The sequence below is a fragment of the Prionailurus viverrinus genome, chromosome A2 (genome assembly GCF_022837055.1).
Source record: "Prionailurus viverrinus isolate Anna chromosome A2, UM_Priviv_1.0, whole genome shotgun sequence".
Lineage (NCBI taxonomy): Eukaryota > Metazoa > Chordata > Mammalia > Carnivora > Felidae > Prionailurus > Prionailurus viverrinus.
In genome coordinates this window covers 9,583,858-9,649,001 of record NC_062562.1, presented here as the reverse complement: position 1 = coordinate 9,649,001, position 65,144 = coordinate 9,583,858, and the positions used below count along the sequence as shown (strand labels likewise).

The window sequence follows — 65,144 nt, the reverse complement described above, 5'->3', positions numbered from 1 at the left end:
TTCAATTTCTCTGCCTGAAGGCGCTGAATTCCCATGAGTCTTGTTAATGAAATATTCTTTTTTCTCTCTTCTCCAAAGAACCATTCTAATATGTTCTAATATTATTTCTCTCATATGTGGAATTTAAGAAACAATATACATATATATATATGAAAGGGAGGGGGAAGAGAAAGAGAAATAAATCCTAAGAATTTCTTAGAGATGGCAAACAAATTCAGGGTTGATGTAGAGAGGTGGGAGGAAGATGGGCTAGATGAATGTTGGATACTAAGGAGGGCAATTTTGACGGCACTGAGTGTTGTATATAAGTGATTAATAAAATAATAATAATGTATGATGTAAGTTTTCAACTTGGATGGACCTAGAGGGTATGGTGCTGAGCCAGTCAGAGAAAGACAAATACCATGTGATGACACTCATATGTGGAATTTAATAAATTAAAAAAGGAACAAACAAGGAAAAGACAGACAAAAAAAATCAGACTCTTAAACACAGAGAACAAACAGGTGGCTGCCAGAGGGAATCTGGGTGGGGTTGGGTGAGATAGATAAAGGATATTAACAGCACACTAATCTCCATGAGATCTCAACACTGCATAGAATTGTTAAACATTACATTGTACACATCAAATTAATATAACACTAAATGTAAATTATACTGCAATAAAAACAATGGCTGGGAAGGGTGAAAATAAGATTTTCAGAGTTACCACATTACAATTGAAAGTGAGCCAAAGCATAAGAGACTGTTAAAAACTGAGAACAAACTGAGGGTTGATGGGGGGTGGGAGGGAGGAGAGGGTGGGTGATGGGTATTGAGGAGGGCATCTTTTGGGATGAGCACTGGGTGTTGTATGGAAACCAATTTGTCAATAAATTTCAGAAAAAAAAAGTGATCTGCTTTCCTTTTTTTAAATCCTTTTTTAATTAATTTATTATTTTAATTAATTTTTTAAATTTACTTCCAAGTTTGTTATCATATAGTGCAACAATGATTCAAGAGTAGATTCCTTAATTCCCCTTACCCATTTAGCCCACCACCCCTCCCACAACCTCTCCAGCAACCCTCTGATTCTTCTCTATATTTAAGAGTCTCTATGTATTGCTCCCTCCCTGTTTTTATATTATTTTTTCTTCCCGTCCCTTATGTTCATCTGTTTTTCCCCTTATGTTCATCTGTTTTTTATCTTAAAGTCCTCATATGAGTGAAGTCATATGATATTTGTCTTTCTCTAATTTCTCTTAGCATAACACCCTCCAGTTCCATCCACGTATTTGCAAAAGGCAATATTTCATTATTTTTGATTGCTGAGTGATACTCCATTTTATATATATACCACATCTTCTTTATCCATTCATCTGTTGATGGACATTTGAGCTCTTTCCATACTTTGGCTACTGTTGATAATGCTGCTATAAACACTGGGGTGCATGTGCCCTTTCAAAACAGCCTACCTGTATCCCTTGGATAAATACCTAGTAGTGCAGTTGCTGGGCCATAGGGTAGTTCTATTTTTAATTTTTTGAGGAACCTCCATACTGTTTTCCAAAGCAGTTGTACCAGTTTGCATTCCCGCAAGCAGTGCAAAAGAGATCCTGTTTTTCTGCATCCTCGCCAACATCTGTTGTTGCCTGAGTCGTTAATGTTAGCCACTCTTACAGGTGTGAGGTGGTATCTCATTGCAGTTTTGATATGTATTTCCCTTGTGATGAGTGATGTTGAACATTTTTTCATGTGTCTGTTAGCCATCTAGTCTTCTTTGGAGAAGTGTCTATTCATGTCTTTTGCCCATTTCTTCACTGGATTATTTGTTTTTTGGGTGTTGAGTTTGATACGTTCTTTATAGATTTTGGATACTAACCCTTTATCTGATATGTCATTTGCAAATATCTTCTCCCATTCTGTTGGTTTCCTTTTAGTTTTACTGATTGTTTCCTTTGCTGTGCTGAAGCTTTTGACTTTGATGAGGTCCCAATAGTTCATTTTTACTTTTGTTTCCTTGCCTCCGGAGACGTGTTGAGTATGAAGTTGCTGCAGCCGAGATCGGAGAGGTTTTTTTCTGCTTTCTCTTCGAGGATTTTGATGGCTTCCTGTCTTACATTTAGGTCTTTCATCCATTTTCAGTTTATTTTTGTGTATGGTGTAAGAAAGTGGTCCAGGTTCATTTTTCTGCATGCCATTGTCCAGTTTTCCCAGCACCATTTGCTGAAGAGACTGTCTTTATTCCATTGGGTATTCTATCCTGCATTTTCAACGGTTAGTTGGCCATTAATTTGTGGGTCCATTTCTGGGTTCTCTATTCTGTTCCATTGATCTGAGTGTCTGTTTTTTGCCAGTGTCATACTGTCTTGATGACTACAGCATTGTAACACGTCTTGAAGTCTGGGATTGTGATGCCTCCAGCTTCGGTTCTCTTTTTCAAGATTAGTTTGGGTATTAGGGGTCTTTTCTGGCTCCATACTAATTTTAGGATTGTTTGTACTAGGTCTGTGAAGAGTATTGGTGATATTTTGATAGGAATTGCATTGAATATGTAGATTGCTTTGGGTAGTATCGACATTATAACAATATTTTTTCTTCCTATCTAGAGATATGGAATATTTTTTCATTTTTTTGTGTCTTCTTCAATTTCATTCATAAGCTTTCAATACTTTTCAATGTATAGATTTTTCACCACTTTGGTTAGGTTTATTACTAGGTATTGTACGGTTTTTGGTGCAATTGTAAATAGGATCAATACCTTGATTTCTCTTTCTGTTGCTTCATTATTGGTCTATAGGAATGCAACCAATTCCTGTGCATTGATTTTATATTCTGCAACTTTGCTGAATTCATAGATCAGTTCTAGAAGTTTTTTGGTGGAATCTTTTGGGTTTCCCATAGAGAGTACCATGTCATCTGCAAAGAGTGGAAGTTTGACCTCCTCCTGCCTGATTGGGATTCCTTTTATTCCTTTGTGTTGTCCGATAGCTGAGGCTAGGACTTCCAATACTACACTAAATAGCAGTGGTGAGAGTGGACATCCCTGTCTTGTTCCTGACCTTAGAGGGAGAGCTCTCAGGACTTCCCCATTGAGGATGATATTAGTGGTAGGTCTTTCATATATGGCTTTCATAATCTTGAGGTATTATCCTTCTATCCCTACTTTCCTGATGGTTTTTACCAAGAAAGGATGCTGTATTTTGTCAAATGCTTTCTCTGCATCTGTTGAGAGATCATGTGGTTCTTGTCCTTTCTTTTATTGGTGTGATGTATCACATTGATTGTTTTGCAGATATCAAACCAGCCTGCATCTCAGTTGGCCATGGTGAATAATTCTTTTCATGTATTGATGGATCCAGTTGAGTAGTATCTTGTTGAGGATTTTTCCATCCATGTTCATCAGGAAAATTCGTCTGTAGCTCTACTTTTTGTTGGGGTCTTTCTGGATTTGGAGTCAAGGTAATTCTGGCTTCGTAGAAAGAGTTTGGAAGTTTTCCTTCTATTTCTATTTTTTGGAACAGCTTCAAAAGAATAGGTGTTAATGCATCTTTAACTGTTTGGTAGAATCCCACTGGAAGCCACCTGGCCCTGACTCTTGTTTTTGGGAAATTTTTTGATTACTAATTCGATTTCTTTACTGGTTATGGAACTGTTCAAATTTTCTATTTCTTCCTGTTTCAGTTCTGGTAGTTTATATGCTTCTAGGAATTTGTCCATTTCTTCCAGATTGCGCATTTTATTAGCATGTAATTAATCATAATATTCTCTTATTATTGTTTTGTATTTTTGCAGTGTTGGTTGTGATCTCTCCCCTTTCATTCTTGATTTTACTTATGTGGGTCCTTTCCTTTTTCTTTTTGACCAAACTGGCTAGGTCTTTATCAATTTTGTTAATTCTTTCAAAGAACCATCTCCTGGTTTCATTGTTCTGTTCTGTTTTTTGGTTTCAATAGCATTGATTTCTGCTCTAATCTTGACTATTTCCTGTCTTATGCTGGTTTTGGGTTTTATTTGCTGTTCTTTATCCAGCTTTTTAAGGTATAAGGTTAGGTTGTGTATTTGAGACCTTTCTTCCTTCTTTAGGAAAGCCTGGATTGCTATATACTTCCTGCTTATGACTACCTTCCCTGCGTCCCAGAGGTTTTGGGCTGAGGTGTTATCATTTTCATTGGCTTCCATGTACTTTTAATTTCCTCTTTAACTTCTTGGTTAGCCCATTCATTCATTGGTAGGATGTTCCTTAGTGTCCAAGTATTAGTTATCTTTCCAAATTTTTCTTGTGGTTGGTTTCGAGTTTCATAGCATTGTGGTCTGAAAATATGCATGTATGACCTCGATCTTTTTGTACTTATTGAGGGATGATTTGTGTCCCAGTATGTGATCTATTCTGGAGAATGTTTCATGTGCAGTTGAGAAGAATGTGTATTGTGCTGCTTTCGGATGAAATGTTCTGAATATATCTGTTAAGTCCATCTGGTCCAGTGTGTCATTCAAAGCCATTGTTTCATTGTTGATTTCTGATTAAATGATCTGTCCATTGTTGTAAGTGGCATGTTGAAGTCCCTTACTACTATGGTATTATTAACAATGAGTTTCTTTATGTTTGTGATTAATAGATTTATATATTTGGGTGCTTTCACATTTGGAGCATAAGTGTTTACAATTGTTATATCTTGGTGGGTAGAACAATTCATCTCTTGTTATGGTCTTTATTTTAAAATCTAGCTTGTCTGATGTATGTATGGCTACTCTGGCTTTCTTATAGTGACCATTAGCATGAAAGATGGCTCTCTATCCCCTACTTTCAATCTAAAGGTTTCTTTAGGTCTACAATGGGTCTCTTGTAAACAACATATAGATGGATCTTGTTTTCCTATCCATTCTGTTATCCTATGTCTTTTGATTGAAGCATTTATTCCATTGACATTTAGGATGAGTACTGAAAGATATGAATTTATTGCCATTATGTTGCCTGGAGAGTTGGAGTTTCTGGTGTTATTCTCTGGTCCTTTCTAATCGTTGTTGCTTTTTGGTCTTTTTTTCTTTTTTTTTTTCTTTTTCTTTTTGTCCTTTCTCCCCTCAGAGAGCCCCCTTAAAATTTTTTGCAGGGATGGTTAAGTGGTCATGAAATCTTTCAATTTTTGTGTGTCTGGGAAATCTTTTATCTCTCCTTCTATTTTGAATGACAGCCTTGCTGGATAAAGAATACTTGGCTGCATATTTTTCCTATTCAGCACATTCAATATATCCTGCCACTCCTTTCTGGCCTGCTAACTTTCTGTGGATAGGTCTGCTGTGAACCCAATCTGTCTTCCCTTGTAGGTTAAGGACTTTTTTCCCTTGCTGCTTTCATGATTCTTTCCTTGCCTGAGTATTTTGTGAATTTGACTATGATATGCCTTGTTGATGCTCGGTTTTTGTTGAATCTAATGGGAGGTGTTTCCTGAATTTTTATGTCTGTGTCTTTCTCCAGGTTAGGAAAGTTTTCTACTATGATTTCCTTACATAAACTTTCCATCCCTTTTTATCTCTCTTCATCTTCTAAGACCCCCTACGATTGGGATGTTATTCCTTTTTAATGAGTCACTGAATTCTCTAATTCTTATATTGTGCTCTTTTGCCTTAGTTTCCCTCTTTTTTTCTGCTTTCATTATGCTCATTAAGTTTGTCCTCTATATCGTTGATTCACTGCTCTGTTTCATCCATCCTTGTCACCGTGACATCCATTCAAGAATGTAGCTCAGTTATATCATTGTTTTTCATCCTGACTGGCTTTTACTTCTTTCATCTCTGCAGAAAGCAATTCTAATCATTTTAAACCCCAGCTACTCTTATTATCGTGATTCTAAATTATATTTCAGACATCTTACTTGTATCTGTATTGATTAAGTCCCTGGCTGTCATTTATTCCTTTTCTTTCTTTTGGGGTCAACTCCTTCATTTCATCATTTTGAAGGAAGAAAAGGAATTAATAAAGTAAAAAAATAAAAATTGAAAACAACGCACAAAAATGAAATAAAGGAGGCTAGATCCTAGGTGTGTTTTGGTCTGGTTGTTAAAGGGAGCTTGATAGATTAGAGAAAACAGGGAAGGATAAGAGAAGACAAAAAAGGAAAAAAAAAGAAAAGGTTTGAAAATTTGAAAAAAATGAATATAATAACATACAATAAATTAAATAATGGGAGTAAAATAGAATTTGAAAATTTTACAAAAAATTAAAAAATATAATTGAAAAAATTGAGGAAAAATCTTTTTAATAAAAATGGAAAACAAAAATAAATTTTTCCCTATCTGTATGCAAGAATAAGAAAAGAAAAGGGAAAAAATTGAATAGATGGACAAGCAAACAGAATGAAATACGTTTGAAATTATATCCGGTTTTTTTTCCTAGAAGTCAAACTATGAAGCAATTTATAGACTGTAAACTAAGCAGGCAGAGAGACTTCTGGTGTTCCTCAACAACACAGTTGGCCCAGTTTGGCCAGGCTTAGTGTAACGACTTCATTGTCCACTAGATAGAACAGCTTAGCTTACTGAGGTAGATTGTTGTGGTACATGTACGCGTGTAGGCACATGTGCAGGAGGGGTAAAAATGGCATCACCCCTCTACCCAGTGTCTAGTATCAAAACTCTGCTCTCCCTGACGGGCAATCAAGCACCTCTCCTTTGTCTCTGGCTTTCCTCCACTCCCTGCTTCTATACTGTCCATGACCAAGCTGTCAGCTTGCCAGGCGGCACCTCCCTCCTGGGATTTATCTCAGTGCTCCCAACACAGCACTTCTGAGGGACTGCAGGTTTGACCTGCTCAGACCCTCTGGGGAGAGTCTCACGGAGCAATGGCCGGGTGCCGGCCTGCACCTAGAAACATTCATGAGACCATGCTGATGCACATATCCAGAGACTGCGTCTGGCTGCAAGCCCGCACCAGAAAAAGTTTGTGTGATCATGTAGCAGCAGCGTTTCAGGGATTATGGAAAATCACAACACACATCTGGTGCCAAGCTTCACCTTTAACGTCCTTGTTTCAACACCAAAGAAAGAGGTCATTCTCCAGGGTCTGCTGGGATCTTCACCTGTGGGGAGGCTGCACAGCCTCTACTGAATGTCCTACCAGCAAGGGAACCACCACTCCCCTTTTGACCCAAGAACCCCTCAGACCTTGCTCTCTACTCCTGGGGATTCGCCTTTCCCACCAGAACACCACCAGGTATTGAGCTGTGGAGTTTCAGAACTCCGCACTCCCTGTTTATAGAGTCTTAATGGAATTTAAACCCCCTCCTTTCTCCCTTTTTTGTCCATTCCTTTGGGGCTATTTCCACTCTTCCTTTCTATCTCCAGCTGCTTTGGAGGGGGTGTTGTGCTTTTCCCATGTCTCCTATGTGCTCTCCCTTGTCTCTGTCCTCTCTTCACAAGCAAAAACAGCTCCCTGCCCTCTGTGGCTTCTCTCTTCCCCAGTTCACCACTCTGCACCACATAACTGCCCAGTTCTGTGTACAGGTGGTGGAGATTGTTGTGTTAATCCTCAAATCACTTTTCTAGGTGTGCAAGATGGTTTCGTGTTGATCTGGCTGCATTTCAGGGACAAGAGATGAAAAAAAAAAAAAAACTACCATGCTGTTCCGCCATCTTGGCCCCTCCCCCAAGCTGATCTGTTTTTCAACCACAACAACAAAAACAGAAATACAACCCAATGGAATACAAGGGAGTGCAGAAGTAAATTCAAATATATACAACTGAATGGTTTTTACACGTGTGTCAGGAAATTTCAATGATATATGCACAGCCTGTCCAAGAAATGGTGGTGGGAAACATGGATATCCATGTGCAAAAAGATGAAGTCGACCCTTCCAGCCACCATCTACCAGCATGACTCCAAGTGGGTCACGGACTGAAGCATAAGAAATATAACTGCAAGCACTTAGAAGAAAATACAGAAGTACATTTATATGACCCTGGATTTGACTATAATTTCCCAGATGTAACACCAAAAAACACAGGCGATTAGAGAAAAAAGCATTTTGGCGAAATTAAAAATATTTGTACATTAGAGGGCACTATTTCCCAAGTGAAAAGACAACCAACAAAATGCAGAAAAGACTGGCAAATCGCATAGCTGGTAATGGATTAATATCCAAAATATATAAAGAATTTCAAAAATTCCACCAACCAAAAAAACACAAACAACTCAATTTTAAAAAGGCAATTTTAAAATTTTAATTCCAGTTACTTAACATACAGTATAATATTCATTTCAGGTGTACAATCGACTGACTCAATACCTCCATAATAAAAACTTTTAAAAAAGATTAAAAAGAAAAAACAGTAAGTGTGGGCAATGATTTGGAGAAAAGAGAACCCTCTGATATTGTTGGTGGAAATAGAAACTGGAGTTGCCACTGCGGAAAAGAGTATAGAGGTTCCTTCAAGGCATAAATAAAGCCTCTCTGCAATCCAGTAATTGCACTACGGGGTCATTACCCCAAAAATATTTTTAAAAAATTCAAAGGGATACTTGCACCTCTATGCTTACAGTAGCATCATTTACAATATCCAAATTGTGGAAGCAGCTCATGTGTCCACCAACAGATGAATGAATAAAGAAGATGTGGTACGTACACACACACACACACACATACACACACACACATACAATGGAATATTTTTCAGCCAAACTGAAATCTTGCTTTTCAACCTTAGCATAAGCTAGAGGGTCTTATGCTAAATGAAATTAGTCATTCCGAGAAAAACAAATACCATATGCTTTCATTCATATGTGCAATTTAAGAAACAGTACAAATGAGCAAGGGGAAGAAAGGACAGAGAAAACGAGAAACAGACTCTTAACTATAGAGAACAAACTGATAGTTACCAGAGGGTGATGGGGGGGGGGGGGATGGGTGAAATAGGTGATGGGGATTAAAGACTGTCCTTGTCATGATGAGCACCGGGTGTTGTACAGAAGTGCTGAATCACTATATTGTACACCTGAAACTAATATTACACTGTATGTTAACTGTACTTGAATTAAAATTTTTAAATAAATTTGAAAAAAATTGTGAAAAGAAAAAGAAAGCAATAGACTCAAATAGACACTTCTCCAAAGAAGATACAGGTATGGATATTTAGAGGCAAACATGACTAATCATTAGGGAAATGCAAATCAAACCCATAATGTGATACCACAACACACATACTAGAATGGCTATTTTTTTTAAAACTAAACAGAAAATAATTGTTGGTGAGGATAAGGGGAAATTGCAGCCCTGTGGTGCTTGCCGTTGAGAATAAAAAGTGGCACAGCTAGTGTAGAAAAGATTGTGCCAGTTCCTTAAAATGTAAACATAGAATTATCATTTGGAGTTTTACTCCTGCTTATATACCTACTTATATGTCCCAAAATAATTTATTTTTTATTTTTAATTTTTTAATTTTTTTTAGAGAGACAGACATGAGCAGGGGAGAGAGAGCAAGACCCAGAATCTGAAACAGGCTCCAGGCTCTGAGCTGTCAGCACAGAACCCGACCCAAGGCTCAAACCCACAAACCATGAGATCATGGCCTGAGCTGAAGGCTCAACCAACTGAGCCACCCAGGGTCCTCTGTCCCAATAGAATTTAGAGCAGTGACTAGAAGAGATTTTTGTACACCAATTTTCAAAACACCTTTATTCACAGTATCCAAAATGTGGAGACAACCCAAATGTCCATCAAAAAACTCACGGATGAACAAAGTGTGGTGAACTCATACAGTAGAACATCATTCAGCCTTTAACATGAATGGGATTCTGACACAAGCTATAACTTGGGTGAATCTCACAAATATTATGCTACCTGAAAGAAGCCAGCACAAACAGACCAATATTATACAATTACATGTATATGAGATACCTAGGGTAATCTCTTTAGGTAAACCTAAAGAGAAGGTAAGATGGTGGGACACAGGGGTTGGGCAGAGGGGCAATACGAATTTAGTATTTCAAGGAGACAGAAGTTCAGTTTGAGACAATGAGGACGTTCTGGAGATTGATAGAGGTGGTGGTTGCTCAACAGTGAGAAAGCACTTAATGACACAGAAGTATATTTCAAAATGTTTAACTTTTAATGTTTAATATTTATATGTATTTTCCCCTGAGAAAACAAGGATGAAAAAAAGAGTGACATATTTGACAAGAACTTCATGGGGGTCTGGGTGGCTCAGTCAGTTAGGCATCCAACTCTAGATTTTGGCTCAGGTCATGATGTAACAATTTGTGACTTCGAGACCCACACTGGGCTCTGTGGTAGCAGAGTGGAGGCTGCTTGGGATTTTCTGTCTATCCCTCTCTCCGCACCTCCCAAGCTTACTCTCTCTCTCTCTCTCTCTCTCTCTCTCTCTCTCTCTCTAAGTAAATAAACGAACTTAAAAAAAAAGAATTTCAGTTCCATAAAGGCTTAATGTGATAAAGAGAAAGAAATCCAAATTACAAGGAGACAAGGGCATGGTGATGGGTTTATCTTGTGTGATTCAATACCTCAACCACAAAGTACACTCAAACTAAGGAATCAGAGGACATAAAATTCATAAGGTCATTGAGAAATAGCTTGGGGAGGGCTATAATGTCTTCCTTGACAAGCTCTACAGAGTTTCTCCCTCATGTGATAGACTTACCATGGACATGCTGAAATTGAAATGCCTTTGTCCTGAGTTCAGCCCCTCCTGAATTGCCAGAGGCCATGTCAGCAGTCCAAAATGATTCTAGGTTTGTTATTCATAGTGTGTAAATAATTAACCACTCTCATCAACATTGGGGGAACCACATGGATTTTTGCAAAAGGAAGATTCATCATGGTGTCTCCAAGAAACAAAAATGATGAGCAGTTTACTAAGGGCCCATCGATTTGTGTAAGTAGAAAAATAAATAAAACAAAAACAAAACAAAAAAATAAAAAACCCACCTCCAATGATCATGAGGAAAAGATTGACCAGAGTCACCACAATAAAGGGTCATAATCTCTACCTGACTATCGGTCCTGAGACTGTCCACTGGCCCAGATCCTCAATTGGTGTAACCATTTACACCTGGTAGAAGGCTGTAAAATGGCAACAAATGCTTTACATTTTCCTCCAAACCCAACCCAAAGGCTCTGAGGTGATAGCACAGGCTAGCTTATAATCGTTCATGAGGACTGTGGTCTAAACTAAAATTGGCGCCTTGCTATTGGGCAAAATGAGAGTAATGATACCGTGGAAACTGGCAAATGCTACAAGTAAGCTCTCTTCTTAATCTTTTGTTCTTATTTTCCACCTTTCTTCTTGCTTTCCGTTTCTTTTTGTCTTTGCTTCTGAGAGATAGGTCCATGAACATTTATCTGCATACTAGTGTTTGAAGGGACCTGTGGACATTTAGCTGGAAAACTGTGATTCAGGTAATAGGAGATTACCATTATGGCTGACAATCCCAGTGGGGGCTTCTGGGGTCAGGTGATAAGGAGACATTCGTCTTACTCTGTCTCACACAACACAGGTTAGGTCCATGAGTGTATCCTGCTCGCACTGCCTAATTTCTGGGATGTAGCATTAGAAAAGATGGCGGTGGCAGTAGGCAGAGTAGCCATATTGTGTGTGAGATCTGTGAAGAGTCTATTAGGGTAGGAGGTGCTGAGGGAAATCATAGGACAACGTTGCTGCCTACCAAAACATTAAAAGAAAAATGATAATGCATCCCTGGGAAAATCACCAAGAATGCCACCATCAAGGCCTGAAACATCAGGAGTTGCAATTTCTATTACCTTCACACTTCATTTATGTTTAGGACGGTGTGAGGGGAAACTGAAGATTGCATAGCAAAGATGGATTATTGCAAACTAATCACAGAGGGTTCCAGGGGCCTCTGCTCTTGCAGACGTGATCTCCTTCCAAGGTGGATTGACATGAAGCCCTGGAAACTCATCTATCAATTCTGATATGTTCAATGGTTTTCCTCCAAAAGGAGATAATCTAATATATCTGTATATATATAAATATATACTATAAAGATATTGCTTTAAACCCATAGCAAAAGCATTTCACATTGACTTCAGTAGCTCCTCCTATCACATTAAAAGTACTCAATTTGCTATATCAGGTATATGTTCTTAAATATCGCAATCTTAAATATCGCAAACTAGGATGGCTCAGTTGGATGACCATCCAACTTTCCCTCAGGTCATGATCTTGTAATTCATGGGTTTGAGCCTGCATTGTGCTCTGTGCTGACAGCTCAGAGCCTGGAGACTGCTTCTGATTCTGTGTCTTCCTCTCTCTCTCTGCCCCTACTCCCCCATCCCTCAAAAAATAAATAAACATTAAAAAAATTAAGAATCCATGGGATGAAGTTTAATGAGAGGCCTAAACAGTTTTAGAGAAATACAGAAGAGGGGTGTCTCGGTGACTGAACCAATAGGCGCCCCACTCTTGATTTTGGTCCAAGTCATGATCTCAAAATTTCTGACATTGAGCCCCACTTCAGGCTCTGTGCTGATAGCATGGACATGGCTTGTGATATTCCCTCAATCTCTCTGACTCTCACCACTTGCTCTTACTCTCTCTCAAAATAAATGCCTTAAAAACTACGGAAGAAATACTTGTGCATAAAGTATGAAAAATTTCTAGCAACCGAATACTGTAGAAAGATAAACTGCAGACTGTCAGCTTCTGAACTGATACAAATATCATGATCTAGGTCTTCTAGGGTTTTAAGCCCTGTTACTCAAGTCTTTATCTTGAAACAAAGAATCCTACATGCAGACAATGTCTCTCGGCTAAACAGATTTCTCAGGGCTTGCTTGATGTCTCTGTTCCTGAGACCATAGATGAAGGGATTCAACATGGGTGTCACCACCGTGTACATGACTGAGGCTATGGCACTTGCCCTGGAGTTTTGTGCAGCAGCAGAACTCAGATACACCCCAAGGCATGTGCCATAGAACAAAGAGACCACTGAGAGGTGAGACCCACACGTGGAAAATGCTTTATACTTGCCCCTCACTGATGAAATTCTCAAAATGGAAGTGACAATTCTAGAGTAAGAGAACAGGATGCCAGTGAGTGGAACAACACCCAGAAGTCCACTTACCAAATACACTGCCAGGTCATTGAGGAACCTATCAGAGCAAGCAAGTTGGATCACCTGCTTAAGTTCACAGAAAAAGTGAAGGATTTCCAGATCTGTGCAAAAAGAGAGTCGCAAAATCAGTAAGTCAAGTAATAGAGAGTAAAAAACACCCAATAACCAGCATACCAGGAGCAGGATGGCACAGAACTTGGGGTTCATGATGACCATGTAGTGCAGTGGCTGACAGATGGCCACAAACCGGTCATAGGCCATCACTGTCAAGAGTATGTTATCTAATACTCCAAAAAGCATGAAAAAGTACATCTGGCTGAGACAGCCTTCATAGGTGATCACTTTGCTCTGCGTCTGGATGTTCAGCAGCATCTTTGGGACAGTGGTGGAGGTGAAACAGATGTCTGAAAAGGACAGGTTGGAGAGGAAGAAGTACATGGGCATGTGGAGGCGGGGGTCCGTGATAATGGCCAGGATCATGAGCAGGTTCCCAGTGAAGGTGACCAGGTACATGGACAGGAACACCCAAAAGAGAAGTGACTGCAGCCCCCCTTCATCTGAGAGTCCCAGGAGAATAAATTGTGTGACACAGGTTTGATTTCTTTCTTCCATGTAACTGATGAAAACAGCTGGAACAGAGACAAGAACATTGTAAAGACACCAGCAGTGATCACAGTATTGAAAGAAATGCTTCGCTTTCAACACACTTCACTCATTAATTCTTACACATTCCCTACCAATCTAGAATATGTACCAGAAAATTTCAGGGACTCTCAAATGCTCCATGTTTTCCATGAGTCTGAAACTGTTCACAATTCTTGTTCTGAATCAAAACAATTTCAGAGCAATGTTCTCCATAAATTTCCTGAGATCTTTTTTTTCACCCAACAAAATTTAACAAAAAAATCTTATAACAAGTAATGTTGAAAGCATTACAAAAAGTAGTGATGGGTGTTTGCCCTTAACAACACTGAGTCTTAGATGTTTATGTGTGTGAAGAGGGAGGAATAGAATATTAATAAATAAATAAATGATGTTTTAAGTGGTGGTTACAACTAATAAATAAAATAATTCAGGAAAAATTAGTCTAACTAGAAGGGAAACTTGCCAATGTGTCAAGTCAATCAGGGGCTTCTGACCTAGAAAACTAAGGGACATATGAACCTTCCCAATTACTTTGAGAAAACCAGTTAAGCCACAGAAATCGCATATGCAAAGGCCTTCATTCAAGAGCTCACATGAAACCAACAGGCAACATCAAAGAAAAAGTTGTGAGCAGAGCAGGTAACACAATGAGAGTACGTGTTGGATGCAAACAAGAGAGAAGAGCTCAAAGCCTCCTGCATCTTTAGAAACATTCTAAGGCAGTGGACACTACAGTTCAGTGTCGTTTTTATATTTATATGTTATATATGATGTCTGTCTACAACACGATACATTTTATGTAATGTATACTAATGGAACATAATTCATTCCTCCAAAATTCTCTGTCTTTCTCTCTACCTTTACTCTAGGTCTCCAGTTGGTGTAATTTCTGTAGTTTTTACCTCATAAGACAGCTTCAGCTTGCTACAAATGCTTAATATGTGTGTACTTCACTAATAAATTCTCTTTGTTCTACACACACACACACACACACACACACACGTGGGTAGGGAAAGCAACAGAGAGAGAGTTCTCCATTATTGTGGTACCGTGTACTCTTGCAGCTGAAGCACAACTTTTTAGAAATCATGGGACAGGCTACGCCATTAGTCAAAGAGTTTCTTTCTCTGATGAGAATTGCATTTTGTTGTAGCCATTCCAGTAGAGTAGTCACGGCTACGAATCACGAGAACCACCCAGAATTAGAAGAATTAACCATTAATCTTTCTCAACTGCTTCCAAAAAATTCAAATGGGAAGCACTTCCTACTTTAATCGTTCAGGCCACCATTGCACTGTACCAAAGCCAAGAAGAGGCACTGCAAGAAAAGTACAAAATGATATTCCCAAAGAATATTTATGTGAAAATCTTCGACTAAATAGTACTAATTCAAGCATAGCAGCCTTTGATCATGATGTAGAAAAAGATTATGTATCCTGACCAAGTGGGATTTATTCCTGGAAGGCAAGGATGGTTTAACTAATAAATCTCCCTTGGTGTAATACGACAGGTTGACAAAAAGAAGGATAAAAGCATATGATTATCTCAACATATGGTAAATAAAACGCGACAAAATGATGCATACCTTAATAACAGTCCGGAAACTATGAACAGAAGGATAGTTCCACAACACGAAATAGGTCATATATGAAAACCCACCTCTAAAATCCTTCTCAACAGTGAAACACTGAGAGCAACCGCTAAGATAAGGCAAGAGAAGCATGTCTGTTTCATACCTTTTATGCAACATGGCATTGCATGTTCCAGACAGAGCAACTAAGCAAAAAAAAGAAAGAAAAGTAAAAGGAAACAAAAGGCATCAAAATTAGAATGGAAGATGTAATATGATTTCTCTTCACAAAGAAGGTGATCTTATTTTTTTTTAAAAAGATAGCATTCAAAACAAGAAAAACTGTTGGAGTAATAAATGAATTCAGCACTTTCGCAGAGTGTAAATCAAAGCAAACATAAAACTCAGGTGGCTGATGGAATCCTAGAATGGAGTGGATCATGTGGAAAATAAACAATCTAACTCTATTACAATTGTATGAGACAATCTCAGTGAAACAGGAGGGCAAAAAGAAGTGCAGAAAAACAAGATCTGGGAAAAAGAAAAGACCGTAAAACCGGACATAAAACAAATTGCACAGAAGCACTGCTCTACACTTGATAAAATGCATCCCGTGGGGTATTGTTAACGATGATGATACTTCTGCACATGTTAACTGAAGTTGAGCATGTAACGAAATGGAGATTAAATGGTGGCAATGAGGTATCACATGTGATGTGGTATTTTACATGTAAGCAAGGTGGCATAGCTCTTATAATCCTTTGGTGATTAGAGTTGGTGCCATCAGTATGAACTTGCTTTAGCTTATATAAAAATACAGAGGGTTACATATAGACTCATGTATGGATGTCTGCATATACACAGAGTAGTAAGCACTCCCGTGTCCTTGCCAGGTCAATCGAGGACATATAGAGACCCTGGTAGCAATAGCCACCAGACACCAAGATCTTGAATCTCATCCCATGATCCAATAAAATAAAAAAGGGCTCCTCGCAGAAATGACTGCTTGTAGGGCTCAGAGGAAAATACAGTAAGCTCAAGTTGAAGCATCTTTTCCTGTAAGACTGCTACCCCCAATAGTCAAGAATGATAGGGACATGTCAGCTAACTGAAGAAGCTCCCCAGTGCAAAGTAAGACCAATTAGAGCACCAAAATAAAGTAGTATTGGGTTATAACCCAGGGCATATAATGTAAATACTTGAAAAATAAATATGGAAGACACAATATCAAGCGCAGAAGAAAACCAATGATTTACAGAAATATTCTACTCTTAAGGAGGTGTGAGATAACTCACCCTACTTTAAGATGGGGCTGCATAGAAAGTCGCTACAGGAGGACAGGATGGCAAGAAAGGAGAAAGAGAAATCTGACAAACCCTGTCACAGCCGGCATCAATAGCAATCCCAATGAGAAATAGTCATGTTGACAGTGTGCACCCTTGATGTCACGAGATGAACATAGCAGTTTCCCTCTCTGGTCTTCCGATCCAAATTCCACAGTCCCAGTATAGTCAGGAAAAAGAGAATAATAAGGTGTGTCCAAGAGGAGATTATTTTACAGAACACCTGACCAGTAGTCCTCAGAACTATCAATCGCTTCAATCATAAAGCAAGCCTGAGATGCAGTCACTATGTGTGGAGGCTCAGGAGATATGAGAATTGAAATTAACATGTGGAAGAGATAGGCTGTGATCAAAACAGCAGAAACTGGGGAGGGAGCTTATGATAACTCCCTGATCTATCACAGCAAATTGTTTCTGTAAATGTACAACTGTTCAAATATTAAAGGGGATGAAAAATGAGAGATATTAATGAAATGCAAAGCTTTGGAAGCACTGAGCTCTGAGCGTGAAGAGCTCCAGCCTCCATTATTTTCTGTGTATAAGCAGTATCACTGCTGTTGCTTTCCATAAATAAAATAAAATAATGATACCACAGAAATAGTTTGGGAAACATTTCAGTAACTTGATGACTATAGATATCTGGCATTGTTTCTAGTAAACATTTAAGAATGAATAAAAAAATCCATCTGAGGTTTTGTATCCACGATTGCCACCCCCTCAGAGACCTGTCTTGCCTCCCCTCTCACACTCGTGGTGCCATTTGTATCCCTAAATATGCTTCCCACACCCTGAATGCAGCAATAATTTTTTCTTCACAGTACTGGGTCATTTTTACATGGAGAGTACCTGTTCATAGTTAATCCCCTGACATAAAGCCTGCACATACTCTTTACTAATTTCAGAGTTAAATTTCAACCCTCCAGCCAAAACATACATTTCTTTCGTCATCTGACTGATGCCTACCCAGCCAGGCTTCTATGGGTTCATTTTGCAGATTGTAGACCCTGCTCCCGATTGTTGGTGAGACAGTAAGGAGTATTTCTAATAACAGCAGCACAACTTCCGCTTTACTTCATCTCTAATTTTCCCCCTCTGCTGTTTCTCCCTGGACTTCTCACCTCCCTTATCCCTTGGAAGGACACTAACGTCAAGGCTAAGTACCTATAAGCTTGTCTATGAAGTGTTCACTGACTCCCATGAAAGAGTCCTCTTTTTGAAAACAATTAAGAATAAAATAAACAGTCAACTTTGGGGGATCTGCTTCCCCAGATTTCAATGCAATTTCACATTATAACATTAATTTATTTTTACATCTCTCATTCTGTTTCTACAGTGAGTACCTTGAGAAAAGAAATACTGTTGTAGTCATTTATTTAGTCCCAGAATACATGGTACTGTCTACCATACATAAGTTTCTGAAAAAATGTTTCTTGAATGACTGCTATTAACCACTGTTTCAATAACAATAAACAGTCACTCCCAACAATGGAAGAAGCAGCAATAAAAACAGAGGAAAGACTGTTGAGAGATGAAGGCCCATTGATAAAGCACTAACCTTGGAGGAGACGGATCAGGGAGAAATGGTTTAGTGTATCCAGAGTTTCCCTCCAGAATCAAAGCCTCATGGGCAGGGCTTGATATTACTAAACTCTCCTTAATTTATTGTCCCTGTTGAGGGACAATATAACTACCCAAAATAACTACCGATACAAGGGGACCCTCCCATCATAACTCATTTCCCCAGGACTTCTGAAGAGGCCAAGGCTCACCCAGATGTTAGCACAGAACAGCAGGAGATCAATGACCCAGTCTCTCCCATGGATGAGAGATGTGGTTGGAAGTTACATCCTTAGGAAGGGAAAAGACATGGCCCCACTCATGAAGGTTCTGGAGGACACAGCTATGTGTTCATATCACCTGAGGTTACAAGAGTCGACTTCATGGGTGCAGCAAAGGCATTTTAATTTCTGTAGCTGTAGGGAATGAATTCCCATGAGTCTCATTAATGAGATATTCTTTTGTCTCTCTTCCCTTTACAAGACTTGGGTCTCTAGCGCTAGGAGAGAAAAGAAGAATGCAAACTTATCCCATTGTTGGTATGGGGACACAGACTTGGCATTCCCAGATTGTCTCTTATCCCATTTTAACTCTCTTATCCCAGAAGGAGGTGCCCTGTCTTTAGAGGTTCTCATTAATAAGCCATAGCCACTGTAGTAACTATCCAATTTTGGTTTTGAAGAATTCTGTGTATCCTAAATCTCTTCTTTCTCCCATCTGTACCCCTTCTGTTAGCTCACAATCATGGAACCCCCAGGCCCCGCAGTGCTTCTCTTTTCTTCCTGTTTCTCATTCTCATTCAATGTGGGCAATATCTTTTTAACATCACTTGACCATTTGCTTTTGGGCATCCTCTAAACCACACATTAGCAGCTGTGGGGCAGTAGGCACTAAGCAAAGTGGTAGGAGGAAGACAAGTGTAAGAAGGGTCCCTTCTATTGAGGAGCTCACAGTCTCAACAGGACAAGAAACATAAAAATAAATGCAAATTTGCCATTTGCAGTGACGTGGATGGAGGTAGAATGTATTATGCGAACAGAGATAAGAATCCAAGAAAGACAACTACCACATGATTTCGCTCATATTGGAATTGAATTAACAAAACAAATGAACGTGTGTGAAGGGGGAAAGAGGAGAAAGGGAAAGAGACCACAAGAGACAACAATAGTCAGATGGAGGAAGGTGGGAGGGAGATGGGCTAGATGAGTGTTGAGTTAAGGAGAGCACTTTTGATGAGTACCCAGTGCTGTATGGAAGTGATGAATTACTGAATTCTCCTCCTGAAACCAGTATTGCACTCTATGTTAACCACCTAAAATATAAATTTGAAAATAAAATAAAACATACATGAATGAACTACACTGAAGGGGCACTGACACATGAGAAAAAGAATGCAACCCTAGTCAACTTTTCCAGAAGAGTTGAGTGAAGGCCGCACAAACAAGCTTCTCTTTGTTCCAACTCTTGATGAGGGAGAAGGGGATAAGGCACTCCAAGAGGAAGTATCTGGGCAGCCAATGTGGGAAATACTTCATACTTGCTGGCCAATAATCAGGGGGCAAGTATGACAATTCAAACATGACCCTGAGCAGTTAGCCTGCAGAGAGCAGAGATGCTTGTATTTTTGCTACAGGTTTGACACATACTTATGAAAATAGTGGAGTTTCAGTGCAGATTTCATGATGAGATGTCGAGGATCAAGTTCTCCCTGTGGAAAACTCACCATACAATCAGGTTAGACACAGACTCTTGATATGACAATAGTAAAAAAAAAACTGTAGATGGAAAAATAGGGAAGGAATGGACACTTTTAAAAGGTGAAAAGATATAATAAAATATTATGTAAGAATGCAATTGGATGGACCTAGAGGTCAGAGTGCCGAGTGAAATGAGCCAGCCAGAGAAAGACAAATACCATTTGATGTCACTCATATGTGGACTATAAGAATTAAAAGAAAGGACCAAACAAGAAAAGACAGACATAAACACAGACTCTTTAACACAGAAAACAAACAGGTGGTTGCAAGAGGGAATGTGGGTGGGGATGGGTGAGATAGATAAAGGTATTAAGAATACACTGATGTCCATGAGCACTGAACAGTGTATAGAATTGTTAAGCATTACATTGTACACGTCAAATTAATACAACACTTGTAAATTATACCTCAATATAAATAATGCCCAGGGAAGGGAGAAAATATGGTTTTCAGATTTACCACATTATAATTTCAAACTGGTCTGTTTTCAACAACAGCGACAAAAACAGAAATATAACTCAATGGAAAACGAGGGGCCCCTGAAATAAACTCAAATATGATGATTGAATGATTTTTGCCAAGAGTGCCAGGACAGTTCAGTAATAAATAGACAGCCTTTTCAAGTCATGGTGATGGAAAACCTGGGTACCCCCATGCAAAAAGATGAAGCTAACCCTTCTGTCCACCATCTACCAACATGACTCGAAATGGATCACAGACTGAAGCATAAGAAATATACCTATAGGCACTTAAAAGAAAATACAGAGGTACATCTTTATGACACTAGATTGGACAAAGATTTCCTGCTTAGAACACCAAACACACAGGCAATTAGAGAAGCAATTATTTTGGCAGAATTAAAATTTTTGTGCATGAAAGGGCACACAGTAAAAAGGCAACCAACAAAACGGAAAAAAGATTGACAAAGCACATACCTGGTAACAGATTAATATCCAAAATATGTAAAAATTTTCAAAAATTTCACAGCAAAAAACCCCTAACAATTCAATTTTAAAAAGCCAATCCTTTTGGGGTGCCTGAGGGGCTCAGTCGGTTAAGTGTCTGACTTTGGCTCATGGTTTGTGAGTTTGAGCCCCGCGTCAGGCTCTGTGCTGTCAGCTTGGAGCTTGGAGCCCACTTCAGATTCTGGGTCTTCCTCTCTGTCCCTTCCCCGCTCATTATCTGTCTCTCTCTCTCTCTCTCTCTCTCTCTCTCTCTCTTCCTCTCAAAAAGAAATAAACATTAAAAAAAATTTTAACGAAATCCTTTTATTTAAATCCCAGTTACTTAACATACACTGTAATATTAGTTTCTGGTGTACTATACAGGGATTCAATGCTTCCATAATAAAAAAACGTTAAACATTTTTAAAAATAGAAACAACCAGGGGCGCCTGGGTGGCGCAGTCGGTTAAGCATCCGACTTCAGCCAGGTCACGATCTTGCGGTCCGTGAGTTCTAGCCCCGCGTCGGGCTCTGGGCTGATGGCTCAGAGCCTGGAGCCTGCTTCTGATTCTGTGTCTCCCTCTCTCTCTGCCCCTCCCCCGTTCATGCTCTGTCTCTCTCTGTCCCAAAAATAAATAAAAAACGTTGAAAAAAAAAAATAGAAACAACCAGTGTGAGTAATGGTTTGGGAAAAAAAGGGAACCCTCTGGTATTGTTGGTGGGAATCAAAACTGGAGCCGCTACTCTGGAAAAGAGTATAGAGGTTCCTTCAAGGCATCAATAAACTTCCCCACAATCCAGTAATTGCACTACTGGGTCATTACCCAAAACATACCAAAAAAAAAAATTCAAAGGGACACTTGCACCTCTATATTTATAGTAGTATCATTTGCGATAACCAAAGGGTGGCAGCAGCCCAAGTGTCAACCAATATGTGAATGAATAAAGAAGATACGGTACATGTAGACACACGATGGAATGTTTTTCAGCCAGTGAAAACAAAAATGACATCTTGCCTTTGGCATCAGGTCCACGGACCTAGAGAGTATTACTAAATGAAATCAGCAATTCAGAGAAAGACAAATACCGTAGGAATTCACGCATATGTGGAATTTAAAAAACAATACAAACGAGCAAAGGGAAAAAAGGCAAACCAAGAAACAGACTCTTAACTATATAGAGAACCAACTGATAGTTACCAGAGGGTGACACGTGGGGGATGGGTGAAATAGGTGATGGGGATTAAAGAGTGTCCTTGTCATGATGAGCGCCGGGTGTTGTACGGAAATGCTGAATCACTATATTGTACACCTGAAACTAGTATTACACTGTATGTTAACTGTACTGGAATTAAAATGTTTAAATAAATTTAAAAACAAAAGTAATGGTGAAAGAATAAGAACATGGACTATGGACTCAAATAGACACTTCCCCAAAGAAGATCGAGGCATGGCTACTTAGACGCACAACATGACTAATCATTAGGGAATGCAAATCAAACCTACAATGTGATTATAGTATAGCATAATGGGTACTAGAATGCCTACTAGAATGCATACTAGAATGTATAGTATGGTATAATGTGTACTAGAATGTCTATTGTTAAAACCCAAAACAAAAAATAACTGTTGGTGAGGATAAGGAGAAATTGCAACCTGGTGGCACTTGCTGATGCCAATGAAATGTGGCACAGCTACTGTAGAAAAGATTGTGCCAGTTCCTTAAAGTGTAAACATAGAATGATCACCTTTGTTCACAGTCACCAAAATGTGGAGACAGCCTGAATGTCCATCAACAAACTCACGGATGAACAAAGTGTGGTGAACACATAGAGTGGAACATCATTCAGCCTTTACAATGGGTGGAATTCTGGCACAGGCTACAACTTGGATGAACCTCACAAACATTATGCTAACTGAAAGAAAGCCGGCACAAAAGGACCAATATTATACAATTACACATATATGAGATGCCTAGAGTGAACAGTTTTAGTGACAGAGGGTAGGGTGGTGGGAGAGAGGGGCTGGGCAGAGGGGAAATACAAACTTAGTATTTCAAGTAGACAGAGGTTCATTTTGAGAATATGAGAGAGTTCTGGAGGTGGATAGAGGTTGCTCAACTGTGGGAAAGTACTTAAGGCCCCATAAGTATATTTCAAAATGTTTAAAATAAAAATTTTATGTATATTTCACCCTGACCAAAAAAAAAAAAAAAGATGAAAAAAAGAGAGACATACTTTAAAAGAATTTCAGGGGTGCCTGGGTGGCTCAGTCTGTTAGGCATTCAACTCTTGATTTTGGCTCAGGTCATGATCTAACAATTTGTGAGTTTGAACCCCCTATCAGGCTCTGCACTAGCAGAGTTCAGCATTTCCACGCAAAAATATAATGGGCAGCTTACTAAGGGCACATCCGATTTGTGTAACTAAAAATATAAGCTAACCAAAACCAAGAAATAAAAATAAAAAACACCATCTCCAATGATCATGAAGAAAAGATTGACCTGAGTCACCACAATGAAGGGTCATAATCTCTACTGGACTATCAGTCCTGAGTATGTTCACTGCCCAGATCTTCGATTGATGGAACCATTTACACCTGATGGAAGGCTGTAAAATGGCAACAAATGCTTTACATTTTCCTCCAAACCCAACCCAAAGGCTCTGAGATGATGGCACTGGCTAGCTCATAATGGTTCATGAGGACTGTGGTGTCAACTAAATTGACACCTTGATATTGGGCAAGATGAGAGCAATTATCCCATAGAAACTGGCAAATGTTAAGAAGAGTAAGCTGTCTTCTTAATCCTTTATTCTCATTTTCTTCCTTTCTTCCTGCTTTCCCTGTTTCTTTTCGTCTTTGCTTCTGAGAGACAGTTCCATGAACATTTATCTGCATACTAGTGTTTGGAGGGACCTATGGACGTTTCGCTGGAAAACTGTGAACCAGGTAATAGGAGATTACCGTTATGGCTGACAATCCAAGTGGTGGCTTCCGGGGTCAGTTGATAAGGAGACATTCGTCTTACTCTGTCTCACACAACACAGGTTAGGTCCATGAGTGTATCCTGCTCGCACTGCCTAATTTCTGGGATGTAGCATTAGAAAAGATGGCGGTGGCAGTAGGCAGAGTAGCCATATTGTGTGTGAGATCTGTGAAGAGTCTATTAGGGTAGGAGGTGCTGAGGGAAATTATAGGACAGCGTTGCTGCCTACCAAAACATTAAAGGAAAAATAATAATGCATCCCTGGAAACCACCAAGAATGACACCATCAAGGCTGGAAAAATTAGGAGTTGCAATTCTATTACCTTCACACTTCATTTATGTTTTGGACTGTGTGAGGGAAAACTAACGATTGCATCCTGAAGGTGGATTATTGTAAACTAATCACAGAGAGTTCCAGGTGCCTCTGCTCTTGTAGATGTGATTGCCTTCCAAGCTAGATTGACATAAAACCCTGGAAACTTGTATACAACCTCTGATATGTTCAAAGATTTTCTTCCAAAAGCAGAGATGCTAACAAATACCTGCTTTCAACCCAAAGAAGAAGCATTTCGCATTTGCTCCACTGCTTTTCCTATCACATTGTAAGTATTCAATTTGCTGTATTATGTCTATGTTCTTAAATATCCATGCAATGGGGGCACGTGGTAGCGCAGTTGGTTGAGTGTCTGACTTTGGCTCAGCTCATGATCTCACAATTCATGGTTTAAAATCCTGCATCTTGCTCTGTGCTGACAGCTCAGAGCCTGGAGCCTGCATCTGATTCTCTGCCTCCCTCTCTCTCTGCCCCTCCCCTACTATGCTGTCTCTCTCTCTGTCTCTCTCTCTGTCTCTCTCTCTGTCTCTCTCTCTCTCACACACACAAACACACACACAAATCCACACACAGAATATGAATAAACAATAAAAAATATTTTTAAACCCATGCAATGGAATTTAATGGGAGGTGTAAAAACTTTTTAAAATGCAGAAGACAGGTGCCTGGGTGGCTCAGTCAGTTGAGCGTCCAATGCTTGATTTCACTTTACCTCAAGATCTCATGCTTTCTGAGATTGAGCCCCACTTCAGGTTCTGCACCGACAATATGGACACAGTATAGGATATATCTTCAATCTGTATCTGCTCCTCCCACACGCTCTTGCTCCCTCTCTCTCAAAATAAATAAATAAACTTTTAAAAATTTCAGAAGAAATGTTGCTTATAGTGCATGAAAAACTTTTAGCAACTGAATACTGTAGAAAGATAAACTGCAGATCGTCAGTCTCTGAATTGAGTTAAACAACATGATCTAGGTCTTCTAGGGTTTTAAGCCCTGTTATTCATAACTTTATCTTAAAACAAAGAATCCTATATGCAGAGAACGCCCCTCTGCTAAAGAGTTTTCCCAGGGCTTGCTTGATGTCTCTGTTCCTCAGACCATAGATGAAGGGGTTCAGCATGGGCGTCACCACCGTGTACATGACTGAGGCTATGGCACTTGCCCTGGAGTTTTGTGCAGCAGCAGAACTCAGATACACCCCAAGGCCTGTAGCATAGAACAAAGAGACCACTGAGAGGTGAGACCCACACGTGGAAAATGCTTTATACTTGCCCCTCACTGATGAAATTCTCAAAATGGAAGTGACAATTCTAGAGTAAGAGAACAGGATGCCAGTGAGTGGAACAACACCCAGAAGTCCACTTACCAAATACACTGCCAGGTCATTGAGGAACCTATCAGAGCAAGCAAGTTGGATCACCTGCTTAAGTTCACAGAAAAAGTGAAGGATTTCCAGCTCTGTGCAAAAAGAGAGTCGCAAAATCAGTAAGTCATGTAATAGAGAGTCAAGAACACTCAGTATCCAAGATCCCAGGAGCAGGATGCCACAGAACTTGGGGTTCATGATGACCATGTAGTGCAGTGGCTGACAGATGGCCACGAACCGGTCATAGGCCATCACTGTCAAGAGGAAGTGGTCTAATCCTCCAAAAAGCATGAAAAAGTACATCTGACTGAGGCACCCTTCGTAGGAGATCGCTCTGCTCTGCGTCTGAATGTTCAGCAGCATCTTTGGGACAGTGGTGGAGGTGAAACAGATGTCTGAAAAGGACAGGTTGGAGAGGAAGAAGTACATGGGCGTGTGGAGGCGGGAGTCCGTGATAATGGCCAGAACCATGAGCAGGTTCCCAGTGAAGGTGACCAGGTACATGGACAGGAACGGCCAAAAGAGCAGAGACTGCTGTTCCCCCTGGTCTGAGAGTCCCAGGAGAATAAATTCTGTAACATGAGTTTGATTTCTTCCTTCCATGTAACTGATGAAAACAGCTGGAACAGAGATAAGAGCATTGTAAAGACACCAGCTGTGATCATAGAATTAAGAGCAATGCTGTGTTTTCAACATGATGCACTCATTAATTCTTGCACATTCTCTACCAACCTAGAATACATACCAGAAAATTTCAGGGACTCTCAAATGCTCCATGTTTTCTGTGAGGCTGAAACTGTTAGCAGTTCTTGATCCAAATAAAAAAACATAATTCAAAACAATGTTCTCCTCCATAAATTTCCTGAGACTTTTTTATTCACCCAACAAAATTTAACAAAATACCTTGTGACAAGTTTGGTTGAAAGCATTGCAAAAAGTAGTGATGTGTGTTTGAACTTAACAAGACTTAGTATTAGGTGTGTGTGTGTGTGTGTGTGTGTGTGTGTGTGTGTGTGTGTGTCAGAGGGAGGAATATAATATAAATAAATGAATCAATGATGTTTCAAATGGTGGTTACAACTAATAAGGAAAATAATTCAGGACAAAGGAGTTCTAAGTAGAAGGGAAACCTGTCATTGTATCATGTCTAATAAGGGGCTTCTGAGCTGGAAAACTAAGGGATATGTGACCCATGTGTATAACTTTGAGAAAACCAGTTAAGGCAGACAAATCGCATAGGCAAAGACCTTGAGTCAAGAGCTCACCCCAAATCATCAGGCAACATCAAAGAGAACATTGTGAGCAGAGCAGGTAACACAACAGGAGTAGGAGTTGTATGTAAATAAGAGAAGAACTCAAAAACTCCTGTATCTGTGGAAACATTCTAAGGCACTGGACACTACAGTTATATATGTTATATATGATGTCTGTCTACAACAGGATACATTTTATGTAATGTAAACAAATGGAACACAATTCATTTCTCCATAATTCTCTGTCTTTCTCTATTCCCTTAGTCTAGGTCTCCAGTTGGTCTAAATTCTGCATTTTCTATTGCATAAGACAGCTTCAGGTTGCTGTAAATACTTAACAGGTGTGTACTTCATTGATAAGTTCTCTTTGATCTAGACACACACACACACACACACACACACACACACACACACACACACATGTGGGTAGGGAAAGAGACAGAGAGGGTTCTCCATTATTGTACTACTGTGTATTCTTGTAGCTGAAGCACACTTTTTAGAAAGCAGAGGACAGGCTACACCATAAGTCAAAGAGATTCTTTCTCCTAGCAGAATTACAGTTTGTGATTGTAGGCTTTCCACTGTGAAAGTAGGCTTTCCAGTGGAGTAGTCATGGTTACAGTACACAAGAACCACACAGAATTAGAAGAATTAACATCAATCTTTGTCAGTGTCTTCCAAAAAAAAATCAAATGGGAGACACTTCTTACTTTATTCCATCAGGCCAGCATTGCACTGATACCAAAGCCATGAAAAGACATTGCAAGAAAAGAAAAGTACACAACAATATTCCCAAGGAATATACATGTGAACATATTCCAGCAATGCAGCCTTTTGATCATGGTGTAGAAAAGGATTATGCATCATGACCAAATGGCATTTATTCCAGGAAGGCAATAAAACTCCCTCAGTGTAATACACCATATTAACAGAAAAAGGGTAACATAAGTATGTCCACAGATGGTAAATAAAATGTGGCAAAATGGAGCATTCCTTAGACTGACAGCTTTCAAGTAACTAAGAATAGAAGGAAACTTCCACAACACGAAAAAGGTCATATATGTAAACCCACCTGTAAAATAGTTCTGAAAAGTGAAACACTGAGAGTGACCCCTAAGATAAGGCAGGATAAGCATGTTTGTTTTCATACCTTTATATACAACGTGGTATAATGCAGGTTCCAGACAGAGCAACTCGCCAAAAAAAGGAAAGAAAAAGAAAGAAAGAAAAGGATCAAAATTAGAATGGAAGGAGTAATATGATTTCTCTTTAAAAGAAATTGATTTTATTTAAAAAAAAAAATTGGGGGACTCAGAGGGGAAGATGGCAGCATAGGAGGACGCTGGGCTCACCTCGTCCTGCTGATCGCTTAGATTCCACCCACACCTGCCTAAATAACCCAGAAAACTGCCAGAAGACTAACAGAACAGACTCTCCAGAGCCAAGTGTAGACAAGAGGGTAGGAAGGGCAGAGAGGAGGTGCATGCTACATGGACTGGCGGGAGGGAGCCGGGGTGGTGGAGGGGCAGCCCGCCGGGCAAGGCAGAGCCCCTGAGTCTGACTTGCAGAAGCAGAGGGGCCAGACTCCATGAGTTCTGGCAGCCAGCGGGACTTAACATCTGGAATGTTAAAAGTCAACAGCTCTGCTCTCTGAGAGCAGGGAGGGCGAGAGGACATTGGGAGGGAGAGTTGTGGAGCCCCAGAAGACAGAGCTCAGCTCAGCAGGGTACAAAGGCGCTGGCCAGTGCCATCTCCCTCTCCCATTCCCCACCCGAAATTCCAAAGGGAACCTGTTCCCATCACCGAACTTGCTTCCCCAACAAATGCCCAACACTGTGCTTCTGTGGATCCATTCCTCCGATGGGTCGGCCTCCCTCCCGGTGCTGCGGGACACCTCCCACAGGGGACTACTGACAGCAAAGCAAGCTAAGCCTGCCCCTCCTGTCTCTGTGCACCTTGCGGATCCACCCCAGCTAATACACCAGATCCCATCGAAGCAGCACCACAAGCCTGGCAGTGTGCAAGTAGCCCAGACAGGGCCACACCACTCCACAGTGAGTCCTGCCCCTGGGAGGGGGGAAGATAAGGTACACACCAGCTTGACCATGACCCCAGTGGTGGGCTGGGGGCAGACATCGGGTCTGACTGTGGCCCCACCCACCAACACAAGTTACTCCGGACAGCACAGAGGAAGAGCCCTGCAGTTCTGGGCCATCCCAGGGACTACCCAAAATGAGAAAATGGAAAAATTCTCCTCAAAAGAAACTCCAGGAAGTAGCGACAGCTAACGAATTGATCAAAAACAACCAATAATGGACAAGAATTTAGAACAATAGTCATAAAATCAATCGTTGGGCTAGAAAAAAGTACAGAGGACAGCAGAGAATCTATTGCTACAGAGATCAAGGGACTAAGAAATAGTCATGAGGAGCCAAAAAATGCTATAAATGAGGTGCAAAATAACATGGAGGTGGCCATAGCACGGATTGAAGAGGCAAAGGAAAGAACAGGTGAATTAGAAGATAAAATTATGGAAAAAGAGGAAGCTGAGAAAAAGAGAGAAAAAAATCCAGGAATATGAGGGGAGAATTAGAGAACTAAGTGATGTAATCAAACCAACAATATCTGTATCATAGGAATTCCAGAAGAGGAAAAGAGAGAGAGAAACGGGCTGAAGGTGTACTTGAACAAATCATAGCTGAGAACTTCCCTGCTCTGGAGAAGGAAAAAGGCATTGAAATCCAAGAGGCACAGAGAACTCCCTTCAGATGTAACTTGAATTGATCTTCCACAAGACATATCATAGTGAAACTGGCAAAATACAAGGATAAAGAGAAAATTCTGAAAGCAGCTAGGGATAAACAGGCTCTAACTTACAAAGGCATAAGAGTAGTTGCAGACCTATCTACTAAAACTTGGCAGGCCAGAAAGGAATGGCAGGAAATCTTCAATGTGACGAACAGAAAAAATATGCAGCCAAGATTCCTTTATCCAGCAAGTCTGTCATTCAGAATAGAAGGAGAGATAAAGGTTTTCCCAAACAAACAAAAACTGAAGGAATTCATCACGACTAAACCAGCCCTACAAGAGATCCTAAGGGGGATTCTGTGAGTGAAATGTTGCAAGGACCACAAAGTACCAGAGACATCACTGCAAGCATGAAACCTACAGACATTACAAGGACTCTAAACCCATATCTTTCAATAATAACACTAAATTTAAATGGGCTCAATGCTCCAACCAAAAGACATAAGGTATCAGAATGGACAAAAAAACAAGACCCATCTACTGGCTGTCTACAAGAGACTTGTTTTAGGCCTGAGGACACCTTCAGATTGAAAGTGAGGGGATGGAGAACTATCTATCATGCTACTGGAAGTCAAAAGAAAGCTGGAGTAGCCATACTTATATCAGACAAACTAGACTTTAAATTAAAGGCTGTAACAAGAGATGAAGAAGAGCATTATATAATAATCACAGGGTCTATCCATCAGGAAGAGCTAACAGTTATAAACGTCTATGTGCTGAATTCAGGAGCCTCCTAATATATAAAACAATTAATCACAAACATAAACAACCTTATTGATAAGAATGTGGTGATTGCAAGGGACTTTAATACCCCACTTACAACGATGGATAGATCATCTAGACACAGGATCAATAAAGAAACAAAGGCCCTGAATGATACATTGGATCAGATGGACTTGATAGATATATTTAGAAGTCTGCATCCCAAAGCAACACAATTTACTTTCTTCTCGAGTGCACATGGAACATTCTCCAAGATAGATCACATACTGGGTCACAAAACAGCCCTTCATAAGTATACAAGAATTGAGATCATACCATGCACACTTTAGGACCACAATGCTATGAAACTTGAAGGAGGTTAAAGAACACCCTACTAAAGAATGAATGGGTCAACCAGGCAATTAGAGAAGAAATTTAAAAATATATGGAAACAAATGAAAATGAAAATACAATAATCCAGGGGCACCTGGGTGGCTCAGTCAGTTAAGTGTCTGACTTCGGCTCAGGTCATGATCTCGCAGTTCGTGAGTTCAAGCCCTGCATCAGGCTCTGTGCTGATGGCTCAGAGCCTGGAGCCTGTTTCAGATTCTGTGTCTCCCTCTCTCTCTGACCCTCCCCCGTTCATGCTCTGTCTCTCTCTGTCTCAAAAATAAATAAACATTAAAAAAATTTTTTTAATAAAAAAAAAGAAAATACAGTAATCCAAATGCTTTGGAATGCAGCAAAGGCAGTTCTGAGAGGAAAATACATTGCAATCCAGGCCTATCTCAAGACACAAGAAAAATCCCAAATACAAAATCTAACAGCACACCTAAAGGAAATAGAAGCAGAACAGCAAAGACACCCCAAACCCAGCAGAAGAAGAGAAATAATAAAGAGCAGAGCAGAAATAAACAATATATAATTTAAAAAAACCATAGAGCAGATCAATGAAACCAAGAGTTGGTTTTTGAAAAAATAAACAAAATTGATAAACCTCTAGCCAGGCTTCTCAAAAAAAAGGGGGGGGAGATGACCCAAATAGATAAAATCATGAATGAAAATGGAATTATTACAACCAATTCCTCAGAAATGCAAGCAATTATCAGGGAATACTATGAAAAATTATATGCCAACAAACTGGACAAACTAGAAGAAATGGACAAATTCCTAAGCACCCACACGCTTCCAAAACTCAAACAGGAAGAAATAGAAAACTCGACCAGACCCATAACCAGTGAAGAAATTTAATCACTTATCAAAAATCTCCCAACAAATAAGAGTCCAGGACCAGATGGCTTCCCTGGGGAATTCTACCAGACATTGAAAGCAGAGATAATACCTTTCCTTCTCAAGCTGTTCCAAAAAATAGAAAGGAAAGGAAAACTTCCAGCCTCATTCTATGAGGCTAGCATTACTTTGATTCCTAAACCAGAGAGAGACCCAGTAAAAAAAAAGAGAACTACAGGCCAATATCCCTGATGAATATGGATGCAAAAATTCTCAATAAGATACTAACAAATCAAATTCAACAGCATATAAAAAGAATGATTCACCATGATCAAGTGGGATTCATTCCTGGGATGAAGGGTTGGTTCAACATTCACAAATCAATCAATGTGATACATCACAAAAAGAAAAGAAAAGAAAAGAAAAGAACCGTATGATACTGTCAATCAATGCAGAAAAAGCATTTGACAAAATTCAGCATCCTTGCTTAATAAAAACCCTAGAGAAATTCAGGATATGAGGAACATACTTAAACATCATAAAAGCCACTTATGAAAAATTCACAGCTAATATCATCCTCAATGGGAAAAAGCTGAGAGCTTTCCCCTGAGATCAGGAACACGACAGGGATGTCCAACTCGCCGCTGTTGTTTAACATAGTGCTGGAAGTGCTAGCATCAGCAATCAGACAACAAAGGAAATCAAAGGCATCAAAATTGGCAAAGATGAAGTCAAGCTTTCACTTTTTGCAAATGATATGATATGATACATGGAAAATCCAATAGACTCCACCAAAAGTCTGCTAGAACTGATACATGAATTTGGCAAAGTCGCAGGATACAAAATTAATGTATAGAAATCAGTTGCATTCTTATACACTAATAATGAAGCAACAGAAAGACAAACAAAGAAATTGATACCATTCACAATTGCACCAAGAAGCATAAAATACCTAGGAATAAACCTAACCAAAGAGGTAAAACATCTGTAAGCTGAAAACTATAGAAATCTTATGAAGGGAATTGAAGAAGATGTAAAGAAATGGAAAAACATTCCATGCTCATGGATTGGAAGAATAAATATTGTTAAAATGTCAATACTACCCAAAGCTATCTACACATTCAATAAAATCCCAATCAAAATTGCACTAACATTCTTCTCGAAGCTAGAACAAGCAATCCTAAAATTTGTATGGAACCACAAAAGACCCCGTATAGCCAAAGTAATATTGAAGAAGAAGACCAAAGTGGGAGGCATCACATTCCAAGACTTTAGCCTCATACTCATCAGACAGTATGGTATTGAACAAAAACAGACATATAGACCAATGGAGTAGAATAGAGACTCCAGAATTGGACCCACAGAAGTATGGCCAACTAATCTTTGATAACGCAGGAAAGAATATCCAATGGAAAAAAGGCAGTCTCTTTAACAAATGGTGCTGGGAGAACTGGACAGCAACGTGCAGAAGAAACTAGACCACTTTCTCACACCATTCACAAAAATAAACTCAAAATGGATGAAGGACCTGAATGTGAGACAGGAAACCATCAAAACCCTAGAGGAGAAAGCAGGAAAACACCTCCCTGACCTCAGCCACAGCAATTTATTACTTGACACATCTCCAAAGTCAAGGGAATTAAAAACAAAATTTAACTATTGTAACCTCAAGAAGATAAAAAGCTTCTGCACTGCAAAGGAAACAATCAACAAAACTAAAAGGCAACCAATGGAATTGGAAAAGATATTTGCAAATGACATTTCAGACAAAGGGCTAGTATCCAAAATCTATAAAGAACTCACCAAACTCCACACCCGAAAAACAAATAAGCAAGTGAAGAAAGGGGAAGAAAACATGAATAGACACTTCTCTAAAGAAGACATCCAGATGGCCAACAGGCACATGAAAAGATGCTCAACGTCGCTCCTTATCAGGGAAATACAAATCAAAACCACACTCAGATACCACCTCATGCCAGTCAGGGTGGCCAAAATGAACAAATCAGGAGACTATAGATGCTGGCAAGGATGTGGAGAAACGGGATCCCTCTTGCACTGTTGGTGGGAATGCAAACTGGTGCAGCCACTCTGGAAAACAGTGTGGAGGTTCCTCAAAAAATTAAAAATAGACCTACCCTATGACCCAGCAGTAGCACTGCTCGGAATTTACCCAAGGGATACAGGAGTACTGATGCATAGGGGCACTTGTACCCCAATGTCTATAGCAACACTCTCAACAATAGCCAAATTGTGTAAAGAGCCTAAATGTCCATCAAATGATGAATGGATAAAGAAATTGTGGTTTATATACACAATGGAATACTACTTGGCAATGAGAAAGAATGAAATCTGGCCTTTTGTAGCAATGTGGATGGAACGGAGAGTGTGATGGTAAGTGAAATAAGTCACACAGAGAAAGACAAATACCTTATGCTTTCACTCTTATGTGGATCCTGAGAAAGTTAACAGAAGACCATGGGGGAGGAGAAGAAAAAAGTTAGGGAGGGAGGCAAACCTTAAGAGACACTTAAAAACTGAGAACAAAGTGAGGGTTGATGGGGGGTTGGAGGGAGGGGAAAGTGGGTGATGGGCATTGAAGAGGGCACCTGTTGGGATGAGCCCTGGGTGTTGTATCGAAACCAATTTGACAATAAATTTCATATTTAAAAAAAAAAACATTAAGGGGCGCCTGAGTGGCTCAGTCAGTTGGGCGTCCAACTTCAGCTCAGGTCATGATCTCATGGTTCATGGGTTCGAGCCTCACGTCAGTCTCTGTGCTAAAACTCAGAGCCTAGAGTCTGCTTTGGATTCTGTGTCTCCATCTCTCTCTACCCCTCCCCACTCATGCTCTGTCCCTCTCTCAAACATAAATAAATATTTTTAAAATTTTTCAATAAATAAAAATGAAAGTAAGAAAGCATTAAAAACAGGAAAAACTCTTAGAGTAATAAATTCAGAGTATAAATTAATGCAAACATTATGTGAATATAAATCAATATAATAATATAGTAAATCAATATAATATTATATTATAAATATAATAAATGTATTACAATATTATTATATTATATACTATATATGTAAATATAATAAAATATAATAAATCAATATAAATCTGCATAATGCAGAATTGAAATCAATGCAAACATCAAACCCAGGTGACAGATGGAATCTTACACTGGAATGTACATATGAAAAAAACAATCTAACTATATTACAACTGTAGGACACAATCTCAGTGAAACAGGTGGGCAAAAAAAGTGCAGAAAAACAAGACCTGGGAAAGGAGAAGAGTCTGTAAAACTGGACATGAAAGAAACTGCACAGAAGCACTGCACCATTCTTGATAAAATGTGTCCCAGAGGATACTGTTAACAATGCTGATACTCCTGCACATGTGAACTGAAATTGAACACATAAGGAAATGAATAGTAAATGGTGGGAAAGAGGTGATCACATTTGGTGTGGGACTTCACATGTAAGCAAGGTGGAGTAGCTCTTATGATCCCTTGGTAATAAATTAGTTTTAGAGCCATCAGTATGAACTTGCTTCAGCTTATATAAAAATATGGAGGGTTACATACAGATACATGTATGGATGTCTGCATATACACAGAGTAGTAAACACTTATATGTGTCTTTGCCAGGTCAGTTGATGGGATATAGAGAATCTGGTAGCAAAAAGCACAGCAGGTACCAAGATCTTGAATCTTATCCCATGATCCAATAAAATAAAACAGGGCTCCTTGCAGAAATGACTCATTGTAGAACTCCAGAGGAACATACAATAAGCTGAAGGTGAAGCTGAAGCATCTTCTCCTGTAAGACAGTAATGAAATGATACCTCCAAAGAGCCAAGAATGTTGGGACATGCCATAGTGACATATCAGTAACTGAAGGAGCTCTCCTTTGACAAAGCTGAAACAATGTGAGCAACAAAATAAAGTAGTACTGGGTTATAACACAGAGTATTTAATGTAAATAATTGAAAAAAATATGGAAGACACAATCTCCAGTGTAGAAGAAAACTAATGATTTACAGAAATATTCTACACTTAAGGAGGTGTGAGATAACTACCACTACTTAAAGATGGGGTTGTGCATAGAAACTTCCTACAGGAGGACAAGATGGAAAGAAAGGGGAAAGACAAATCTGACAAATCCCATGTCAGCCAGGACATTGATATCAACACCAATGAGAAATAGTCATGTTGATAATATGTACCCTTGATGTCAGGAAATGAACATGCCTCTTTTCCCTCTCCAGTCTCCTTGTCCAACATCCATGTCCCAGTCTTCTCATTAAGAAGAAGAACAAGAAGAAGAAGAAGAACAAGAACAAGAACAAGAACAAGAACAAGAAGAAGGCAAGCCCAAAAGAAGATTTTTTTCACAGCACTCCTGACCAGTACTCTTAGCACTATCAATTGCTTCAAGAACAAAGGAAGACTGAGGAAAAAGTTACTGCATGTGGAAGGTCAACAGATAGGACGATTAAAAGTAATATGTGTAAGAGAGAGGATGTGTTCATAATAGGAGAAACTGGAACGGAGCTTATGAGAACCGTCTGAAAAATCACAGCAAGTTTGTTTTGTAAATGTACCACTGTTCAAATATGAAAGCCAATTAACGTTAAAATTATTATTGAATTAAAAAAATCTTTGGAAACACCGTGTTCTGAGATTGTCCCAAAGAGTCTGGTAGGTGCCCTGTATGACCAGTGTCGCTGCTGTCAGTAACTCTTCCCATCATTAACATTAAATAATCATACCACGTACAGTTTTTGAAATTTTTCAATGAAATAATGACTATACAGTATCTGCATTGTTTCTAGTAAACATTTAAGAATGAATGAAAAAATTCATCTGAATTTCTGGATTCACGATTTCCACCCCTCAGAGACCCATTCTGTGCCTGGTGCTGTTTCTATCCCTTGACAACACTCTCCCACTCTGAATGCAGCAATAGTTTCTTCCTCAATATAACCTGGGTCATTTTTCCATAGACAAAACCTTGTCGTAGCTGTCCCCTGACATAAAAACGGCACTTACACTTCACAATTTCAGATTTCAATTTCAACCTTTTAGCCAAAGTGTAAGATTGTTTCTTAACCTGACTATTGCCTACCGAGTCAGGTTCATTTGGGTTCATTTTGCAGACCCTGCTCCTGACTGTTGGTCAGACAGTAAGGGTATTTCTAATTTCAGCAGCACAACTCCCACTCTACTTAATCCCTAAATTTCCCCCTCTGCTGTTTCTGGACTGCTCACACCCTTCGTCTCCATGGAAAGACCCCAACACCCCTCTCAAGGCTCAGCACCTATAGGCTTCTCTGTGAAGCCTCACTGACTCCTGCAAAAGAGTCCTCTTTTTTGAAAACAATTACAAATAAAACAAAGAGACAACGTTAGTGGATCTACTTCCCCAGATTTCAATGCAACCTCTCATTATCATGTTTATTCATTTTTACATCTCTCACTCTGTTTACACAGTGAGGATCTTGACAGAAGAAACACTGTCTTAGTCATTTAGCTATTCACAGAAATAGTAGTGTCTACCACACAATAATTGCTGGGGGAAAAATGTTTGTTGAATGACTACAATTAACAAATGGTTCAATAACAGTAAATAGTCACTCCCAACAATGGGAAAAGCAGCAATGAAAACAGAGGAAAGACTGTTGGGAGATGAAGGCCCATTGATGAAGCACTAACTCCGGAGGAGACAGATCAGGGAGGATGGTTTAGTGCATCCAGATTTTCCCTACACAATCAAAGCCTTATGGGCAGGGCTTGACATCACTAAACTCTCCTCAACTTATTGTCCCTGTTGAGGCCCCAAAATAACTACCGATACAAGGGGACCCTCCCACCATAACTCATTTCCCCAGCACTTCTGAAGAGGCCGTGGCTCACCCAGATGTTAGCACAGAACAGCGTGAGATCAATGATCCAGTCTCTCCCATGGATGAGTGATGTGGTTGGAAGTTATATCCTTAGGAAGGGAAGAGACATGGCCCCACTTGGGAAGTCTCTAGAAAACAGTTATGTGCTCATATCACCTGAGATTATAGGAGTCGGCTTCCTGGGTGCAGCAAAAGCATTTTCGATTTCTGTAATTGTAGGGAATTAATCCCCATGAGTCTCATTAATGAAATATTCTTTTGTCTCTCTTGCATGTAAGAGACTTGGGTCTCTGGAGCTAGGAGACAAAAATAGCATGCTAACTTATCCAAGTGTTGGGACATAGCCTTGGCATTCCCTGATTGTCTCTTATCCTTTTAAACTCTCTTATCCCAGAAGGAGGCTCCCTGTCATTAGAGCTTCTCACTGATAAGTCAGAGCACTCCATCGTAAATATCGAATTGTTGATTTGCAGGATTCTGTGTCCCCTAACTCTCTTATTGCTCCCATCTGTACTCATCTGTTAGCTCACAATCATGGAACTCCCAGCCTCCACAGTGTTTCTTCTTTTCTCCTGCTTCTCCTTTCTCCTTCAATGTAGGCAATGTCTGTTTGATATCACTCAACCATTTGCTTCTTTAAGCATCTTACTAACAACTTCATTAGCAGTTGTTTAACAGTAGACACTAAACCACATCACAGGAAGGAAGAAAGGTATAAAAAATGGTCCCTTCTCAACAGAGCAAGAGAAAAAAAAAAAGTAAATGAATGTGCTAACCTGAAGAGGCAGTGGCACCTGATGAAGAGAATACAAACATAGACAACTTTTCCAAAAGAGATGAGTGAAGTCTACACAAACAAGCAAATACTTGTCCCAAGTCTCGATGTGGGTGAAGGGGTAAGAGCACTCCAACAGGAAGTATCTGGGCAGCCAATGTAGGAAATACTTCATACTTGCTACCAATGATCGGGAGGCAAGTATGACAACTCAAACATGACCCTGAGCAGTTAGACAGCACGCAGAGAGCAGATATGCTGATATTTTGACTATTGGCTTGACACAAATTGATGAAAATATCTGAATGTCAGTGCAGATCTCATGACAGGATGTCCAGGATCAAGCTCTCCCTGTGGAAAATTCATCCTTGGACAATGGTAGACACAGACTGTTGCTACTACAATAGTCTAAGAAAACTGTAGACGGAAAAATAGGGAATCAATGGACCCCTTTGAAGAGCAAAAAAAATAATAATAAAAGTTATGTAAGTTGGCAATTTGGAAGGACCTAGAGGGTACAGTGCTCAGGTAAATGAATCCATCAGAGAAAGACAAACACTGATTTCACTCCCATGTGGAATTTAAGAAACAAAACAAACGAACAAACATGGGAAAAAAAACAAACAAACAAAACCAGATTTTTAATGCAGAGAACAAACTGGTGGTTGCCAGAGACAAAGGTGGCTGTGGCTGGATGAGATAGATGAAGTGAATTAAGAGTACCCTTACCTCCATGAGCACTTAATAGTGCATAGAATTGTTGACGCATTACATTTTACACCTGAAATTAATACAACTCTGTAAAGTATACTTCATAAAAATAATGACTGGAGAAAGAGGAAAATGCAATACTCAGAGTTACCACACTTTAATTTTTAAATGACCAGCTCTCACAACAACAATAAAAACAAAGATACAAGTCAATGCAACAGGAGGGAGCTTAGAAATTCATACCTACAAGTGAATGATTTTTGACAAGACTTCCAGGACATTTCAATGGTAAGTAGACAGTCTTTCCAAGAAATGGTAATGGAAACCTGGATATACACATGCACAAACATGAAAATGACCCTTCTGTCCACCATCAACAAACATGACTCCGAATGTATCACAGATCTAAACGTAGGAAGTAGAACTGTAAATAAACACATGAAGAACACATAAAGGTACATCTTTATGACTCTGAATTTGACAAAGATTCCTTGGATGTAACACCAAAGACACAGGCAACTAGAGAAAAAATTACATCACCAAAATCAGAAGTATTGGTGCACTGAAGGGCACTATTTCCAAATGAAAAGGCAACCCACGAAACGGAGAAGCTATTGACGAATCACACACCTGATAATAGATTAATATTCAAACTATGTACAGAATTTCAAGAATTCTTGGAAAACAACAAACAATTCAATTTTAAAAATAGTGCTGGGGCAACTTGGTGTCTCAGTCAGTTAAGTGTCTGACACTTGATTTCGGCTTGGGTCATGATCCCAGAGTTGTTGGATCAAGCCCCATGTCGGGCTCTCTACTGAGCATGGAACCTACTTGATACTCTCCCTCTCTCCCTCACCCCCCTCTCTCACTTGCACACACTCTCTCTCTCTCTCTAATATTAAAGAGAAAAAGGCAAAACTTTTATTTAAATTCCAGCTAGTTAACATATAGTGTCATATTAGTTTCAGGTGTGCCATACAATGAATCCATACTTCCATAATAAAACTTTTTAAAATATATTTTAAAAAGCGTTGATGAGGATGTGGAGAGAGGGGAACCCTCTTTCATTATTGGAAGGAATAAAAACTGGTATGGCCACTGTAGAAAACAGTATGAAAATTCCTCAAAACATTAAAAATAGAGTAACTCTTGTTGCTTTGCCATTTGAAATGATGTAGATGGAACTAGAGTGTACTATGCTAGCCAAATAAAATAAGTCAGTCAGAGAAAGACAAATATCATATGATTTCACTTATATGTGGAATTTAAGAAACAGAACAGACAAACATAGGGGAAGGGAACGAAAAATAACATCAGATAAGAACAGGGACGGAGCCAAACCATAAAAGACTCTTAACCATAGTTAACAAAGTGGGAGTTGCTGGAGGAGAGTTGAATGAGGAATGGACTTGATGGGTGATGGGCATTAAGGGAGGCACTTGTGATGAGCACTGCATATTCTATGCAGGCAAAAAATCACTAAATTCTACTCCTGAAACCAATAGTACACTATATGGTAACTAACTTGAACTGAAATAAAATCTTAGAAGACAGAAAACAGTGTTACAATCCAGTAATCACACTGCTGAGTCATTACCCCCAAAATACAAAAACACTCATTCAAAGGGATAAATGCACCTTTATGTTTTTAGCACTATCACTTACAGTAGCCAAATAATGGAAACAGCCTAAGTGTCCATTGATAGATGAATGGATAAGGATCTGGTATAGACATACAATGGAATACTACTCACCCATAAAACTGAATGAAATCCTCCCATTTGAAAAGACTTGGATGGAGCTAGTGAGCATAAGGTTGAGCAAAATAAGTCAGTTAGAGAAAGAAAAATACCACATGATCTCACTCATATGTGGAATTTAAGAAACAAAACAAACGAGCACAAGAAAAAAAGAGAGCAGCTAATGGTTACCAGAGGGGAAGGAAGAAGATGGGAGAAATGGGTGATGGGGATTAAGGAGGGCACTTGTTGTGATGAGCACTGGGTGTTTTACGGAGGTGGTGAAGCACCATATTATACACCTGAAACTGACAGTACACTGTATGTGAACTATACAGGAATTAAAACTTCTAAATAAATTTTAAAAAGTAAAACCAATGGGAATCCCAGTTGCTTCAGTTGGTTAAGTGTCTGGATCTTGGTTTCAGCTCAGGCTACGATTTCACAGTTTGTGAGTTTGATCCCCACATCTGACTCTGCACTGACTACGTGGAGCCTGCTTGGGATTCTCTCTCTCCCTCTCTCTCTGCCGCTCCCCTCCTCATGCTCGTGATCTCTCCCTCTCTCTCTCTCTCTCTCTCTCTCTCTCAGAATCAATAAATGTAAAACAATAAAAAATAAATTCATGAAAAAATACATGAAACTGGTTTTGAAAAAAAATAAAAGACAATGGACTCAAGAATATAGAGCAATGGGTATTTAGCACATGAAAGATGCACAACATGACTAATCACTACAGAAATGCAAGTAAAAACCATAGCGTGATACCACGCCACACACACTAGGATGGCTATTTGAAAACTAAAACCGAAGATGAGTGTTGGAGAGGATGTGGACAAATTGGAACCCTGTGGTGCTTTGCTGATGAGAATAAAAAGGGACACAGCTGCTGAAGCAAACAGTGTGCCAGTGACTCAATAATGTAAACCCAGAATTATTGTTTGGTGGAATAGTTTCACAGCTGTTTATTTACCCACTTATATGCCCAGAATGTAAAGTGGTGAGCAAAAAGAATGTAAAGTGGTGAGCAAAACACATATTTCTACACCAATTTTCATAACAGATTTATTCACACTAACGAAAGTGTAGATACAATGTGAATGTCCGTCGATAATCTGAACAAAGTGTGGTGAACACATACAGTGGAACATCATTCAGCTTTTTCAGTGGATGGAATTCTGACACAGGCTATAATTCAGAGGAACCTCACGAACATTATGCTAACTGAAAGAAGCCAGCACTAAAGGACCAATATTATACAAATACACATATATGAGATAACCAAGGTTATCAGTTTGAGAGAGAGAAGGTAGGATGGTGGGAGACAGGGGTGGGGAAGAGGGATTCTGCCATATGAATTTACTATTACAAGGAAACGGAAGTTAAATTTGAGATGATGAGAAAGTTCTGGGGACAGATAGAGGTGGTGGTTGCTAAACAGTGAGAAAGTACTTAATGATGCATAAGCATATTTCAAAATGTTTAAAATAATAAATTACATATATCTTTTACCCTGAAAAATGATGAAAAAAGAGTGACATTCTCCACAAGAATTTCATCTGTCCTGGGTGGCTCAGTCAGTTAGGCGTCCTACTCTAGATTTTGTCTCAGGTCATGAACTAAAAATATGTGAGTTCAAGACCCATATTGAGCTCTGGTCTGGAAGTGTGGAGCCTGCTTGGGATTTTCTCTTTATCCCTCTCATTGCTCCTCCCCAGTTTGTTCTCTTCTCTCTCAAAGGAAATAAATGAACTTTAAGGAAAAAAAGAATTTCAATGCCATAAATAGCTTAATATGATGTAGAGGAAGGAATCCAAAGTACAAGGAGACTAGGGCATTGTGATGGGTTTATCTTGTGTGATTCAATACATCAACCCCAAATATACCCAAACTAAAGTTTCAGACAACATAAAATTCATAAGATCATTGAGAAATAGCTTGGGAGGGCTATAATGTTTTCCTTGACAGACTCTACAGAGCTTCTCCCCCATAGGACAGACTTACCATGGACCTGCTAAAATTGAAATGCCTTTGTCAAAAGTTCAGCCCCTCCTGAACTGCCAGAGGCCATGACAGCAGTCCCAAACCATTTGAGGCATGTTATTCATAGTGCATAAGAATTAATCATTCTCATCAACACTGGTTGATCCACATGGATTTTTGCAAATGGCAAATTCATCCTGGTGTCTCCAAGAAACAAAAATAGATGGGCAGCTTAGTAATAATAGCCTATCTAATTTGTGTAAATAAAAATATAAGCAAAACAAAACAAAAACAAAAACACAACCAACTCTAATAATCATGAAGAAAAGATAGACCTGAGTCACTACAATGAAGGGTCATAATCTCTACCTATCAGTCCTGAGATTGTTCACTGCCCCAAATACTCAACTGATGTGACTATTTACACCTGACAGAAGGCTGTAAAATGGCAACAATTACTTTACATTTTCCTCCAAACCCAACCCAAAGGCTCTGAGGTGATGGGGCTGGCTAGCTTATAATGGTTCATGAGGACTGTGGTCTGAACTAAAATTGGTACCTTGATATTGGAAAAGATGAGAGTAATTATACCATGGAAACTGGCAAATGTTACAAATAAGCTCTCTTCTTTATTCTTTTGTTCTTAATTACTTCCTTTCTTCTTGCTTTCCCTGTTTCTTTTTGAGAGATAGTTCCATGAACATTAATCTGCATACTAATACTAGTGTTTGAAAGGACCTGTGGATATTTACCTGGAAAACTGTGAATAAGGGAATAGAAAATTACCATTATGGCTTACAATCCAGATGAGGGCCTCTAGGGTAGGTGAGAAAGAGACATTCATCTTATTCTGTCCCACAAGCCACAGGTCAAGTCCATAATTGCATCCTGTTCTCACTGCCTAATTTCTGGGATGCAGAATTAGAAAAGATGGAGGTGGCAATAGACAGAGTAGCCATATTGTGTGTGAGATCTGTGGAGAGTCTATTATGGTAGGAGGTGCTGAGGGAAATCACAGGACAGTGCTGCTGTCTACCAAATATTAAAAGAAAAGTAATAATGCATCCCTGGGAAAATCACCAAGAATGCCACCATCAAGGCCTGAAAAATCAGGAGTTGCAATTTCTATTACCTTCACACTTCATTTATGTTTTGGACTGTGTGAGGGGAAACTGGAGACTGCATAGTGAAGGTGGATTATTGTAAACTAATCACAGAAGGTTCCAGGTGCCTAGGCTCTTGCAGATGTGATCTCCTTCCAAGGTGGATTGACTTAAAACTCTCGAAACTTGTATATAACCTGTGATAGGTACAATGATTTTCCTCGAAAAGCAGATACTCTGACACCTGCTTTCAACCCAGAGAAAAAGCATTTCACATTTACTCCATTGGCTCCTCCTATCACATTATAAGTACTCAATTTGCTATATTATGTATATGTTCTTAAATATCCATGCAATGGGGACACCTGGGTAGCTGAATTTTTTGAGCGTCTGACTTGGGTTCATGTCATGATCTCACAATTCATGGTTTCAAGCCCTGCATCACCCTCTGTGCTGATAGCTCAGAGTCTGGAGCCTACTTCTGATTTATTCTCTCTCTCTCTATCTCTTTCTCAAAAAATGAATACACATTAAAATTTTCCTCTAAAAATCCGTGCAATGGAATTTAATACGATGACTAAACAGTTTTAAAGAAATTCAGTAGAGGGGTTCCTGGGTAGCTCAGCCAGATAAGAGTCCAACTCTTGATTATGGTTCAGATCAAAACTTCACCGTTTGTGATATTGAGTCCCACTTCATGCTCTGCGCTGACAGCATGGACATATCTTGGGATATTCCATCAATCTCCCTCTGGCTCTCCCTACTCATTCTTGCTATCCCGCTCAAAATAAATAAATGAACTTTAAAAAGCTACAGACAAAATAGTTGCTTGTGATGTATGAAAACTTACAGCTAACTAATAAGTTAAGGAGAAAAAATGCACATTGCCAGCCTATGAACTGATACAAATATCATGATCTAGGTCTTCTAGGGTTTTAAGCCCTGTTACTCAAGTCTTTATCCTGAAACAAAGAATCCTACATGCAGACAATGTTTCTCGGCTAAAGAGCTTTCTCAGGGCTTGCTTGATGTCTCTGTTCCTGAGACCATAGATGAAGGGGTTCAGCATGGGCATCACCACGTGTACATGACTGAGGCTATGGCACCTGTGCTGGAGGTTTGTGAAGCAGCAGAATTAAAATACACTCCAAGGCTTGTACCATAGAACAAGAACACAACTGAGAGATGAGACCCACACGTGGAAAATGCTTTATACTTGCCCCTCACTGATGAAATTCTCAAAATGGAGGCTACAATTCTAGAGTAAGAGGAGAGGATGCCAGTGAGTGGAACAACACCCAGGAGTCCACTTGCCAAATACATCGCCAGGTCATTGAGGAAGGTATCAGAGCAAGCAAGTTGGATCACCTGCTTAAGTTCACAGAAAAAGTGAAAGATTTCCAGATCTGTGCAAAAAGAGAGTCGCAAAATCAGCAAGTCATGTAACAGAGAGACAAGAACACTCAATAACAGGGATCCCAGAAGCAGGATGCCACAGAACTTGGGGTTCATGATGACCATGTAGTGCAATGGGTGACAGATGGCCACGAACCTGTCATAGGCCATCACTGTCAAGAGGAGGTTGTCGATTCCTGCAAAAAGCATGAAAAAGTACATCTGGCTGAGGCAACCTTTGTAGGAGATCCCTCTGCTCTGCGTCTGGATGTTCAGCAGCATCTTTGGGATGGTGGTGGAGGTGAAACAGATGTCTGAAAAGGACAGGTTGGAGAGGAAGAAGTACATGGGCGTGTGGAGGCGGGAGTCTGTGATAATGGCCAGGATCATGAGCAGGTTCCCAGTGAAGGTGACCAAGTACAAGGACAGGAACAGCCAAAAGAGCAGTGACTGCAGCGCCCCCTGGTCTGAGAGTCCCAAGAGGATAAATTCCGTAACATGAGTTTGATTTCTTCCTTCCATGTAATTGATGAAAATGGCTGGAACAGAGACAAGAACATTGGAAAGGCAGCAGCATGATCACAGAATTACAAGAAATGCTGTCTTTTCAAAATGCTTCATCCATTAATTCTTACACACTCCCTACCAATCTAGAATATACACCAGAAAATTTCAGGGACTCTCAAATGTCCATGTTTTCCATGAGTCTTAAATTGTTCACAATTCTTGTTCTGAATCAAAACAATTATCCAAAGCAATGTTCTCCTCCATAAATTTCCTGTGACCTTTTTTTTTCCACCCGAGAAAATCTAACACACTATCTTGTGACAAGTATTTTTAACAGCATTGCACAAATGCAGGAGGAATGTGTGTTTCACCTTAACAAGACAGTCTCATCTTTGTGTGTGTGTCAGAGGGAGGAACAGAATATTAATAAAGGAATAAATGGTGTTTCAGGTGGTGGTTATAACTAATAAGGAAAAAAGTTCGGGACACAGTAGTCCTAAGTGGAAGGAAAACCTGCCTTTGTGTCATGACTGATCAGGGGCTTCTGAGCTGGAAAACTCAGGGATGCATGAACCATGTGGATAACCTTGAGAAAACCAGTTAAGGCAGAGAAATCGCATGTGCAAAGACCTTGAGTCAAGAGCTCACCCAAAACCATCAGGCAATATAAAAGACAAAGTTGTGAGCAGGGCAGGTAACACAACGGGTGTAGGAGTGGGATGTAAATAAGAGAGAGAGGAGCTCAAAGCCTCCTGTATCAGTGGATACATTCTAAGGCAATGTTGGGGACAGGCCAAGATGGCGGAGGAGCATGGAAGGTTTTTTGCCTCTCTCCTCACTGAAATGCAACTAAATCAACACCAAACCGTCTTGCATATCTAGAAAGCTGATCTGAGGAATAACACAACAATCTGCACAACTTGAACCACAGAATTTGGCAGGTACACAGCGTGGAGAGGTGAACTGGGGAAGAGAGAAGCTATGGAGGGCAGGGAGCTGTTTTTGCTTGTGGAGAGAAGATGGAGATGGGGGAGAGTATAGGAGAAGCACTGCCCAACAAAAAAGCAGCTGGAGAAAAAGAGAAGGAGGGGACTGAAAAAAAACAGGGAGAAGAGAGAAAGGAAGGGTTTCAATTTCATGAAGAGGCTATAAACAGGGGAGCATAGAGTCTGAAACTCCACAGCTCGATACCTGGGAGAGCTCTGGTGGGGAGGGCATATCCCCAGAAACAGACAGCAAGGTCCGAGGGGTCCTCAGGCCACACGGGGAGAGGCAATTTCTCTGCTGGGAGGACATTTGGTAGAGGCCGTGCAGCCTCGCCGCAGGCAAAGGTCCCAGCAGACCCTGGAGAACAGCCACATTGCTGCTGTTGGAACTAGGATGGTAAGGGTGAAGCCTGGTGCCAGATGGGTGCTGTGATTTACCATAATCCCTGAAATGCTGCTACTACATAATCACACCAACATTTTCTGGGGCACCTGGCCACAATCTCTGGGCATCTGCAGCAGCACGGTCACACAAACGTACCAAGGGTGGGCGGGCACCATGACATTGCTTGGTGGACCCTCCCCTGAGGGTCTGAGAGGGTCAAAGCTGCTTGGCCCTCAGAAATGGGGAGTTTGTAAACATTGCCCTATCTGAGATAAAATTTGGGAGGGAGGTGTCCTCTGGCAAGCTGACAGCTTGGTCACAGACAGTGGAGAAATGGGGAGTGGACAGAAGCCAAAGACAAAGGAAGGGTGCTTGATTGCCAATCAATGAGAGGATAGACTTCTGATACTAGAGACTGGGGGACTGTAGGACTCCATTTTCACCCCTCCTGCATATGCACATAAGCACTTTCATGCACCACAGCGATCGATCAACCGCATTAAACTAAGCAGCATCATCTAGTGCAGAACAGAGTCACTACACCAACCACCGCCCAACTGGGCCAACCACAATCTAGAGGAACATCACCAGTCTCTCTGCCTACGTAGTTTACAGACTATAAAGTGCTTCATAGTTTGACTTTAGTGGAAACTGGATGCATTTTCAATCATATTTCATTCTGTTTGCTGGTCCATCTATTCAATATTTTTCTTTTCCTTCTCTTTTATTCCTTCTGAATACAGAAAAGGAAAAAATTTGATTTTTTTCCGTTTTTATAAAAAATATTTTCTTTAAATTTTCCTATTATATTTTTTACATTTTTGTAATTTTTAAATTCTATTTGACTTTCGTCATTTCATTTTATTCTTTTGTTGTATTCATTTTTTTAATTCCAAACGTTTTTCTTTTTTTCCATTTTTTTTCTTTTCTTTTCTTTCCCTTCTATCTCTATTCTATCAAGCTTCTTACAACAACCTGACCAAAACAAACCTAGGAGTTAGCATCCTTTATTTTATTTTTTATGTTATTTTAGTTTTTTTAATTTTTACTTTTATTTACTTTATTAATCCCTTTTCTTACTCCACAATGATGAAACGAAGGAATTCACCACAAAATAAACAGGAAAAAAATGACAGCGAGGGACGTAATCAGCACAGATACAACAGGAAGTCTGAACAGAATTTAGAATCATGATAATAAGAACACTAGCTGGGGTTGAAAAAGCGTAGAATCTCTTTCTGTGAAGACAAAAGAAGTACAAGCTATCCAGGATGAAATAAAAAGTGCTGTACCAGAGATGGAATCTCGAATGGAAGCCATGGTGGTGAGGTTGGATGAAGCAGAGCAGCGAATCAGTTACAGAGAAGACAAATTTATGGAGAATAAGGAAGCAGAAAAAAAGAAGGAAACTGAGGCAAAAGAGTAGGATATAATATTAGAGAACTCAATGACTCATTAAAAAGGAATAACATCCAAATCATAGGGGTCTCAGAAGATAAAGAGAGAGGAAAAGGGGTAGAAGGTTGATGTGAGCAAATCATAGTGGAAAATTTTCTTATCTTGGAAAAGACACAGACATCAAAATCCAGGAATCACAGAGAACTCCCATTAGATTCAACAAAAACTGGCCATCAAGATTATCAGAGTCAAGTTCACAAAATTCTCAGACAAGGAAAGAATCATGAAAGCACCAAGGGGGAAGAAAGGCCTTAACCTACAAGGGAAGACAGTTTGGTTAAAAGCAGACCTATCCACAGAAACTTGGCAGCCAAGAAAAGAGCAGAATGGTATATTCAATGTGCTGAATCCAAAAATATGCAACCAAGAATTATCCAGCAAGGCTGTCATTCAAAATAAGAGGTGAGAATAAAAAAAAAAATGTTCCCCAGAGAAACAAAAGCTAAAGGAGTTAATGACCACTAAACCAGCTCAGCAAGAAATGTTTGGGAGATTCTCTGAGGAGATAAAAGCAAAAAAAGAAAAAAAAAGGCAACAAAGACTAGAAATGACCAGACAACACCAACAGAAACTCCAACTCTGCAGGCAACATGTTGAAACAAATTCATACCTTTCAGTACTCACTCTAAATGTCAATGGACTAAACACTCCAATCAAAGGACATAGGATAACAGAATGGATAAGAAAATAAGATCCATCTATACGCTGTTTACAAGAGACCCATTGTAGACCTAAAGAAACCTTCAGATTGAAAGTAAGTGGATGAAGAACCATCTATCATGCTAATGATCTCCAAACGAACACTAGAGTAGCCATACTTATACCAGACAACCTAGATTTTAAAAGAAAGACTGTAGCAAGAGATGAAGAAGGGCATTATATCATAATTAAGGGGTTATCCATGAAGCAGATCTAACAACTATAAACATGTATGCCTCAACCGTGGAAACACCCAAATATATAAATCAATTAATCACAAATATAAAGAAACTCATTGATAATAATACCATAATAGTAGAGGACTTCAACCCCCCACTTACAACAGTGGACAGATCATCTAAACACAAAATCAGCAAGGAAACAGTGGCTTTGATTGACACACTGGGCTGCATGGACTCAACAGATATATGCAGAACATTTCATCCTAAAGCACCAAAATACACATTCTTCTCAAGAGAACATTCTCCAGAATAGATCATATACTGGGACACAAATCAGCTCTCAACAATTACAAGATCGAGACCATAACATGCATATTTTCACATCACAACGTTATGAAACTTGAAATCAACCACAAGAAAAAATTTGGAAAGGCAACAAATACTTGGAGACTAAAGAGTAACCTACTAAAGAAAGAATGGGCTAACAAGGAGGTGAAAGAGGAAATTAAAAAGGACATGGAAGCCAATGAAAATGATAACATCACAGCCCAAAACTTCTGGGACACAGGAAAGACAGTCATAAAAGGGAAGTATATAGCATTCCAGGCCATCTGTAGAAGGAAGAAAGGTCTCAGATACACAACCTAACCTTACACCATAAAGGGATGGAAAAAAAACAGCAAATGAGAGATGGGTAATTAATAAGATTAAAGGATAAATCAATGCTACTGAAACAAAAACAAACAAACAAAAATAGTAGAACAGATCAAAGGAACCAGGAACTGGTTCTTTGAAAGATTAACAACATTGATAAGCCCCTAGCCAGTTTTATCAAAAACAAAAAGGAAAGGACCCAAATAAATAAAATCAAGAATGAAAGATCAGAGATTAAAACCAGCACTGCAGAAATACAAACAAAAATAAGAGAATATTATAAGCAAGTATAGGTCCACATATTGGGCAACGTGGAAGAAATGGACAAATTCCTAGAAACATATAAACTACCAAAACTGAAACTAGAAGAAATGGAAAATTTAAACAGACCCATAACCATTGAAGAAATTGAATTAGTAATCAAAATTCTCCCAAACAACAAGAGCCAGGGCCAGATGGCTGTCCAGGGGAATTCTAAAAAACATTTAAAGAAGAGGTAAGAGCTATTCTTTCAAAGCTGTTCCAAAAAACAGAAATGGAAGGAAAACTTCCAAACTCATTCTATGAAGCTAGCATTACTTTGATTCCAACACCAGACAAAAACCCCACTAAACAGAACTATAGACCAATTTCCCTAATGAACAGGGACACATAAATCCTCAACAAGCATTTGACAAAATACAGCACCCTTTCTTGATAAAAACCCTCAAGAAAGTAGGGATAGAAGGATCATACCTCAAGATCAAAAGCCATATGAAAGACCCATTGCTAATATAATCAATGGGTAAAAGCTGAGAGATTTCCCCCTAATGTCGGGAACGTAACAGGGAAGTCCACGCTCGCCACTGCTATTTAACATAGTGTTGGAAGTCCTAGCCCCAGTAATCAGACAACATAAAGGAATAAAAGCATCCAAACTGGCAAGGTGGAGTTCAAAGTTTTACTCTTCACAGATGACATGATAGTCTATATGGAAAACCCAAAAGATTCCACCAAAATGCCACTAGAACTGATCTGTGAATTCAGCAAAGTCGCAGGATATAAAATCAATGCACAGAAATCGGTTATACACCAATAATGAAGCAACAAGACAGAGAAAACAATGAATCGATCCCCTTTACAGTTGCACCAAAAAACATGAAATACCTAGGAATAAGCCTAACCAAAGAGGTGAAAAATCTATACACTGAAACCTACATAAAGCTTATGAATGAAATTGAAGAAGACACAAAGAAATGGAAAAATATTCCATGCTCCTGCATAGGAAGAACAAATATTGTTAAAATGTCAATACTACCCAAGGCAATCTCCATATTCACTGCAGTCCCTATAAAAATAACACCAGAATTCTTCAGACCTAGAAACAACAATCCTAAAATTTGTATGGGCCCAAAAAAACTCTGAATAGCCAAAGCAATCCTGAAAAAGAAAACCAAAGCTGTAGGCATCACAATCCCAGACTTCAAGATGTATTACTAAGCTGTAATCATCAAGACAGTATGGTACTGGCACAAAAACCAACACTCATAAAAAGGAACAGAATAGAGAACCTACAAATGGACCCACAAATGTATGGTCAACTAATCTTTGACAAAACAGGAAAGAATATCCAAAGGAATAAGAACAGTCTCTTCAGCAAATGGTGCTAGGAAAACTGGACAGCCACAGGCAGAAAAAATGAACCTTGACCACTTTCTTACACCAGACACAAAAAAAACTCAAAATTGATGAAAGACCTAAATGTCAAACAGGAAGCCATCAAAATCCTGGAGGAGAAAGCAGGCAAAAACCTCTTTGACCTCAGCCACAGCAACTTCTTATTCAACACGTCTCCGGAAGCAGAGCAAACAAAAGCAAACATGAACTATTGGGACCTCATCAAAATCAAAAGCTTCTGCACAGCAAAGGAAACAATCAGCAAAACTAAAAGTCAAACAATGGAATGGGAGAAAATATTTGCAAAGGACATATCAGATAAAGGTTAGTATCCAAAATCTATAAAGAACTTATCACACTCAACACCTGAAAAACAAATAATCCAGTGAAGAAATGGGCAAAAGACACAAATAGACGCTTCTCCAAAGAAGACGTCCAGATGGCTATCAGACACATAAAAAATGCTCCACATCACTCATCATCAGAGAAATACACATCAAAACCACAGTGAGATACCACCTCACACCAGGCAGAATGGCTACATTTACAACTCAGGCAACAACACATGTTGGTGAGAATGCAATGAAAGAAAGTTTCTTTTGCATTGCTGGTGGGAATGTGAACTGGTGCAGCCACTCTGGAAAACAATATGGGAATTCCTCAAAAAATTAAAAATGGAACTACCCTATAAGCCAGAAATTGCACTACTAGGTATTGATCCAAGGGATACAGCTGAGCTGTTTCAAAGGGGCACATGCACCCCAATTTTTATAGCAGCACTATCGACAATAACCAAAGTATGGAAAGAGACCAAATGTCCATCAATGGACGAATGGATAAAGAAGGTGTGGTATATATATACAATGGAGTACTACTTGACAACAGGAAAACTGAAATCTTGCCATTTGCAACTACATGGATGGAATGAGAGGGTATTATGCTAAGTGAAATTAGCCAGTCAGAGAAAGACAAATATCATACAACTTCACTCATATGAGGAATTTAAGATACAAACAAGATTAACATAAGGGAAGGGAAGCAAAAATAATATAAAAGCATGGAGGGGACAAAACATAAGAGACTCTTTTTAAATTTTTTTTAATGTTTTTACTTATTTTTGAAGGAGAGAGAGACAGAGCATGAGTAGGGTACGGGCAAAGAGAGAGAAAGACACAGAATCTGAAGCAGGCTCCAGGCTCTGAGCTGTCAGCACAGAGCCCGATGTGGGGCTTGAACTCACAAACTGTGAGATCATGACCTGAGCTGAAGTCAGACGCTTAACTGACTGAGCCACCCAGATGCCCCATAAGAGACTCTTAAATACAAAGAATAAACTGAGGGTGGCTGGAGGGGTTGTGGGTGGGGGGATAGGCTAAATGGGTAGGGGGCATTAGGGAAGACACTTGTTGGGAAGAGCACTGGGTGTTATACATAGGGGATGAATCACTAGAATCTACTAAAATCATTATAGCATTATATGCTAACTAACTTGCATGTATATTAAAAATAAAATAAAATAAAATTCAGCCAATGGACACTACAGTTCAGTGTCTTTTTTACATTTATATGTTATATATGGTGTCTGTCCACAACAGGATACATCTTATGTAATATATAAAAATGGAACATAAATCATTCCCACATAATTCTCTGTCTTTCTCTCTATCTTTATGTCTACAGTTGGTCTAAATGCTGCATTTTCTATTGCATAAGACAGGTTCAGCTTGCTATTTAAGGTTTATGGGTGTGTACTTCACTGATAAATTCTCTCTATCCTGTACACGTGCACACACACACACACACACACATACACACACACACGGAGACAGAGAGAGAGTTCTCCATTGCTGTGGTACTGTGTACTCTTGTAGCTGAAGAAACATCTTTTAGAAAGCAGGGAACAGGCTACACCATAAGTCAAACAGAGTCTTTCTCCTAGCAGAATTGCAGTTTATGATACTAGGCTTTCCAGTGGAGTAGTCATGGCTAAGGATCACAAGAACCACACAGAATTAGAAGAATTAACATCAGTCTTTCTCAGTCTCTTCCCAAAAATTTCAAAGGGGAAACACTTCTTACTTTATTCCATCAGGCCAGCTTTGCACTGATTCCAAAACCACGAAAAGGCATTGCAAGAAAAGAAAAGTACAGAACAATATTCCCAAGGAATGTTGACGCGAAAATTTTTGACTAAGTGTTACCAATGCCAGCATTGCGGCCTTTTGATCATGGTGTAGAAAAGGGTTGTGCATCATGATCAAATGGCATTTATTCCAGGAAAGCAAGAATGGTTTAACTAATAAAACCCCCTCAGTATAATTCACCACATTAACAGAATGAAGGATAAAAGCACATGAGTATCTCAACAGATGGCACATAAAACATGACAAAATGGAGCGTTCCCTGATAGTAACAACACTCAAAAAACTAAGAACAGAAGGAAACTTCCACAACACGAAAGAGGTCATATATGAGAACCCACCTCTAAAATCATTCTCCAGAGAGAAACACTGAGAACACTCCCTAAGATGATGCAAGACAAGCATGTCTGCTTTCATACCTCTCATGCAACATAGCTTTGCAGCTTCCAGACAGAGCAACTGGCCGAAAAAATAAAAAAGAAAAGGAAAAAGAAGAAGGAAATAAAAGGCATTAAACTTAGAATGGAAGAAGTAATATGAGTCCTCCAGACCAGAGACCTAGCCCCTCTCACTCCCATGGTACTAGTTCTATCCCTTACCTCACTCACACTCTGAACTCAGCAATCGTTTTTTCCTCACAATAACCTGGGTCACTTTTCCACGGGCCGGTCCTGTTCCTACCGCCCCTGACATAGAACCTGAACTTACTCTTCACTAACCACAGAAGGAAGCTTCAACCCTCAGGCCAAAGTGTCACTTTCTTTAGTAATCTGACGGTTGCCTACCCAGCCAGGCCACTGTGGCTTCGTTTTGCAGAACCCGCAGCCCCTGCTTCTGATGGCTGGTGAGACAGTAAGAAGTATTTCCAGTCCCAGCAGCACAACTTCTGCTCCACTGAATCTCTAAATTTTCCTCCTCTGCTGGCTCTTCCTGGACTGCACACCCCTTGTCTTCATGGGAAGACCCCTACACCGCCTCCATGTCTCAGCACCGAGAAGCTGCTCTGGGAAGCCTTCACTAACTCCCATCAAAGAGTCCTCTTTTCAAGAACAAATAAAATAAAGGGCCAATTTTGGAGGATCTACTTCACCAGATTTCAATGCCACCTCACATTAATACGTTTATTTATGTATTTTTACCTCTTTCATTCTCTTGATACAGTGAGTACCTTGACAGAACAAACACTGTCTTGGTCATTTATTTATTCATAAAATGCTGAAAACAATGTTTGTTGAATGACTGCAATTAACAAATGGTTCAAAAATGATAGATAGTCATTCCCAACAATGGAAGGACTGGCAAAGAAAATGGAGGAAAGGCTGTTGAGATATGAAGGCCCATTGATGAAGCACTCACCTTGGAGGAGACAGATCAGGGAGAAATGGTTTAGTGTATCTAGAGTTTCCCTCCACAATCAAAGCCTTAAGGGCTTGACATCACTAAACTCTCCTTAACTTATTGTCCCTGTTGATGCCCCCAAAATAACTACCGACACGAGGGTTCCTTCCTACCATAACACATTTCCCCAGCACTTCTGAAGATGCCACAGCTCACCCAGATGTTAGCACAGAACAGCGTGAAATCAATAACCCAGTCTCTCCCATGGTTGACTGATGCAGCTGGAAGTTATGTCGCCAGGAAGGGAAGAGACATGACCCCACCCAGGAAGGCTCTAAAGCACAGCTATGTGCTCATATCACCTGAGATTACAAGAGCCGACTTCATTGGTGCAGAAAGGCATTTTAATTTCTGTAGCCATAGGGAATGAATTCCCATGAGTCTCATTAATGAAATATTCTGTTGTCTCTCTTCCCTTTAGGAGACTTGGGTCTCTAGAGCTAGGAGAGAAAAATAGAAAGCAAACTTGTCCCGCTGTTGGTATTGGGACACAGACTTGGCATTCCCGGATTGTCTCTTATCACATTTAACTCTCTTATCCCAGAAGAAGTTCCCCTGTCTTTACAGGTTCTCACTAATAAGTCAGAGTTTCCCATAGTAACTATTCAATTCTGGTTTTGGAGAATTCTGTGTCCCTTAATCTTCTTTCTCCCATCCATACCTGTTCTTTTGGCTCACCATCCTGCAGCCCCCAGCCCCCACAGTGATTCTCCTTTTTTCCTGATTCTCATCCTCCTTCAATGTGGGCAATATCTATTTAACATCACTCAACCATTTGCTTCTTTGGGCATCCTGTAAACCCCTCATTAGCATTTGTGATATAATAGGCACTAAGCAATGTGGTGGGAAGGAAGAAAAGTGTAAGAAATGGTACCTTTTCTCACAGTCTCAACAGGGCAAGTGACATAAAAATAAATGCAATCGTGCCATTTGCAATGACATGGATGGTGCTAGAATGTATCATGCTAACTGAGATTAAGTCAATCAGAGAAGGACAAATACCATATGATTTCACTCATATTGGAAGTGAATTAACAAAACAAATGAACATATATGAAGGGTGAAAGAGGAGAGAGGGAAAGAAACCACAAGAGACTCTTAACAATAGACAGATGGAGAAAGGTGGGAGGGAGATGGGCTAGATGAGTGTTGGGTGTTAAGGAGGGCACTTGTGATGAGCACTGGGCGTTGTATGTAAGAGATGAATTACTGAATTCTCCTCCCAAAATCAATATTTTGCTGTATGCTAACTACCTCAAATACAAATTTAAATATAAAATGATGTTGATACTACCCAAAGCAATCTACATATTCAATGCAATCCCTATCAAAGTAACATCAGCATTCTTCACAGAGCTAGAACAAACAATCCTAAAGTTTGTATGAAACCAGAAAAGACCCTGAATAGCCAAAGTTATCTTGAAAAGGAAACCAAAGCAGGAGGCATCACAATCCCATGTATGGGATTGGCATATGGTACTGGCATAAGAACAGACATTCTAATCAATGAAACAGAATAGAGAACCCAGAAATGGACCCACAAACGTATGGTCAACTAATCTTTGACAAAGCAGGAAAGAATATCCAATGGAAAAAAGACAGTCTCTTCAGCAAGTGGTGCTGGGAAAACTGGACAGCCACAGGGAGAAAAATGAACCTGGATCACGTTCTTACACGATACACAAAAATAAACTCACAATGGATGAAAGACCTAAATGGAAGACAGGAAGCCAAATCCTCAAGGAGAAAGCAGGCAAAAACCTCTTTGATCTTGGCCGCAGCAAGTGCTTACTGAACACGTCTCTGGAGGCAAGGGAAACAAAAGCAAAAATGAACTACTGGGACCTCATCAAAATAAAAAGCTTCTGCACAGCGAAGGAAACAATCAGCAAAACTAAAAAGCAACCAACAGAATGGGAGAAGATATTTGCAAACGACATATCAGATAAAAGGTTAGTATCCAAAGTATATGAAGAACTTACCAAATTCAACACAAACAAAAAACAAAAAATCCAGTGAAGAAATGGGCAAAGTACATGTATACACACTTCTCCAAAGAAGACGTCCAGATGGCTAACAGACAGATGAAAAAATGCTCCACATCACTCATCATCAGGGAAATACAAATCAAAACAACAATGAGATACCACCGCTCACCTGTCAGAATGGCTAACATTAACAACTCAGGCAACAACAGACGTTGGTGAGGATGCGGAGAAAGAGGATATCTTTTGCATTGTTGGTGGGAATGCAAACTGGTGCAGCCACTCTGGAAAACTGTATGGAGGTTCCTCAAAAAAAATAAAAATAGAACTATCCTACGACCCAGCAATATTGATCCAAGGGATATATGTGTGCTATTTCATAGTGGCACATGCACCCCAATGTGTATAGCAACATTATCGACAATAGCTAAAGTATGGAAAGAGCCCACGTGTATGATGGAGTATTACTAAGAAATCAAAAAGAATGAAATCCTGTCATTTGTAACTAAGTGGATGGAACTAGATGGTATTACGCCAAGTGAAATTAGTCAGTCAGAAAAACACAAATATCATATAATTTCACCATTATGAGAAATTTAAGATACAAAACAGATGGAAATAATGAGAGAGAAGCAAAAATAATATAAAAACAAGGGTAGGGGGATGAGCTAAATGGGTAAGGGGCATTACAAAAGAAACATGTTGGGATGAGAACATATGTTACACTATATGCTAACTAGCTTCAGTGTAGATAGATAGACAAATGAATGTGTGAATGAATGAATGAATGAATGAATGAATGAATTAAATAGTGTATTCACCCCTGGAGAAAAAAAGAATTGCAAAACATTACATTGTACACCTGAAATAACACTGTATGTAAATTACACTTCAATAAAAATAATGCCTAGGGAATGGGGAAAATATGATTTTCAGAGTTACTACCTTATAATTTCAAAGTGATCTGTTTTCAACAACAACAAATATAGAAATATAACTCAATGGAATGGGGGGGGGACCCAGAAATAAACTCATATGTTATGATTGAGTGATTTTTGATGAAAGTGCCGGAATGGACAGCCTTTGCAAGACACGGTGATGGAAAACCTGGATATCCACATGCTTCATGATGAAGCCGACCCTCCATCCACCATCTAGACGCATGACTCCAAATGGATCACAGACTAAAGCTAAAAAATAAAACTTAAGCACTTAGGAGAATAGAGAGGCACATCATCTTTATGACACTGGATTTAACGAAGATTTCCTGGAGAGAACACCAAAAACACAGGCAACTGGGGAAAAAATTACTTCAGCAAAATGGACAAGATTTGAGCATCAAAGGGCACTGTTTCCCATGTCAAAAAAGAAAGCTCACAAAACAAAGAATAGATTGGCAAATCAGATACCTGGGAATAGATTAATATCCACAATATAAAAAGATTTTCAAAAATTCCACACCAAACTCCAAACATCTCAATTTTTAAAAGGTTGTGCTTTTATTTAAATTCCATTTACTTATCAGCAGTGTAATATTAGGTTCAGGTATACAATAGAGTGATTCAATGCTTCCATAATTAAAGCTTAAAACAAACAATATTTTTAAAATGAAAGAAACAATAACTGTTGGTAACGATCTGGAAAAAACAGGAACCCTCAGGCATTAATGGGAATTGAAACTGCAGTCACCACTGTGGAAAGAGTATCGTATCCCCTCAAAAGTATAAATGGAGCTTCCATACAATCCAGTAATTGCACTACTGGGTCATTATCCCCAAAATACAAAAACACTAATTCAAAGGGATACACACACCCCTATGTATTAGCAGCATCATTTAGAATACCCAAATTATGGAGGCAGCCCACGTGTCTACCAATAGATAACTGATTAAAGAAGACGTTGTGCACATACACAAACAATGGAATATTATTTAGCCAATAAAAAAGAATGAAATGTTCCCATTTGCAATGACATGCATGGAGCTAGAGAGTTTTATTCTAAGCAAAATAAGTCAACCAGACAAAGACAAATACAACATGGTTTCACTCATGGGGGGAATTTAAGAAACAACACAAATGAGCAAAGGGAAAAAATGAGAGGCAAACCAAAATACAGACTCTAAATGATAGAGAACAAACTGATGGTTACAATGGCAAGATGGGTGGGGGATGGGTGAAATAGGTGATGGGGATTAAGGAGTGTCCTTGTCGTGATGAGCACGAGGTGTTGTGTGCCAGTGTTGAATCACTACATTGTATAACTGAGACCAATATTACACGTATGTTAACCATACTGGAATTAGATTTTTTTCTAATTATAAAACAAATTAATGGTGGGGGGAATAAAGAACAGGCAGTAGGCTCAAATAGACATTTCTCCAATACCAGTTCCTCAAAAACGTAAACATAGAATTATCACTTCATCCAGTAGTTTCACTTCTGCTTGTATACCCACTTGTATGCCCCAAAAGAATCGAAAGCAATGACCAAAATAGATATTTGTACACCAATTCATAATGGCTTTATTTACAGTAGCCAAAATGTGGAGACACCAGAATGTCCACCAACAAACTCACAGATGAACAAAATGTGGTGACCACATACACTGGGACATCATTCAGCTTTTAAAACGAATGGAATTCTGAAACAGGCTACAACTTGGGTGAACCTTACAAAGATTATGCTAAGTGTAAGAAGCCAGAAACACACACACACACACACACACACACACACACACACGCACAGTATTATACAATGCCATCTATATGAAATACCTAGAGTACTCAGATTTAGTGAGAGAAGGTAGGATGATGGGAGACAGGGGCTGGGCTAAGGGACAATGGGGAGATAGTATTTCAAGGAGGCAAAGGTTCAGTTTGAGACCATAAGAAATGCTGGAGATGGGGCGCCTGGGTGGCGCAGTCTGTTAAGCGTCCAACTTCAGCCAGGTCACGATCTCGTGGTCCGTGAGTTCGAGCCCCGCGTCAGGCTCTGGGCTGATGGCTCAGAGCCTGGAGCCTGTTTCCGATTCTGTGTCTCCCTCTCTCTCTGCCCCTCCCCCGTTCATGCTCTGTCTCTCTCTGTCCCAAAAAAAATAAATAAATGTTGAAAAAAATAAAAATAATAAAAAAAAAGAAATGCTGGAGATGGACGGAGGTGGTGGTTGTACAACAGTGAGAAAGTACTTAGTGCCACATAAGTATATTTAAAATGTTTAAAATAATAAATTTTATATGTATTTTACCATGACACAAAGAATCTAAAACAGTGACATATTCTGAAAGAATTTCAGTGTCATAAATAGGTTAAAAAGATGTAGAGGAAAGAATCCAAAGTACAAGGAGACAAGGGTGTTGTGATGGCTTTATCTTCTGTGATTCAATACTTCAACCACTAAGTGTACTCAATATAAGGATTCAGAAAACATAAAATTCATAAGGATATCAAAACTACCTTGGGGAAGGTGACAATGTCGTCCTTCACAAGTTCTACAGAGTTCTCCCCCATATGACAGACTTACCATGGACATGCTGAAATTGAAATGCCTTGTCCTGACTCCAGCCCATCTTGAACTTCCAGAGGCCTCAGCAGTCAAAAACATCCAAGGTATGGTATTCATAGTGCATGTAAAAGTTAATCATTCTCATCCAAATTGGTTGAGCCACAGAGATTTCTCGAAAGGGAAAATTCATCACGGTGTCTCCATGAAAAAAAATGATGAGAATCTTACAAAGGGTTCATCCAATTTGAGTAACCAAAAGAAACTTAAACAATTAAAACCCTCTCATTCTTCTGGGGGAAAAAAAGCCTGACCTGAATCACTACAATGTAACGTCATAATCTCTTCTTGACTTTCAGACCTAAGACACTTCACTGTCTCAGATCCTCAATGGATGGAACCAGTTACCACTGAGAGGAATGAAAATGACAAGAAATATTTACTTTTCCTCCAAACCCAACCCAAAGGCTCTGAGATGATGGCGCTGGCTAGCTTATAATGGTTTGTGAGGACTGTGGTCTGAACTAAAATTGGTAGCTTGAAACTGGGCAAGATGAGAGTAATTACACAGGGGAACTTGGTAAAGCTGCAATGAAGATCTCTTTTTTATTTGATTTTATTTTCTTCTCTCTGCTTTACCTCTTTCTTTTAGTCTTTACGTTTGAGTGAGAGCTCTTAAACATTTATCTGAATACTAGTGTGCAGAGAGAGCTGTGGACTTTTACAAACCAAAGTGGTGGCTTCTAGGGTCAGGTGATGATGAGACATTTGCTTTACTCTGTCTCATAAAGCACAGGTTAGGTCCGTAATTATATCCTGCTATTACTGCCTGATTTCTGAGATGCTACATACAAAAATTTGACTGACAATACGTAAAATATCCATATTGCTTCTATCATCTGTGAAAGGCAGTGCTCCTGCCTACCAAAATATTAAAAGAAAACTCATAATGCATCCCTGGGATAATCACCAAGAATGACACCATCAATGTCTGAAAATCAGGAGTCATCATTTCTATTACCTACACACTTAATTGATGTTTTGGATGGTGCAACGTAAAATTAGATATTGCATAGTGAGTGTGGAGTATTGTAAACGTCATCACAGGGTTTCCTGTGCCTCTACTGTTGCAGATGTGATCTCTTTCCAAGATGAAATGACAGAAACCATGGAAACTCTTATGTACACTCTGATATGTTCGATGCTTTTCTCAAAGCAGAATACTCTAATGAAGCTGCTTTCATCTCAGAGAAGAAGGATTCTACATTTATTCCTTTGTCTCTTCTTATCACATTTTAAGTACTCAATTTCCTAAATTACTGATTTATCACTGAGAATCCATGCAATGGAATTTAATGAGAGGTCTACAATTTTATAAAGAAATGCAGAAGGAATAGTTGTTGATTACGAATGAAAAATTAAAGAGCCTGAACACTGTAGAATGTTAGACTGCAGATTGTCAGTCTATGAACTAATACAAATATCATGATCTAAGTCTTCTAAGGTTTTGAGCCTTCTTACTCAAGTCTTTATCTTGAAACAAAGAATTCTGCATGCACAGAATGTCTCTCAGCTAAAGAGCTTTCTCGGGCCTTGCTTGATGTCTCTGCTCCTCAGACCACAGATGAAGGGGTTAGGCATGGGTGTCATGATCGTGTACATGCCTGAGGCTATGGCAGTTGCGCTGGAGTTTTGTGAAGCATCAATACCAAGATACCCCAAGTCCTATATTACAGAACAAGGAGACCACTGAGAGATGAGACCCACACATGGAAAAATGCTGTATATTGCCGCTGGCTGATGAAATTGTCAAAATGGAGGTTACAATCTTGGAGAAAGAGAGCAGGATACCAGTGAGTGGAACAACACACAGAGGTCCATCTGCGAGATAGATCATCGGGTCACTGAGGAACGTATCAGAGCAAGCAAGTTGGATCACCTGATTAAATTCACAGAAAAAGTGAAGGATTTCCAGCTCTGTGCAAAAGGAGAGTCGCAAAATCAGTAAGTCATGTAATAGAGAGTCAAGAACACTCAGTATCCAGGATCCCAGGAGCAGGATGCCACAGAACTTGGGGTTCATGATGACCATGTGGTGCAGTGGGTGACAGATGGCCACAAACCGGTCATAGGCCATCACTGTCAAGAGGAAGTGGTCTAATACTCCAAAAAGCATGAAAAACTACATCTGACTGAGGCAGCCTTCGGAGGTGATCACTTTGCTCTGCGTCTGGATGTTCAGCAGCATCTTTGGGACGGTGGTGGAGGTGAAACAGATGTCTGAAAAGGACAGGTTGGAGAGGAAGAAGTACATGGGCGTGTGGAGGCGGGAGTCTGTGATAATGGCCAGGATCATGAGCAGGTTCCCAGTGAAGGTGACCAGGTACGTGGACAGGAATGGCCAAAAGAGAAGTGACTGCAGCCCCCCTCATCTGAGAGTCCGAGGAGGATAAATTATGTAACATGCATTTCATTTCTACCTTCCATGTAACTGATGAAAATTACTGTAACAGAGACAAAAACGTTGTAAAGGCAGTGATCACAGAATTGAAAGAAAATCTTTGAGATGCACCTGGGTGGCTCAGTTGGTTAAGCATCTGACTTCGGCCCAGGTAATGATCTTGTTGTTCATGGCTGTGAACCCCACATTGGGCTCTGTGCCGACAGCTCAGAGCTTGGAGCCCGCTTCCAATTCTGTGTCTCCTTCTCTCTCTGCCCCTGCTTTAACACTTGTCTCTGTCTCTCCCAAAAATGAATAAACATTTAAAATTTTTTTAAAAAAAGACAGAAAGAAGTGATGTGATCTGTTTTCAACGTGTTTCGTTCATCATACTTTCGCATTACCTATCAATCTAGAATATTTAGCAGAAAATTACAGGGAATCTATCTCAAACACTCCATGTTCTCCATGATGCTGAAACTGATTTGCATTCCTTGTCCTGATCAAAACATTTATCCAAAGCAATGCTCTCCTCCATGAATTTACTGAGACATTTTTTGCTCACTCAGCAAATATTTGAACAATTATCTTGTGACACATACGGTTGAAACATTGCAAGAAGTAGTGATGTTTGTTTGCCCTAAATAAGATTGAGTCTATGATGTGAGTGTGTCAGAGAAAGCAATAGAATATTAATAAACAAATGAATGATGTTTAAAGTGGTGGGTATAACTAATAAGTAAAATAGTTCAGGACAAGCTAGTTAAGTGAAGGAACAACTTGCCGCTGTATCATCTCTGATTGGGGCTTCTCAACTGGAAAACTGAGGGCAGTGGATGTATGAACCATGCAGCTGACTTTGAGAAAACCTGCTAAGGTGGAGAAATAGCCTGAGCAAAGACCTTGAGAGAAGAGCTCACCGGATACCATCAGGAAACATCACAGAGAAAGCTGAGCAGGGAACACAACAGGAGTAGATATTGGATGTCAGATGAGAGACAGAGGAGGTTTAAGACTCCTGCTTCTGTGGAAACATTATAAGACAATGGACACCTCAGTTCATTGTCGTTTTTATACATATGTGTTATATATGATGTCTGTCTACAACTGGAGAAATTTTATGTAATGTATACAAATGGAAGATAATTCATTCCTTTGTAATTCTCTCTCTTTCTCTCTCTTTATTCTCAGTCTCCAGCTGGTCTCCATTCTCAATTTTTTATTGCAAAAGATACCTTCAGCTTCCTATAAATGCTTTGCATGTGGGTACTTTATTGATAGCTTCTCTATTCCCTACACACACACACACACACACACACACACACACATAGAGGGCAGGTAGGGAGAGAGACATAGAGAGTGTTCTCCATTATTTCAGTGTTGTGTGCCATTGTAACTGAAGCATAACCCTTTAGAAAACAGGCGACAGACTAAACCATGAGTCAAGCTTCTTTCTCCTAGCAGAATTGCATTTTGTTATGTAGGCATCCAATGGACTACTCTTGGATTAGAATCTCCAAAACCACACTGGATTAGAATTAACACCAATCTTTCTCAATATCTTCCAAAAAAATAAAGGGAAACACTTCCTACTTCATTCCATGAGGCCAGCATTGCACAGATACTGAAGCCAAATAAAGACATTGCAAGAAAAGTACAGAACAATATTGCCAAGGAATATTGATGTGGAAATATTTGACTAAACACTACCAAACCAGACATAGCAGACTTTTGTTCATGATGTAGAAAAGGACTATGCATCATGACCAAGTGGGATTTATTCCTGGAAAGCAAGGATGGTTTAATTTATGAAAATCCCTCAGGTAATACACCACAAACAGAATAAAGGATAAAAGCACATGATTATCTCCACTGCAGAAAAACGTTGACAAAATTGAGCATTCTTTCATAATAACAACATTTAATAAACTAAGATAGAAGGAAACTTTTTCAACTTGATATAGTCATATCCACAAA

At 39.5% G+C, this 65,144-nt stretch overlaps 1 protein-coding gene and 3 pseudogenes across 1 annotated transcript; all 4 read right to left on the bottom strand.

Annotated features, from left to right (window-relative positions):
* Positions 1 to 12,709: 12,709 nt before the first annotated feature.
* LOC125160451 (olfactory receptor 7A10-like) lies at positions 12,710 to 13,690 on the bottom strand. The gene has a single exon (XM_047849414.1). The coding sequence runs from the start codon at positions 13,676 to 13,678 to the stop codon at positions 12,710 to 12,712; it is 969 nt and encodes a 322-aa protein (XP_047705370.1). The 5' UTR covers positions 13,679 to 13,690.
* An 11,522-nt stretch (positions 13,691 to 25,212) lies between these two features.
* Positions 25,213 to 26,173, bottom strand: LOC125160367 (olfactory receptor 7A17-like; annotated as a pseudogene).
* An 18,558-nt stretch (positions 26,174 to 44,731) lies between these two features.
* Positions 44,732 to 45,699, bottom strand: LOC125160523 (olfactory receptor 7A17-like; annotated as a pseudogene).
* A 16,597-nt stretch (positions 45,700 to 62,296) lies between these two features.
* LOC125161125 (olfactory receptor 7A17-like) lies at positions 62,297 to 63,214 on the bottom strand (annotated as a pseudogene).
* Positions 63,215 to 65,144: the final 1,930 nt, after the last annotated feature.

Excerpts from the sequence above, each read along its gene's own strand:
- LOC125160451 (XM_047849414.1), bottom strand. The coding sequence starts at position 13,678 with ATGGAAGAAAGAAATCAAACCTGTGTCACACAATTTATTCTCCTGGGA.